General features: G+C 37.2%; 2 protein-coding genes across 5 annotated transcripts in view; both read left to right on the top strand.

Moving 5' to 3' along the window:
• Window positions 1-6,366: 6,366 nt before the first annotated feature.
• Window positions 6,367-61,711, top strand: LOC127436058 (DENN domain-containing protein 2A-like). Of its 3 annotated transcripts, none has more exons than XM_051689979.1 (20): window positions 6,367-6,590; window positions 34,098-34,184; window positions 36,383-37,333; window positions 39,923-40,050; window positions 44,252-44,358; window positions 44,497-44,682; window positions 46,043-46,136; window positions 46,480-46,530; window positions 48,356-48,543; window positions 48,678-48,787; window positions 49,647-49,716; window positions 49,967-50,044; window positions 52,002-52,142; window positions 52,549-52,697; window positions 54,695-54,872; window positions 55,632-55,673; window positions 57,204-57,309; window positions 57,451-57,726; window positions 59,534-59,620; window positions 60,144-61,711. In XM_051689979.1, the coding sequence occupies exons 2-20, from the start codon at window positions 34,099-34,101 to the stop codon at window positions 60,173-60,175; spliced, it is 3,060 nt and encodes a 1,019-aa protein (XP_051545939.1). In that variant the 5' UTR covers window positions 6,367-6,590; window position 34,098; the 3' UTR covers window positions 60,176-61,711. The 3 variants fall into 3 exon arrangements, with proteins under 3 accessions (XP_051545939.1, XP_051545935.1, XP_051545938.1); XM_051689975.1 differs by having other exon boundaries at window positions 44,485-44,682; XM_051689978.1 differs by lacking the exon at window positions 6,367-6,590 and adding an exon at window positions 28,589-28,742 and having other exon boundaries at window positions 44,485-44,682.
• Window positions 61,712-63,071: 1,360 nt separating this feature from the next.
• The window catches only part of LOC127436072 (transcriptional enhancer factor TEF-3-like), a 44,768-nt gene continuing 42,226 nt past the window's right edge, over window positions 63,072-65,613 (top strand). For both annotated transcript variants that reach the window (XM_051690004.1, XM_051690003.1), the window contains exon 1: window positions 63,072-63,187. The gene's annotated coding sequence lies outside the window, so the exon portion shown is untranslated. The remainder of the gene's footprint in view (window positions 63,188-65,613) is intronic.

Here is a 65,613-nt window from a genome sequence, read left to right as displayed (position 1 = left end):
TAGCTCAGCGAGTATTGACGCTGACTACCACCCCTGGAGTCACAAGTTCGAATCCACAGCATGCTGAGTGACTCCAGTCAGGTCTCCTAAGCAACCAAATTGGCCCGGTTGCTAGGGAGGGCAGAGTCACATGGGGAGTCCTCATGGTCACGATTAGGGGTTCTCGCTCTTAATGGGGCATGTGGTAAGTTGTGCGTGGATCGCAGAGAGTAGCATGAGCCTCCATATGTGGAGTCTCCGCAGTGTCATGCACAACGAGCCACGTGATAAGATGTGCGGATTGACGGTCTCAGAAACGGAGGCAACTGAGACTTGTCCTCCACCACCCGGATTGAGGTGAGTAACCGCGCCACCACGAGGACCTACTAAGTAGTGAGAACTGGCCATTCCAAATTGGGGAGAAAAGGGGATTAAAAAAAAGTACCATACTGTACGTTCCATTTAAAAATAATGGTCCAAATTAAGAACTTTTTTTTTTTTATTATGTCTCCATAATATGCCTATTAATAGTTATTGAAGTGAATCAAGCAAGAAAATATGTGCGATTTTGTTTTTCCATCAGCATGGAAGCCATCTAGACTAAAGTAAACTTCTCCCGTCCCACTAACGTTAGTGTTTGGATTTGGGTAGGAGAAACTGACCAGCAGTTACAGAAAAACTTCAACTTTATCACGGAGTGGCAATCGGACACAGTAAGCAGTGGATTAAGCGAGCTACATAGGCCCTGGCCTATGTCTGAATTTTTTTATTTGTAATTTTTCTGAAGAACAAACTTAAATTATTTTTGTATATATATTTTATTTTTTTACAAAAAGCAAAATTTTATAATTTTTTAATTATTTACATTTTCAAAAGCAAAATGTAATAATATTTATTTTATTTAAAAAAATTAAAAAGCAAATATTTGTATTTCTTTTTAATTAAAAAAATCTAAATTTAGTTATTTTTGTATTTATTTTAATTATTTAAAAATCAAAATGTAATTATTTTGGTATTTATTTTTTTAAAGCAAAATGTAATTGTTTTGGTATTTTTAATATTTTAAAGCAAATTTTAGTTATTTTTATATTTATTTTTTAATTAAAAAAAAAGCAAAAATACTTGTTTTTGTATTTATTTTACATTTTCAAAAAAAGCTAAATGTAATTATTTTTTATTAAATTTTTTTCAATGAATGAGTTGTGATGGATAGTGAAGAAAAAACAGCCAACTTTTGTCCAGTATTCTTTTTCACTTTCCTTTAACACATTCATCTTTAGCAGCCAAAGCTAATCTAGCACAAAGGATTACTACTGCAACAAAAGACATTGATTTCAATCTCTGTAACTCGATCTCCACAAGTCTATCTTCTCCTCCTCTCTTGAAACTGAGCCAAAACTGTCCTTCAAATTAGATCCTTTAGTCACTCCCTCTTTCAGAGGCCCTCAGTGCCCCTGAGCTCAATCCTCTGCCTGCAGGAAAGACCTGGAACCCTGTACACTCTTAAATATAAAGGTTCTTCTATGGTTCCTTGAAGCACTTTACATTCAGAACCCTCAAAGAAACGTTAGCCGCTTTTCCTTCATCGGGACAAACGGTTCTGAGCACAGTTCGGCACAGTTATAATCCGTTCTTGGCCTGGATGTCTTGGCACGATTAGCATGTCGTGCTCAGCCATAATGGTAGAATGGCTTTAGAACGTGGCGACACAATGCCAATGTAACTTAGTTGTTTCTCTAATATTTGGTGACGTTAATAAAAATTAGTGTATGTTTAGTGAATCTTACTGACTTTACGATGATGGTTTAACTGTTTTATATGATGGGGTAAAATGGGGCTTAAGCCCCCCCCAATGGTAAAAGACCTTTTGCATATAATTTTCTTCTAAAATATTAGATAGCAGAATATCTATTACGGTACCTTCCTAAACCCCTGTAACACTTCAGCATCTTGTTTGATATTAATGGGAAGGAATGGATTCATTGCAATGCACGTGCAAAGTGGGCCTGTTTTCACTAACGGCCATAGAGATTCATTTGTGAAATAGGCATGAGCTAAAATTTTTAATTAAAAAATTATTTAACAATTGGTATTCCATTAATATGCAATATATTACAATTTTCCCTGTATTATTATACATTTTGGGACCACAATAAACAGATTTTTTTTAACGGGGGTCTTTAATGCTGTTGTACACTTATCAAGAATTTATGCATTTTGATTGTTTTTTTAATACTAGTCGAAAATGACCTGAACGACAAAAGGAGGGTGCAGTTTCTTAAGACAATAGCGAGGGTAAAGCTCCAATGTTTGGCTCTCACTCTGTCTCCAGCTGACGTATCCGTTACGTGCATTTTAATTGCAGCACCACAGTGGAAAAAGGAACTGTAACCGAGAACCGTTCAGGCCGATGGTGGAAAAGTGCCAATTTATTGGCTCTACATGGTTCTTTGGAGATTAAAGTTCTTGTTGTTTCATTGTAGGTTCTTTAGATCAAAGTTTGTGGTTTCTGGGTTCTTTTTTCTTGTTGTTTGTTTTTTGGACTTTCTCCCCTTTTCTCCCCAATTTGGAATGCCCAATTCCCAATGCGCTCTAAGTCCTCATGGTGGTGCATCAATCTGGGTGACGGAGGACGAATCTCAGTTGCCTCCGCGTCTGAGACCGTCAATCCGCGCATCTTATCACGTGGCTTGTTGAGCGCGTTACCGTGGAGATGTAGTGCGTGTGGAGGCTTCACGCTATTCTCTGCAGCATCCATGCACAACTCACCACGCACCCCACAGAGAGCGAGAACCACATTATAATGACCACAAGGAGGTTACCCCATGTGACTCTACCCTCCCTAGCAACCGGGCCAAATGGTTGCTTAGGAAGCCTGGCTGGAGTCACTCAGCACACCCTGGATTCAAACTCACGACTCCAAGGGTGGCAATCAGCGTCTTTACTTGCTGAGCTACTCAGGCCCCCAGTTTCTGGGTTCTTTAAAGTTCTAGTACATAGATGGATTTCTAAAGAATTACAAAATAAAAAAACTATTTTTTTATAACTTTAAAAGGTTGTTAAATATTGTACACTATATTCTCTAAGATTAAATAGAGAACAAATGGATACATATGCTTAAAGGGATAGTTCTCATGCCATCCCAGATGTGTATGACTTTCTTTCATCTGCTGTATACACATGAAGATTTTTAGAAGAATATTTCAGCCCAGTAGGTCATACAATGCAAGTGAATGGTGGCCAGAATTTTGAAGCTCCAAAAAGCACATAAAGGAAACATAGAAGTAACATATGTCCCTCCCCTCCCCAAGAAAATAATTTGGACACTTGCGTCACACTTAAAAATTTCTGAAAGCATTACAAAATATCAATACAACAAGCTTTTCTCAGAACTAACTTTACTTTTCTGAGTGATTTTTGCTCAGTGACTTTTAATTAACTGGTCACTGTGAAAATCTTTCTTTAAAATAAGTGCCATTTGCTTTGATATTTGTTATATGATGTAAACATTCAGCCATTTTTAGGTGTCCGAATTCATTTAGGGACCACTCTAAATTCTATTTTAACTACTTTAACTTTGTGTCCAGTGCAAACAGCAGGGGTGAATCTCATTTAAACTTTTATACAAATAACTGGCAACAGCTTGATTATATTAATAATCTGTATTCTTGGAAGACTCGCTCATAGAAGGGGGTGGTTGAGCATTTTAAGTCAGATCACTTAGATAATTTGATCAGAAGTTCATACTAGTTTTGATCGCAGACTTTGGTATTTTGGAAAATCTGAGCACAGTTTGAGACATCGTTGAGATCTCTTCTGAAACTTTAGCGGAGACACGTATTACTGTCTTTTCTCTGAGAAAACAATTTAGAATTAGGAGATCTAAAGGGATAGTATCATCTAAAAATGAAAATTCTGTCATAATTTACTCACAATCGTGTCATTCCAAACCTGTGTGACTTTCTTTGACGGAAGAAAAAAAAAAAAAAAATAAAATAAAAATGTATCCCCTATTATTTGGAATGACCAATTCCCACTACTTAGTAGGTCCTCGTGGTGGCGCGGTTACTCACCTCAATCCGGGTGGTGGAGGACAAGTCTCAGTTGCCTCCGCTTCTGAGACCGTCAATCTGCGCATCTTATCACGTGACTCGTTGTGCATGACACCGCAGAGACTCACAGCATGTGGAGGCTCATGCTACTCTCCGCGATTCACACACAACTTACCACATGCCCCATTGAGAGCGAGAACCACTAATCGCGACCATGAGGAGGTTACCCCATGTGACTCTACCCTCCCTAGCAACCGGGCCAATTTGGTTGCTTAGGAGACCTGGCTGGAGTCACTCAGCATGCCTTGGATTCGAACTCGCGACACCAGGGGTGGTAGTCAGTGTCAATACTCGCTGAGCTACCCAGGCCCCCAACAATTTTAATTTTAATGTTCCGGACTTTCTTTTCAACACAGTGGCAGTCAGTTGATAGGGACTCACTTTAACCTAACGTACACATGCGTGGACGTTGTATTTTGGCTTCGCTATACGCAACACATAATTTCATTTCATTTAAACTGACTGATCTCAGTTCAGGAGGCTCTGTGCTGTCAGAAAAGGGTTAAACTTTCGACGCACAGAGTCATGTGACAAAACAACATGGCGCCGATCACAGCGGAGTTTGTCTTTGGGAGAAATGCCAACAAAACTACATCTGGTAAGAAACCTAAGTAAGTTTTTACATTGAAACCTGTTTGATTCAAAAGATTAGAGTCTCTAGTTTCATCCGATATGCCATTTTAAAAATTTGAACAATTTATCGTAAAATGCCACGCTGCTCAACACAATGTACTAATGTGTACAACAGCACAAGGTTTTCATTAGAAATCTTATGTTTACTGTGCATTTTCCTATTGAGAAAAACAGTGTTGCTTTCAGAGGCTTTATCTCGTTAGGATGAAAATAAGTTGCATTTCAAACTGTTCTGAGACCAGTGCAGACAGACAGCACACTGGAGGTTAAGTCATTCACTAAATAGGGAGCAAGGGAGCATCCTATAGCTCTCTATGCAGTTAAGTGCATTCACTCCTAAAATCTGATCAAAAGTTCAGTTTCAGGCTGCAGATGATGTTTGGATCACTCAACATGTTTGACAGACATGAGACAATGATAATCAGTACATAGATTCAGAATTTATAATGTATCATTTTATTTTAACATGGTTGACAGTGATTGGATGATGCTGGATATTACTTTGAATCAGAATTAATTATGCTAATTTCTGATTGGTAAAAAGCCCAATTGTTTGTTTGACTGTGCAAAGAAAGAACATTGATATTTTGTTGCCAAAGTAGAAAAAAAAAAAAACCCATTGTAACATAAAAGTCAAATCAAGTCAAATAATTTTTAATATAATTTTTTATTTGTGCTTTTCCCAATACACATTGTTTCAAAGCATCTTTACAGAAAATCTGATGTAATGTCTGTAACGTCTCAAAAACATGAATAAACAACACTTCTGGAAACATAATAAACAGTTTGGAAATAATCAGACTTTTATAGCCTTCACAACTTAGTCCTGCTGTCCACATATGGACATCAATTTTTAGAAAATCTATTTGCTCTATTATTATTATTATTATTTTTGTTGTTGTTGTTGTATTTTTATCAGGTTTTACTAGTTACAACTTAAAAAGGGAAATGGAAAATGCACACAGCAGTCACGCTCGGCTCTCAGGAGGTTAAAGCATCAAAAGTTACCAAAACCATCCTAAAAATAGTCCATGCGACCCATGCGACTCGTGCATCATATTCCAAGTCTTCTGAAGACATACGATAGGTTTAGGTGAGAATTTGTTTCTTTTTTTAACATCAGTTGTGCATTTAAAGTGGGGCACTATCCACTGTCATTTGTATTAAAAAGACGGACCTGAATATTTGAATGTTTCCTTTTATGTTCCACATCAAAAAAGGAAGTCGTGCTATTTTGGAATGACATGAATAACAGAATTGTCTGTTTGCTCTCCATTTAATCTCATTGCTGTTAAGGTGAAACAGAGAGGTCAAAGAGATCTCACTTGTGATTGTTCTTTCCATACGGATAGATTTGTAACTTTTTTGGAGCCACTGTTTTGACTCCTCATTCGGATGGATGGAATTTTTTGCTCTGTTTGGCTTTTAAAGCAGGACACTCTGTCTCCACAGCAACCAGGCATCCAATCACTCGGCCAGCTGCAGATTAGTTCAGCAGTGGGGGGTTCGGAGGAGGAGAAAGACTCCGATGGGAAAGAAGAGAGGGTGGGAGGGGGGGGTCCCAGCTGATGGAGGAGGGGTGAGAAAAGAGAATGAGAGAGGGAGGAAGAGAGAGATAAAGTTGCTTGCAGCTGGAGTTTGAGTATACAGGAGCGACCGTTGCTGCTTTTCCTGAGCTCACAGTCAGTTTATGGGGACCGGCTGGGAAAAATAAGGATTTAATCAGTGGAAGAGTTTGTTAAAGAAGGAATAAAGAGGACAAGTGTGGAAAAGTGGATCATGAGAGTGGATGCCCTCTTTCCTGGGGTCAAATTTCACAAAATGAGAAACTACTGCAATACTGCAGGGCGCAAGCAACAGAGCAAGGTGTGTGTTTGTGTGTGTGTGTGTATGTGTGCGTGTGTGTGTGTGTGTGTGTGTGTGTGTGTGTGTGTGTGTGTGTGTGTGTGTGTGTTGTTGGATTAACTTGATTATTCTTTGAGGACAAAATTGTCTCTAAAGGTAAATCTGACATAACCTCCTTTTGGGGACATCTTCAAAGGTGAAAATGATTCCTAAATAATGTAAATAAGAAGAACAATGTAAATTAAAATGTTTTTATTCTAAAAAGTTAATAAAACTTACAAAAGTATATACATAAATATAAATAAGTTGGTTAGACTGTAATGATATAAAAATAATACAAATATGTTTTTATTCTATAACAAAGTTTTTTGTTATGATTAGCTTAATATAAAATCAATAGAAGTCTATAGTCTTTATCTAGGGAAACATATTTGTGTGTTTATGTTGCATTATTACATGTGTGCATAATACTGAGAATAACTTCTAAATTGAGTGTTTTACAGAGTTTAGATGAGTACAACTAGTAATTTTAGAAATCAGTATATTAAAAACTGAACAGAATCTGAATGGGTGCAACAGCCTTAGATTTACTCTGAGAAGTGGTTGTAGTTTGTGCTTGTTTATTGTTCAAAAGCAGAAAGTTCAGAGATATTAACTAGCAGTGAAAAATGTGTGTTAATTGGTGCATTCCTGCCTAAGAAGCGAGAGAGCGGATAGATGGCGTGTAATTGAATAAGTGCAGCAAGTGATTTTAGCCAAGAGAACAATAGGGCCACTTCTTTGGGAAGTCGAACCGTGAGAGAGAGAGAGAGAGAGAGAGAGAGAGAGAGAGAGAGAGAGATGGGTATATAAACAAAAGCACTTCGGCCAAGTTGGACGAGAGACTCCAAATGTGTCTGATTGTTTAATAACATGTAGTACGAGACGAGGAAGAAACGTAAATAGATACAATATCCAACAAAACAACTAAATTCACTAAATTCATTAGAATGAGAGTTTTGGTGCCAGTAGTCCTTACAAGGCATGACTTCACCAAAGCATTAAATAAATTCACTCTGTTTCACCAGTGTATTGCCAAATAAGTGATTCACTCTGGTTTATAATGCCAAAAGAACTGTGAGAGTTGTACCTCTGGATTTAATCAATCAAGTTGAGAAATCTTATTTAGTTTCTCTTTAATTGAATTTCTGGGACATTCCCATTTCTGTTGGCTAATACAGTGACTCGCACTCACACTCTTATTTGTAACTGTTTTTGCAACAGGGAACAGAAATGGGCTCATAGGTGATTGCTGAAAGCAGATTTAAATAGTAAAAATATTGATTAAAGGAACCCGCAATGGGCCACATTTACAAGCATAAGTGACGCAAGAATGGTTTTACAAAGAAATTATCAATCACATGCGACAATTTATGTAAGAATGGTTTTATGAAAGATTTATTAATTGCATGCGACAGTTTTTATAATTGGTTTTATGAACAATATCAATTGCATTCAACAAATTATGTAAGAATGTTTTAACGAACAAATTGATTGAATGCGTTATTCATAAGTATGGGTTTACAAACGATTTATCAATTGTATGCAACAATTTATGCGAAAAATAGTTTGACGTACAATTTATTGATCGCATGTGACGGTTTACGTAATATTGGTTTTTCAAACGATTTATCAATTGTATGCAAAAATGTCGTTTAGAAAACTGTTTTAGGAACAATTTGTTGACTGCATGTGACAGTTTACGAAAAAGTGGTTTTACAAACGATTTATCAATTGTATGCAACAATTAATTCGAAAATAAATTACGGACAATTTAACAAATGCATGCAGCAATTTATGCAAAAATGGTTTTACAAACAATTTATTGATCTCATGCGATGGTTTACATAATATTGGTTTTACGGACGATTTATCGACTGCGTGCTACAGTTTATGCTAAAATGGTTTTTCCAAAAAATTATTGATTACATGCAACAATTAACATAAGAATGGTTTTACGAACTATTTATTGACTGCATGTGACAATTTACGTAAAAATCGCATGCGATTGTTTACAGAAGATTGATTTACAAACGATTTATCAATTGCATTGCAACAATTCATGAAAATAATTGTACAACATTTTTTTGATTCCATGTGACAGTTTACGTAAGAATGGCTTTACAAACGATTTATCAATTGTATTCAACAATTTATGCAAAAATTATTTTACGAACAATTTATTGATCGCATGCGATCATTTACGTAAGAATGGTTTTATGAACAGTTTATTGACTACATGTGACAGTTTATGCAAAAATGGTTGATCACATGCAACTATTTTAAAAAATTGCATGCGACAGTGTACAGAAGATTGATTTACAAACGATTTATCAATTGCATTGCAACAATTTGTAAAAACAATTTTACGGAACATTTTGTTGATTGCATGCAACAGTTTACATAAGAATGGATTTACAAAGGCTTTATCAACTGTATGCAACATTTTATGCAAAAATGGTATTATGAACAATTTATTAATTGCGTGAAATGGTTTACATAAGAATGGTTTTACAAATGATTTAGCGATTGCATGCAGCAATTTACATAATAATGATTTTACAAACTACCCAGAAAATCATTGTACTTGTGTTTATAAATGAAGCCCAATGTGTAAAACTTTGGTTCCAATTCTGTGGAAATCTTTCTGCAAAGTTCTGCTTTCAGCTATTGGCTCAGCATAATGGCCAGTGCTGTGTGTGTGCTTAGCAAGGGTTTCTGGGTAAGAGCTTTGAATGCATGCCTGTTTGATATGATTGTTTACATCGTCCCCTCTAACTCTGCTCTGTGACAAATGGCTCACTCTAAATGACTCTAACAAATAGTCACAAGGTCAAAGGATGAGCTGAGAAAGAAAGACAGGAATGGACAAGCCAGCAGTCATATAATCTGCTTTGGTGGTTTGTATGTTGAAAAACTCCTGCAAATAGTTCCATTTACATTTTCATTCACATTTGAATTTTCAACGCATCTAAGATATTATGGTCTCTAGATATGGCTCGGGTCCCTCCTTCAATGTAAGTCTATGGGATTTTTACATGCAAGTTTGATCCTGAGTTATTATTCATGTCTGTAGCAGAAACGTTGTGGAGTTACATGCTGGAATTTAATATTTAGGGAAAGGGGTTTGTTCCAATAGTAACTGTAATAGTGATGCCTAGTGTATGTGTGACTTCCTGTGACATCTGAAGCAGACATCTGTCTCTATTGTACTGGGTTTGCTAAAATGTCTTACACATGTAAATGCATCATGCGTCAGGCCAGATGTTTCACTCCAAAAGCAAAAAGCTCTGTTCTGTTCTCTGTACCAAGTGAGCTGCCTACTGCCAACATAGGCAGCTGCCTTCTAAGGGAGAATTATTTGTAATTCGTAAGTAAATTATTTGGGATCAGGGCTGCACAATTAATTGTGAATACAATTAAAGTGTCAATTACAGAATTTCCTTAAGGTATACTTCAGTCATTTCCAGTAATGGATTTAGGCATGGGCGACATGTGCAGTTGCCTAGGGCGGCATCTTGTGGGTGGCACGAGGCACCCACACAGACACTAAATAGTTACATACCTCTGCTTTAAAATGAATAATTGTGATTAAAATATCAAGGGAAATAAACAACCATTATGATTTTATATTTTGTCATTATCATGCAGCCCCACTATAAAGATATTGGGTACAATTGTCAAGTCATTTATTTGTATCATTGCAGCTTTACAGAATAAATGATAACTGAATGTTTTAAAACCCCCCAATGAACAGCTTTCTAGAAAACCATGCTTTAAAATAGTACATTTTTAATTGGATTGAACTATTTATTATTAATATATTTTGTTATTGATTGAAATATATAATCAAATCATACAATTTCTCTGGACTCGTCCACCTAAACAAAAACATAATTTTTCTGCGTGCCGTTCCAGACTGAACACAGTCAAGCGCACAGCCTTTCGAAGAATACTCTTTTGAGCGCAAGCCCATAAGGACGTATTTGATGCATGCGCACTATGCTTTGTAACACCAGGCGCATGTGGCGACAATGCGAAAAGACGCACTGCATGTCTAAAAAAACTAGGCTGCAGGCGGACGGCCTGTGTGTACCGTGCTTATAACAGAAATTGCGTTTCGCGCACTGCCGTGCGGAAAACCAAAATATACTTTGGCTTGTAGAATTTGGCCAAAACATAGTATTTCAGGAGGCAGCACAATTTTGCTGCCTTTTGGAATAGTTTTAGCATCACGAGATGTTGTCTTAAAATGCTCCCTACATAGGCAGCGTACTAGGTTTTGGAACCGAGCCAGAGTCAATGGATCTCTGCGTGTTACAGTACAACAGTCGGGAACCTGCTGAGTTTCCTTACTGCCATTCCTGGTCGTCTCCACAGCAACAGCTGTAGAATGTGCCCCGCGGTGTGTGAGGGAATTCTGGCTGCTCAGGATTCCGTGAGCTCCGGGGCTTTGTGTTTGAGTGCAGGGGAACGGACCACAGATGCTGTGGTTACTGACCCCCTCCTCTTCTTCTCCTCCTCCTTCCTGTCTTTCTACTCACCCTCCTTCTTTTATAACTTTCTGACCTATCAGCCTTTGCTCCTGAAGGAACCATGGCTGCATGCAAGCTGTCGCACTGATGCAGTCCCTGTCAAGGTTCGTTGGTTTTTGTAGAGCTCAAGCGTATAAAAAAGAGAGCAAACTTAAAGGCTGTTGCAACCTTATTTTAGAAAGTTATTTTAGAAAGCAAGCTCTAAAAAGGTCTATAAAACAAAACAAAAACAAAAACACCATAAACAGTCTACAAAAGTAGTCCATTCGACTTGGGCACCATATGTCAAGTCCTCTGAAACAATGCAGTAGATTTGTGTGACATTTCTGCATATTTAAACTAGGCATGTCACATCCGGTTATGAAATATGCAAGAACTAATGCCACTGGGTGCCATTAGCTGCTTTTCCACTATCGGGCCAGTGCGAGCCAGGGCTATTAACTGGCCAGCTGGAGCCAACAGCCTCGGACCTTGAGCCGCATGACCAAAATCGATCTGTGTTCCCACCATTGGACCAATAACTCACATTCTGTGAGCTCTTCCATTTCACAAGCAAGAGGGAAGCTCAAGCTGAGGTATCATGTTATCTAGTTATCTAGAATTTTGAGTTTATATCGAATGTAAACAGCAAGATAAGTTAGCGTTGACAACTCACCGACTGTAACTGCCATGGTGTCCTGAGTGGTCTCTCCACTAACAGTGGGACAATGTCCCAGCACACCATCTATGAAAGTTCACCAAACCATGGAAAATAATTTCTTTGGGCACCACTTTGTCCATTGGCCATTTTAACGGATTTGTATTTTTTTCCCGAACCTGTACTATTGTGCGCTGGATACACAACCTGAGAAGTTCGGCAAAACTCCGCCTTTGACATTGAACCCGCCTCAATCCCCGGTTGGCCTTGTTTGGCCCAAGGGTAATTGGCGGGCCAAAGGCCCAGAGAAAGCCCCGAGGACGCACAATGAAGCCCCGGAAGTGACAGTGGGAATGCAACTGGCCCTGGCCCTCATTTGGCCTGATAGTGGAAACGTGGCTATTGCCGACAAACCTGGGTTGACACTTCTTTACGCACCATATTAACACAAATATACACAAACGTGGATGAGAGCGAAAGATTTTCAATCTGTGCCTCACACAAAGTTACCAATTGGTTTCAGAGGATGTGGAATATAGTGCATAAGTCATATGGCCTACATCTATAGTACCTTTATGTTTTGTTTTTGTCCTTTTCTATGTTGGAGCACACCAGTTTTTTCAAAGCATTGGCTACTCTTTTGAAAGTGGGCCCATACAGATGCACTCACCACATGTGCACTACGACTGCTTTGTGATGCACACTGTCCATGACACATAACTGCACGAGGAAAACCAAAGTATACTTTGGCCTTTATAGTTCAGAAAACTATAAAGAAAACAAGAAATAGGACAGACTGTGAAGCAAGTCTATTTCGGCAATGTCCTCATGATGGTGAGCTTGCCTACAGATCAAGACGTGTGATCTATGCAAGGACAAGGGATGTGACATGGAAGTGCCATGAAGTTAGTGAAGACAGGAAGGAAGGAACTAGAAAGAAATAGAGAAAAGGAGAGTGTGGATGGGGCAGAGTAAAACAATCCATTCTTCTCCATCTGGAACGAGGGATGTTTCATCTTCCTCTCCTAGCATGGGTGGCTTTGAAATACCTCATTACCTTCTAAAAATCTCGAATACTCTTTTCTTTCCCTCTGCATTGCACACATAAAATCTGCAGCCAATTACAGCTCTCTGGAACCAGCACACCATCCAACATCAGCTGCCCTTTCACATGACTTGGCGTCAATGTTCCTCAATGCGTTGAACTCTAGGAGGGACGCATCCAAGCTACAGTGTTACAAAGTTCAAATAATTTGACCCTATTTGCCACTGACTATTCAATTTGCCGCCAATGAACTACAGGAACAACTGGGAGAGCATGGCGATAGCAATGGCAGGGTCTTGGGTTTGATTCCCATGGAACACACACTCATTAAATGTAGGCTATACGTTGAAAGCACTGTAAGTCGCTTTTGCCAAATGTATAAATGTAAATGTATTACTGGACAATTTGCATGAGACATCATTCAGAACGTTTACATGCACTTTAAAAGAACGATTTCTTTTGGACTACAACACTAATTCGTATTTTAAAAATGTTGTGTGAATGCAATATTTCGATTTTTGTAAAGTCGGACTAACAGACCTAGACAATATGATTGTAACTCGGATTCATCCAGATTGTATATATTTATGCGCGTGCTCTAAAGGACAGAGGTTATGCACGATGTGTATTTCCACTTCCTCAGCTGACGTCTTTCCTTCAAATCATCGATTACGCATTGTGTATGTGTGCTTAGACAGAGAGGTGAAGACTGCAGAGAACAAATCATTGATTTAATATAATTTTTTAACAGACTTTTTAATGACTTTTCAATGATTTTTTAGAGCCATAAATTAGAGATCGACCGATAGTGGATTTTGCCAATACTGATAACTAAGATGGTGGAAAAGTCTTGTTAAAAAGGTTGCATAGTTAGGGTGTCTTAAACAATAATGCCATAAATAGTTTTCATACATCAATTAATGTCATACAAAATCAAGTAAACATATAAAAAGTTAAATCAATATTTGATGTGACCACATTTGCCTTCAAAATCCTAGTTACACCTGGACACAGTTTTTCTTAGTTGTTGGCAAATAAGATGTTTCTAGCTTCTTGGAGAATTCGCCACAGTTCTTTTATTTATTCAGGCTGTCTCAATTGCTTCTGTTTCTTCATGTAATCCCAGACTGACTCGATGTTCAGTGGGGGGCTCTGTGGCGGCCATGCCATCTGTTGCAGGGCTCCCTGTTCTTCTATTCTATTCTATTTGCAAAAGGAACATTTGGGAGTCTAAAATTGATATTTCCTATTGACACACTAAAGCTAAAGATATAAAGAACCATCTTAAGACAAATGTTTTTGTGAAACATCTTAAGTGCCTAAAATGTTTGCCCAGTACTACAGTATATATAAAACCAAGATCAAAATGATCAATTGTAACTCCTCTTTCAGCTTTCAAACTACATCCACCAAACTTGGTAAAGACCTTCAGACTGTTCTGAATTAGTGTGCTATATCTTTTCTAACTGATCTGTCTTATAGCTTTCCTGTAGTGAAAAATCTAAATCCCAAAAAACCCATAGACTTTCTTTTACAGAATGTTAAAATTCCGGAATGTTCATCAATCTATCTGACAGTTTGTATGACCATCTATCTGTTCCAGATAAGAACCGATTCTCTGTTCCCAATCTAAGGGACAAGTCAGATCTTTATGTGAATGAAATAAGGGCTTTTATTTACGCAAACGTGAGAACACAAGATCTAAATTCACCTTTCTGACACGTGAAACCCTTCAGTGTTCACTTTAAGAGGAACACGTTAAATCAAGGTGCAACATCTTAAGTCATTAGTTTTGAATTCATCACTGCTGAAAACAATAGTCTCAAGTTCACTTTTTTCTTTCACTCAACTGCTTGAGTATCAAAGCTATTTTTCCGTCAGAGGTGTTTGTCCTGTGGTGTGCAGGTGGAGACACACCTGGTCGAGATTTTACACAATGCCTTGGTTGTTACAGTTGTGATCAAACACGCTGCCTGTTATGTACATGCCTTGATAACTAATCCTGTATCAGGTTCTAACTTCAGAGCAATACCCATTTCACAAATATGCAGGAAAATGTCTGGTTGAGCACAAAAAATTGGCAGAAAATAATGGGTCAGTGGACCACCAGTTTAAATGGTACCATTAATGACTTCTGCCATCTTGGGGACAGTTTGTACAAGGGGTTAATTTGGCCATATAGACTTGACCTACATTGGGAATTTTTCAAGTAACAACCGTTGAGATTCTGCTAGCATATAATAACATTACCCTTTTGGCCAAACAGCAAGCGATGCAATTGCTTAATTAATAGGTTTCCATTTCAAGACCTTGAAGAAGTTGATATTGGAAAAGTTGCAGTCGAACATTAGCAAATTGTAACTGGAGTCAAATCTGTGGAATAAAACTGGCAGGAATGGTCTGGATAACTGATCTACACGACTAACCAGCTTGGCTTACAGAGATCATTCTATAAAATGTCTACAAGCCCTTTGAATAATAAGGATGGTTTTCCACCCCTGAGGACAATCCTACCAGAAAACCATGGAAATATCTGTGCTCTAACACGCGGTGAAGCATTAAACCTAATGTTTACAAAGGAACACGTAGCTTCCCTGTTCCCTTCAGCTTCTGGAGTTCTTGCATTACCACTTTTCATGAAGGGAAAACCGCAGTATTTCCAAAGGTTATTCTGTTCTGGGAGCCATGTTACTTAGCTTGTGTTTTTTTTTTACTGTCAGTTGAAAAACCAGTATTGCTAAACTTGGAAATTTTCAAAGGAAGAATGGGGTGATGGGGGGTCAAGTTGTGTACACATGACTGGTCTGGTTCAGGACGAAACTATGCATTTTAACGGAAGGTTTTTCTCTCCCAGAGCTGTGAAATATCCAGAGGACACAGAATGAAAAAGGATGTGAAAGGAAAACCATGAAAAACAGCACAAAAATTTTCGAAAGTCAGTGACTGTTCTGTGGTGGCTATGATTTTTGGAGGATTTAAATCTTTATTCAGAATTCCCTAAAGTAGAGATTTGAAATGGATATCCAGTAGCAATATATAGGGGCCGTTCGGACTGATTGTGTTCTTGCACTAAAAGTAGCTAGGTGCAGCGCAACGAATAAAACACAGGTGTCCTGTGACACATTTTTTAAAGTTGAAGTCCTTATTAACTTGACACAGCTTCAAAAAAACATGGCACTCCTTTGCAAGACGCGGCAGAACAATCAAAGACATCCATCTAGCACGTTTAAATAGAAAAACAATTTATCATCAACAGTGATACGCAGCCGTATGGGCTTAAAGAGTATAAAGAATATACTTTGAGAAGTTGAGTGCTCGACCATGCGCAAGACGAAACTTCACTCGAAGTATACCCGAGTCTAAATCAAACACACCCTTCTGTAATATTCAAATGAATCCTGAAGTTGTTTAGGTGTGTGATATTTGTAATAAGGGATTGAGCTAAACTCTGCAGGATGGTGACCCTCAAGGATTGGAGGTGAATAGCCCTGCCCTAGTCTGATTAGAAGTTTCCACCTTCTAGCTGACCTGAGAGCAGTTTTCTGAGTCTATTATAGGGGTTTCAATGATGGTTCCAGGCACCTCAGATTGGCCCTCATGTTCTGCATTCAGCGCTCTGACTTTTTGTCTGGCTCTTGGCCTGACTTGAAGCCAGATCTCCAGTTTCACTTCCTGTTTTCCCTCACGCTTCTGTGGTTCCGCCTGACCATTCCCACCGGCCCTGCGCGCCTCAGCGCAGATGGATTCCTGCAATTCCCTATGCTATTCCCATCGGAGCCCAGCATGGCGAGAGCTTGGGAAAGTCTTTTTCCGGAGTCAGTGATATAGTGAGCATCAGAGCCTCTTGTTTATCTCCCTTTCTCAAAATCCACATTTCTAGAGTAAATGTAAACCAAACCGCCAGAGTACTGGAGCCTAAATGAGGCATTTGAACGTTTTCATGATCTTCAGTAAAATTAGGAATAAAACAAAATGCATACTTCGGTTTTCTTCTTTAGATCAAAATCAGATGGGCTCTTCCATCATAGAGCTATTTGAGGATACTTACTGAGATCTAATTTACATCTCCTTCAGTTGTTTCTTGTAGATGGCAATGAGATCAAATGGAGAACAAATGTAGATTTTGGCTAATTCTACTGCTTCTCGGATGTTTCTGCAGAGCAAAAAACCTCAGTAATCTCGCACATGTCTTCTCTAGTTTCAGAGATCTCAACAATGTCTCAAAGTGTGCTCAGATTTGAGAAGAGACCAAAGTCTGCTATTTTATCCGCATAGCAAAGCTCTGATCATTTGGTCTTGGAAGAATTTGATGAGAAATGCTTGAGTTCATAGACTTTTGATTGCAGATTTTGGCACTTCTGCAAATCTTAGCATAGTTTGAGACATTGTTGAGATCTCTTTTGAAAGATTACTCTCATGAGAAACATCTGAGAAGCAGGATATGTAATCTCATTGCTGTCTAGACAAAGCAATTGAGATGTTAAAGAGATCTCATTTGTATTTATTCTTTCTTAGGAGAGTACGATCAAACTGACTGACTTTAAATTAGATTAACAGTTGATTGCAGACTTTGGTATCTTGGCAAATCTAAACACAGTGTGAGACATTGTTGAAAATCATATGAGATTTCTGAGGTCTTACCCCCCCCCCCCCCCCCACCCCCACCCCACCAAGCTGCCCATGTCGCCCATGCCTAAATCCGCCACTGGATCTTGTGATTCTGTTTCCAAACCATAATTACAACTTCTACGATTCCACTGTGCTCAGACGACTCGGGAAAATGTGACCCACCATCATCATCCTCTGTTTCTGTAAACGATATAATTAACGATAAGTTATTACAACATCATTGTAATGTTTTACAATCCAGACACAGCAACAACAATGATTTAAGATGCAATTTCAACACATCACAATTCACAGTGGATTTATATTTGGAAGGTACTGATAGTGGGGCACAAGCACATATAAATGGATTGTTTGCTGTATCCCTTCCACTTCCTGTCTCATTCTGTAGCTGACCCAGAATTGTTCCTGTCTAAAGCTTGATGTTTCCCACAGAGTACAACAATGGCAAAGCAGTAAATGTTGTGTGTGTGTGTTTGTACATACTTCTGTGGAAGCACGTGGATGTGTGTGATAGTTTGAGAGTGTTTTTTATTTAAACTTGTTTTAAGAAAATGTTGTCCATGTTTAAGTTTGAAAATGCATACATTTTGCTATGGTTTGGCATTCCATCCACAATGAGATGGCGTTTTTGTCCAGTTTTTGCTGTTTTAATGTGCTTCCATGTAAGCGTGAAATCTAGAATGTCAGTCTGCGTTATTTAAACTTTTTTAAAAGTTGAGGTTAATAGAGAAATCCCTTGTTAAGAACTACACTACCCATGATCGTAAAGTGAAACGATCTACCAGTCACGCTAACAAAGTGCACCAGAAGAGCTCTGCTGCGACCACCCAATCAGATGATGCACTGTGAATTAGGGCTGGGCAAAATATAGATTTTTCGATTCATTGTTTTCTTTTTTTTTTAGTCGATTTGATATTGATTCTCAAAAGCCATGGATCGATATTTTACTCTATGTATGCAACCCTTTACTAAAATGAGAAAATGGAGATATTCGAAAACGATGAAGTATTTGTTGTCATGTGACGCAGTCATGTGATCCATTCAACCCAAAACAGTCAAGATGGCGGCCCATGCTGTAGTGCCATTGTTGTGCCTGCTATCCACTCTGATAGCATTGTTAAATATAAATATTATGGTAACACTTTACAGTAAGGTTCCATTTGTTAACATTAGTTAACAGCATTAGTTAACATGAACTAAAAATGAACAAAAGTCAACAACCAACAATACTTTTACAGCATTTATAAATCATTGTTAATGTTAATTTCAATAGTAATACATTTTTAAAATAAAAAGTTGTATATGTTAACATTAGTTAATGCACTATGAACAGGGTTGTACTGGGAAGAGAAATCGGCCCAGGATTTTACATAGAAACTGGCCCAAATGATGGGGGGGGGGAGGTCGTTGTCCATTTCTGCATATGGCTGGCCATTTCGGCATATCGCGGCATATCGCGGCCCGTGCTGCATAACACGGCAGCTCATTGCAGCTTATTAGCAGCTGGCCGGAAAAGTCCCGGTTCTCTCGATGGCCAGTCTGCCCCTGATTGGCCCCAAAGTGCGTCGGCTCACTGGAAAAATGCCCGGTATGCCAGATTACCAATCCAGCCCTGACTATGAACTAGCATGAACTAACAATGAACAATTGTATTTTTACTAAAGCTACACTATGTAACTTTTTGCCCTCTAGCGGATGAAGCATAAAACTGAAGGTTATTTGCGGAGGAACATTGTTTTGGTAATTACGTGTGTTGGGCTTCGCCTCTGCTCTTCTGTGCGGATCAATCTGATGGACTGAAGTGTACCGGTGTAACCATGGTTACAGGTGATCATCTTATCAGAGCGAATGTCACTAACAACAACAAAACTCGCCCCCTCCCCTCAAAAAATAAATATAATAAACAACGAAATGAAGAAAAAGACAGATATCCGAAAATATGTCTTATGAGCAGGTAAGTAGCATACCTTCCACTGTTGTTTTGACTTACTGTAAACAGTTGTTTTAAAATAAATAATGTTACAAAAGTTAGGCAATGATGACATTAGACATAACAATATCGCTAGTCATATCAGATAAAATCAAACGGTGGAAACTATTATAACTTAGCTAGCAGGCAAATAGACCAAGGTAGTAACTGGTTTAGAGATTGGCATTGTTACCAGCATAAAAGTTAAATGAAAATGAAATTGAAAGCACTGCAGTACCACAGTCTATAATAAAATTCCCCATTAGAGTAACTAATGCTATCTAACAAACTACTGCACTAAGAGAGCTACCTGGATAACTATCGGTCCAATAAAGAAAAACTCCATCTCTGGGTCGATTTTAAGATCTCTGAGATGTCGCCACCTCTGAAGAGCAAATCCAATATTGTTTCGTGTTTATTACGGGCTCTGACGCTTTACCTTTTTGCTTACAGACTCTTCTCGGTTTGAGGTTCCTTTATTTTGAAAACGGGTGATTCCCCAGAGAGTTCCCTTTTAAAATGATCCATGGTCAATGTCGCTCATTTGATTTGGCTACAAGCTTTCAGCTTCAAACTACCATTACACCTATCACCACACATAAACACTCGCTCTATAGCTGGATCTTCTTTTTCTTTTATTTACGGACATGATGTAAACACGCATGGACGAATGACGGAAGTATGCAATTTCCCGCCAAATCCGTCCCGACAGCTCTAAAATATAAATCATTATTATAGGCTTACCATAGTGAATCGGGGTAAAGCAAAAACATGTTTGGAGGAAGGATTGTTGGTGTACTTGCTCATTTATGAAATTTCGGTTATTTCTAACAAAAAAAAAAAAATAATATATATATATATATATATATATATATATATATATAAATCATACATAGTGTTGCTTTAACTAAAATTAACAAATTAATATATGCCATAAAATGTATTGTTTATTGTTAGTACATGAAACCTAATATATTAATGCTAACGAATGGAACCTTATTGTAAAGTCTTACCAATGTTACTTTGTACAACCATCACATTGCATTCCTTTAAAGGCGACGGGAAGTTTTCTCTGAATTGCTGTCGTGTTTTAGACCGTATGGAAATGACATAGAGCCACGCTTCTTAAGGTTTTTTTTTTCTGCAAGCGCAGTAAGAAGATTTAAGCGTTTTCAGATTTTAAAGTGTTGATGAGAAACTTTTGAAAAACATTTGAAAATGGCAGTGTTGACTGAGAGTGTTTCGAAAACGAAAATGCTGTTTTCAAATGTTGTAAACAGTGTTCATTTTCACAGTTTTTTATTTTAGTAATACATTTTTGCAGTAATTTCGTTGATGAGATTTACACTGAATTTGAGAAGTGCAAGGTGTGCTCTGAACGTCTTTCATGTAGAATGAACTACAATTCTATCAGGAAGACTCGCAGACTTGAGTGAAATTTAAGATGACATTTATTTGATGAATATAAACAGAAATGTAATGTCTCTCATTGGCGTAAGCCCCGTCTGGCGGTCCGAAGAAGTTGTACTCAGAACCGTCATATCCTGCCGGAGATAGGAGGCAGGGGCGAGGAATAAACCCCAACTGGTGGTGGTGGGGTGGTGGAGGTTGCCGTGTTAGCACACTGAAACAGCAATGTGATAGATTGTGAGCAGACTTATAAAGCAATGGCTTACATGTGATTGGCTAGGAGTTACCTAGCTAATGGTGCAATGATGTACAGCTGCTAGTCTTCCCGCTAGAACTACGCTGCGCTTACATTTCCATTAAGCATTACCAATGATGTAATTGAATTAAAAACAATGGAAAAATATACAACTATTGATTTATAAGTATAGAATGTGTTTGCAAAATATCCAGTAGTTTAGGAGTCTAGGGAGAGTGACTCGATTGCGCCATTCACAAACTCTGGATTCGATTCGATTCCGACTCTTTAAATATATCTTATTTTATAAAATATCTTATATTATTTTGTCATGGGCATAAATGTAATGAAATGGTGATTGAGAGATATTCCTCAAAAGCCTGTTGTATCATATTTCATACATGGATTTCAAAGGGGCTTTTCAATAAAATAATATCTAAAAGTTGAATCAAGCACAAGCTGCTTATATTCAGCAAATACTCATTTTAAAATATCAGTAACAATATAATCATTACTGTCACTTTTACTTTATTAAAATAAGCTGTCATTTATCCCAACAGAAGAGTCACATTTCAGGCAAATCCACCGCCATTGTAAATAGATCGATATAAACATTGAAACCACTTTTTCCACAAATAACCACTAGATGGTGCCATAAACATGTAAATCGTATATACCATAGATTATTTGGCTTGTCAGCTTGAACAGAGAGTGAAACAGGAGCTGTCAAACATTGTGTATCATATTTGACTCAATTTTTAAAAAGTTTAAATAACGCAGATTGATGGCTTTAGCTAAAGCATGTACCAACCTTTGAGGTAAGGTTTTTAAGTTATTGTTAATAATTAGGCTAATTCCCCAGATGGTTGCGCTCTATTCATGCTGAAATTACACACTTCAACTTGAAATCCATTTCACAGAATTCCATAGATTTGTCCATAAAATCAGCCCCCCAAAAACTACTCATGGACCACCTCATGAAGTTCCTGGTATTGTTACTCATTTTCATGTAAACTTTATTTGCAACTACTGTATCTCTAACTAGCAGATTTTCAGCATCTGTTCCTGTTTGTGTCCGCAAAATCTGAACTTACAAACAGCAAAGGCAAAGAATGAGAGAAAATGTGATTATATTCTGCCTTTGTACACTCAATATCAGTGAGGACCAAAGTTGTCCTTTCTCTGTAGACATCACAGATCTTTGTTTTGGAGAGATGCAGAGCACATGATGTCATCTGTTAGGGCCCTCAGGGCCAGCGCCGAGTGAAGGCTTTATGAGAACCAGCTGTGAGAGAGAGAAAGAGAGAGAGAGTGAGAGTGAGAGTGAAAGCTCACTCTTCTCAACACCTCGGACACTGGAGTGTTGAACACCAGCGTTCAGCATCACAAACTAAAAACACCTTTTGGCAAAAGACATTAACTGAGATTACAGCGCTGTGCTACATATATCTGTCTTTAACATGGCATTGCCAAAACCAATATTGCATTACATATAAACAAACTGCATCCAATTGAACTCCCTAAAGCAAACTTAAAGACCCCATAAAATCAAAATTGGATTTTTGTGGCTTTTAGTCCATGTTTGTTAGCTGTGAGCTCATCTATATGCTTGCATAATCCTCACATTTACTAAACTGACTTTTAGCAGATATGGGCGTTTCTTCAGCTTCATGCATTTTCTTGTCCCAGAGGTTGATTTTTATGAAAACTAGCAGATTTAAACTAATGCAGTTTTTATTTTTGTTATAAGACGGTCACATTAAAACGGAGTTGCAAACTTTTGTAATTTTTTTATTTTTATTTTTGGTACTTTTCAAATTACTTTTATGTATATGTTTTACTGTTTAGCCTTGTCCCAGACCCAGACTTTATGCTGCAAAACTACTCATACCATGGACTGATAATACCAAATTTGAGAACTGTTTATTGTAAATTCTTTAATGAGCACTAAGAAATGCATTTGTAAGATATAGTGTTAGACATGGTGTGAATATTTACATTCATTTGCGTGTTAAAGTTTGGAAACCTGTGACGTCATGTAGGAGAATTGAAGCTGTGACCTGCCCTTTGTCAATCTGACCCTTTGTGTGCATGTGTGTGTTCATGAATATGTGCTGAATGTCTCATATAAAAACCCTCCTACAATTTGACCGCAGCAGGATTTGACTCACAAGGTTTGATCCAAGAGAGAATGATGGAAAAAAAATCTACGATTCATTGCTGAACACAGCTGGCCTTCCATCTTTTGACACATCTTATAGTATAGACCTTCTATTTTCTTTTAGTGCTCTTAAAGGGATAGTTCACCCAAAAATGTAAATTCTCTCATCATTTACTCACTCTCATACCATCCCAGATGTGTGACTTTCTTTCTTCAGCAGAACATAAACAAAGATTTTTAGAAGAATATCTCAGCACTGTAGGTCCATATGATGCAAGTGAATGGGGTCCAAAACTTTGAAGCTCCAAAAAGTGCATTAAAGGCCCAAATATAGTCTACGCAAGTATGTGAACGCAGACGCACCTACGCTAGCTCGATTTCAAGCGTCATGAAATGTGTCAGTGCTCAATTCATAACACAATGCAAGTACGTGCTGCATTCTCAGCATTGCCGCAAGGGGCACTAGAGCGGATTTTCTTCTTTCAATCAACAACTGTCATGGCGGGGGCCTGGGTAGCTCAGTGGTAAAATACACTGGCTACCACCCCTGGAGTTCGCTAGCTCGCTAGTTCGAATCCCAGGGCGTGCTGAGTGACTCCAGCCAGGTCTCCTAAGCAACCAAATTGGCCCGGTTGCTAGGGAGGGTAAAGTCACATGGGGTAACCTCCTCGTGGTCACAATAATGTGGTTCGTTCTCGGTGGGGCGCATGGTGAGTTGAGCATGGTTGCTGCGGTGGATGGGGTGAAGCCTCCACACGCGCTATGTCTCCATGGCAACAATCTCAACAAGCCACGTGATAAGATGTGCGGGTTGATGATCTCAGACGTGGAGGCAACTTGGATTTGTCCTCTGCCACCCAGAATGAGGCCACGAGGACTTAAAAGCACATTGGGAATTGGGCATTCCAAATTGAGAGAAAAAAAAAAAAACTGTCATGGCAGACTCAGGAAGCAATTTGAGTCCCCAGTCCATTCAAACAAACTTGTTTTTGTTTTTTCTCCATGTCTCTTCCCCACTCCTCAACTATCGACTCATCCACCACATTCGGGCTGCATCCGAAAACGTAGGCAGCTGACTTGCTGCCTAATCAGTTAATGGATTAACTGACAGCTGTTTTGAATGAATGGAACTCTTAAGGAAACTGGTCTCCGAACAGTTAGAAAAACACCTTATTTTCATCCTACCGCCGTATACAGCCTCCAAAGGCAGCATTTTCCTGGTTTCAGACGCAGCACCGGTTTCGTCGTCACACCTAACAAATCTATTGCCCTCTTGTGGTCTGAGGTTTGTAACCGCAAGAACAACGCAAGAGCGCACGTAATGTATGTACAATGGGACCACACGTTGGCCATGCGTTGACCAAGCGCTCACGTCTGCATTTACGTATTTGCGTGAAGTATGTTTCGGCCTTAAGGCAGCATAAAAGTAATCCATAAGACTCCAGTGGTTTAATCCATATCTTCAGAAGCGAACATACAAAAATATAACTCCTTTTTCACTGTAAATCTTGACATCAGTAGTCTCCTTGGCAATCATGATTTCAAGCTCGAATACACTTCCTATAGCGCCATCTAGTGCTCTGCACACTAGTTGTAATCGAGCTTGAAATCATGATCGCAAAGGAGACTGCTGATGTCAAAATTTATATTGGAAAAGGAGTTATTTTTGTATGTTCGCTTCTGAAGACATGGATTAAACCACTGGAGTCTTATAGATTACTTTTATGCTACTTTTATGGGCTAACCCATTGTATGGACCTACAGCGCTGAGATATTCTTAAAAAAAATCTTCATTTGTGTTCAGCAGAAGAAAGAAAGTCACACATCTGGGATGGCATAAGGGTGATTAAATGATGAGGGTTGAACTGTCCCTTTAAATTAAGCTAATTAGTGGTTAGTATTTGCCAAGCCAAGCATAACTATTACTATTGCTCAGATTGTTTAGGGGCTTGATTGAACCCTTTATGCTTATATTTCGAAGCGCAACTCTTCTCACACTGTTTGTGTTACAGATATGAATGATCCCTCAAATTGTGGGACTTATTGAGCAGAGGTGCAGCATTGAATTTCTAAGCGATCTGACTTTTCACCTGTTTAACGTTAGAACAGACTTTGAGCAGAAAAATCTTATAGACTTATATTGAAGGAGTGACCAGAGCCACATATAGAGACCATTGTAGAGACTTTTGGATGGGCTAATAAAGGCCAAAATATACTTTGGATTTTCCACATGCTGTGAGACGCTAACTCCATCATCAGCAACTGTCCGCGGGAGGTACATTTTCTTCAGGATAAATAATACATAGTACGGGGCCAGACATGTTCTTGCACTAAAAAAAGCTAGATGCAGCACAAGGAAGTAAACGGAACTAGGGTGTCTCCAGACTCGCTTTTAAAAATTGAAATTCTTATTAACTTGACACGGTGTCTAAAAAAATGTTGCGCTTCTGCATGTGATGCAGTCAAAGGCCTCAGTGTTGCGCATGTTTACATAGAAAAACTATTTAAAAACAGTGTGCATGGCCGCAAAAACGTGTTTGTTGTGAACGGCTGCTAACCTTACCCCTTACAGGTAGGGATGGGACGATATATCGAATTATGACTAAAAATTACAAACCATTTCATTACTCGATATTTCGAAATTTGCTACATTGTTTTCTGTCCATGTGATCATAAATGAAATTACCCGTCAAACATCATAATCTCTCTATCACTTGATTTTACCCCTACTGTGCTTTTTTCTACACTGTTTACAGGGTTCACACAAGGTCCTTAAAGTGCTTGAATTTAGCTTTTAGAAATTGAAGTACTGGAATACCTTGTTTAGATGAAAAGTGCTTGAGATTAAAGCGGATCGTTTCCTCCGTGTAATGTGTGTCCATCAAAGATGAGGCGAATCCACTTTCATTTAACAATATGTCTTAATATCCTTTCTGTTCTTTACAGTCAGATAAAAAAGTAAAAAGAAATATTAATTTTAATCTCACAATGTTTGCTGAACCGGAACACTGTGAGCCACTCGTTGAACCCTTAAAGTGACAGTAACCTTTTTAGCATTTCTTATACAAATGAATGTAAACTCAATGTTATTACTTGTAAATTGTGCATATTATTTCAAACAGTGATAGCGCATATCATTATTATATATACAATTTTATTATATAATATGAATTAATATAGTGTAGAATTTCTGTATTTTTACAAAGTAAAATGTTGATTATAATAATGATAAACAAATTATTAAAAAATACATTATTTAAATTTTGAGCAATTCTATTATGTATTAAAGAACGTTATTTTGATGAGAAATTATAATGTGCATTTTGCTCAAACATTGTCTCAGGAAAAAAAAAAAATCTGTAATATTTTATTATATCATTTAAGTGTTATTTAAGATTATATCGAACCGTGAACCTCATATCGTATATTGAACCGAATCGTGAGATAACCATATCGTCCCATCCCTACTTACAGGCAGCTTTTTACATTATGAGAATTAGAAGTCAACATGGAATGGCGTTCACAATCCAGTTTACTTCCGTTAAGTGACATATTTCACAGTGAAACATGATATTCAATGAAAAATCTTATCCATCAAGAACTGATTTTAACATTTAAACGTATCTGTTTTGTTACGGTTAGGTTTGTACTCATTTATACACAGATTAAGAGAAAACAGAGTGAGATTATGAGTTTATAAAACACAATTGGATGGACAATCAAAAAACTTTGAAGCTGTTTTTTTTCTCAGTTTCAGTGTTGCTGTAGTTACTGTGTTCTGGCTTTGTAGAACCAAACTGGTCTCAAAGAATCACGTTACTATAGCTATATTTGTGCAAAATGATTTTAACGTGCCTCGTTGTACATTTTGCTATAGTTTCCTGGTGAAATGAACACTAGAGGCGCTAAAACAACAGTGACTTTTATTCACTTTCACACAAATCATGAGTAAAACATCAGATTATCAGTTCATAAATACTTTCTTTTCACCCTATTTCAATGCTATCTAATGACATCTAAACACTTTTACTATAGTGCATGACTTATTTGAACGTTTGCATCACATAACTAGCTACATTTACAAGCCTGTTTCGAGTGTGATCAAATTGTGCGGTAGCTCGACTGATAGAGTGTTGCACTTGTGATGCAAAGGACCGGGATATGAGTCCTGAAGAGCTCTCGAGTCGACACGTGAGCTGAAAGTGTCATAGTAGCACCACAAAACGACGTGGTTGTGTTTTTCATCTCACATTTGCTTTTTGTGACACTATCGGTTAGGTTTAGGTTTAAGGTTTAGGGTAGGGAGGTCGATTTTGTTGATTTAAAACTCGATCCATTTTGAAGAACATTGCAGCGGTTATCAAACACACTAAAAGGTTTTCTTACATCAGAAATAGCCTTTTTTGCATTGTTTAATTTAGTAACCATTTGCCCTCAGCAGATTGTCTCCTCTCTCTCTGTCTTCTCTGTGTGACTCGATAGAGATCTCTTGTTTATGGTTGTTAGTCACTTTCATAATGTTACTGATGGGCTCTGATGGCCGTAGCCCGACCTGCACTGTCCTTCGCTGATATGATCTGGGTTTTCTGTAATAGCATTGTTTATAATGTGATTATGAAAGGAATAGTTCACCCAAAACTGAAAATTCTGTCCATTACTGGTCTGGACTGTATCAACTGGATAGTCTCCTTTGAGCCATTTCTTCAGTTTCTGTCCAAAACAATGAACTTCCTGTCAACCAATCAGCTATTGGGCATCAGGTTAGGGGGCAGGATAGGTAGAGGTCCCTCAGGTCATATGGAGGTTTTTATTGGTCGAACAGATGGCTCACTCTCTCCACATTATGGTTTAGGTCGCCTTATCTTACTGGGGTCACGTTTAACAATAGTGCACAGAACAAAGAAGAACCAAAGCTGAAAAGAATCGGGCATTAAAATGGAGGTTATAAACACGACCACTGCCAGATTTACTGTTTTAGAAGTCATGGATTTACTCTCTGACACATTTATGGAAGACTTTAGATTCATTTTACAAAAGATGGCTTGACTAGACTGGACTTGGTGGCTATAAAGACATTAACATCTCTTATAAAACTCTAGAGGAGACATGTGGGATTAATGGGATCGTTTCTTTTTTTCTTAGGAGAAATATCTGAGAAGACTTTAACAATAGTCTCAATTTAATCTCATTGCTTGAGAGCATACTATTGAGATCTCAATTGTAATTTACCTTTCCTGTGAGGTTACACTACATTCTTCAACTTTTCTTCCAAGAAATCTTAGCTTTCTCTCTGTTCTTCTCGGTTTCAGAGAAGGAAAAAATGAGAGAGCAGTGGGGAATGATGATGTTGCTCGACAAACATCTGACTCTCCCCCAACACCCCCACACACACAGCTGAAATCATTTAAGACCGCAGGTCGCCTGAAAGTGAGAAAAGAGAAAAAGAAGTAGAAGAATGTGTGAGAGCCACCTACAAAACGAAACAATTCCTTGGCATTTGTCCAGATACTCAGGTGACATTTCACCCCACGCTTCCTGTAGCACTTGCCATAGATGTGTCTGTCTTGTCGGGCACTTCTCACGCACCTTACAGTCTAGCTGATCCCACAAAAGCTCAATGGGGTTAAGATCCATAACACTCTTTTCCTATTATCTGTTGTCCAATGTCTGTGTTTCTTTGCCCACTCGAACCTTTTCTTTTTGATTTTCTGTTTCAAAAGTGGCTTTTTCTTTGCAATTCTTCCCATAAGGCCTGCACCCCTGAGTCTTCTCTTTACTGTTGTACATGAAACTGGTGTTGAGCGGGTAGAATTCAATGAAGCTGTCAGCTGAGGACATGTGAGGCGTCTATTTCTCAAACTAGAGACTCTGATGTACTTATCCTCTTGTTTAGTTGTACATCTGGTCTTCCACATCTCTTTCTGTCCGTTAGAGACAGTTGTCCTTTGTCTTTGAAGACTGTAGTGTACACCTTTAATAGATTTGATAAAAAATAAAGAAACAATTGCACACAGAACATTACTGTGAGACACAGAAAATAAAACAAGGTAAGAGTATAAATAGACATACAAATAATAGGACATATAACATTATGTATGTGCTAGGTAGGGGTATGTACAGTTATTGAATTAAATATGAGTGAATTTACATATGTACAATATATATTTATTTACATTATTGCACTATGGGGGAGTCCTGAGGCAGTTTAATTGTTCATGAGGAAAATGGCCTGAGGGTAAAAACTGTTCTTGTGCCTGGTTGTCCTGGCACTGAGTGCTCTGTAGCGCCAGCCAGAGGGCAACCTGCGTGTTCTACCTGCATGTTTCCTCACTCTGGAGAAGTACAGGTCTTGGAGGGTGGGCAGGGGGGCACCAATAATCCTCTCAGCAGTCCTGACTGTCCGTTGTAGTTTCCTTCAGTCTAATTTGGTGGCTGAACTAAACCAGACAGTTATAGATGTACACAGGACAGACTCAATGACGGCCGAGTAGAACTGTGTCAGCAGCTCCTGTGGCAGATTGAACTTCCTCAGCTGGCGAAGGAAGTACAAATTCTGCTGGGCCTTTTTCACAATGGAGTCCATGTGGGTCTCCCACTTCAGGTCCTGTGAGATGGTAGACCCCAGGAACCTGAATGACTCCACTGCTGCCACAGTGCTGTTCAGGATGGTGAGTGGGGAGTGCGAGGGATTTCTCCTGAAGTCCACTATCATCTCCAATGTTTCAAGCATGTTCAACTCAAGGTTGTTGTGACTGCACCAGACAGCCAGCTGATCAACCTCTGATCTGTATGCAGACTTGTCACCGTTGCGGATGAGGCTGAAGACTGTGGTGTCATCTGCAAGCTTCAGGAGCTTGAAAGAGGGGTGTTTTGCAGCGCAGTCATTCATGTACAGAGAGAAGAGCAGTGGAGAGAACGCATCCCTGAGGAGCACCAGTACTAATAGTGGTCCCGGATGTGAGTTTCCCCAGTCTCACTAGCTGCTGACTATCTGTCAGAAAGCTTGTGATCCATCGACAGATTGGGGTGGGCACGGAGAGCTAGGTCAGTTTGGTTGAGAGAAGATCAGGCATGATGGTATTGAAGGCTGAACTGAAGTCCATAAATAGGATCCTTGCATAAGTCTCAGGTCTGTCGAGGTGTTGCAGGATATAATGCAGACCCATACTGACAGCATCATCCACAGACCTGTTTGCTCGGTAAGCAAACTGAAGGGGGTCCAGCAGGGGTCCAGTGATGTCCATCAGGTAGGCCAAAACCAGTCTCTCAAATGACTTCATGACCACAGATGTGAGAGTGACGGGTCTGTAGACATTAAGTCCTGTGATTTTATAATAATAATTTTTATAATAATAATAATTATTATTATTTTATTATTAATATAATACATTTTTAAATAATTTATATAATATTATATGATTTATAATTATAACTTTTTGTAAGCGGCTCTGATAGTTTTGTAATAAATAGATGATTATTTATATAAATGGATTTGAAATAGATTTATTTATGCATTTAATAAATAAATGTTTAATTTATTATGATATTTATATTATTTACTATATATAGTAAACAATATAAATATTATAATAAATTAAATACATATATATATATATATATATATATATATATATATATATATATATATATATATATATATATATATATATATTATAATAATTATAATAATTAATTATTATTAATCTAATTAAATAATGATTATAATTGTATTATAATTAAAAATTTTTGTAAGCAGCTCCGATGGATATAAATATAGATGATTATTTATATAATTAGATTTGAAATACATTTTATTATTTATGCATTAATTATTAAATGTTTTATTTTTTTAAATATTTATATTATTTACTTATTTATGTTTATAAATATATATATATATATATATATATATATATATATATACTGTATAGATATATGTATATACATTTATTTATTTTAATAATTATTATTATTATAAAATGTTTGTATTATTTTATTATTAATATGATTAATAATTAAATAATGATTATCATTTTATTATTATTATAACGTTTTGCAAGTGGCTCCACTGTTTTTTTTTTTTTAGATATATAGATGATTATTTATATAAATAGATTTGAAATAGATTTGATTATTTATGAATTTTTTTATTAAATGTTTATTTTATTATAATATTTATATCATTTACTTTTATACTGTATATTTTTAATAATTTTTATTATTAATAGAATTAATGATTAAATAATGACTTTATTATAATTATAATCTAATCTAATGGTTTTAAAGTACATTTACTTTTCAGCAGTTTTGGACAGTTTATAATCATACTCAGACATTAGCTGGCTCACCACACCAAAGTGTCAAAAAAACACAGCTGAAAATGCTTTCATTAATGCTCTCAGCCGGCACACAGAAAAACACACAATGAGATGCCAAAGATTACTTGCACACAGATAGATCAACACATTGAGTACCAATAGAGTCCAACTACACGGCCCAGAGGGCCAATAAAGATGCACGACATCAAGGAAGTCTCAGAAATACCACAATTTAGTGACCTTTACGTCATCTAAGCCAGAGTTGAAGGTTTTACAGCTGCCTCCAGTTGTGGTAGAATGCTTGGAATGTGAGTTAATCGTCGAGGTCTTGCGCATGTGCGCTTGCCGAATGTAGAAACATATGGGGTTCGTTTATGTTGCACCCCCTCATATCTCCCATGGACATTGTCGTACTTCCGTTTGGCAAAATAGAACGAACACGTACACACTTGAGAATCCTCACAAATGTGCTAGCTAAGTGGTAACACCTGTTTCAAGAGTGTAGATTGCTCAAAAACAGACCCAACTGGTTGGCAAATTCTTTATTGAATGGCTGATAATTAGTGGCTCTTTAGAACACAGACTAGAAAGAAGTGAGAGGTCATAGGTCACGCTGAGTCAAGAAGCCTTGTTTTTCGTTTAAGCCGAACTAAACTATGACAAAGATTTTTGAACTTTGACAAGCTTAACCACAGTTAACAAAGAGAATGTGAGTCGTGGTTACGTGCCGAAGTTTAATACTTGGGTTTAGGGGTTTGTTCAAATCCTTATCTTTAATTACAAGCAACAGTAATAGAGATGCTTGCCTAAGCAAACACTAATAAATGATGTTATTGTGACTGGGAGCCAAATAGGGATAGTTTGTTTCAGATGTTGCCACTTATCTGTAACTATAGTAACCAGCTTAGTCTAAACTCTCTAAATGTGGTCTTTTGTATTTGGGCTGTGAGTCACTCACCAGTCCAGTCCTGTTATGGGGATATTGCTGTTTTTTTTTTCTGGTAAATGAATGACTGTTGAAAAGGGGGAAAAAATCCATTATTTCCCAAACACTGGTATGACATGTGGAATGTTTCTGTCATCTTACAGAAAAATAGTGTGGATGTACCATAGTACAGTGATGGTATATCAGATGGTAATCATTTCATATTATATGGAATGAGGCACATATTCATTTATCATGGTATTTACATGGTACTCCTAGGTATTTCAAAGAAAACCATAGTATTACCATGGTACATGTACATAACATCATAGTATTACAATAAAACATGCCTTAAAACATGGTATTACCGTGGCACATATCTAAAAACATGATATTATCATGCTAAAAATCCAAAAACATGGTATTTTCAAGGTGCATGTCCTTAAAACATTAGTATCACCATGGTACATGTGTGAAAATACAGTATTATCATATTATATGCTAATTAAACCATGGTAAAAGTTAATAAAACCATGGTATTATCATTACCGTTTTACATGATCAGAAACATGGTGTTATCATGGTACATGTCCAAAAACATGGTATTAACATGGTACATGTCCAAAAACATGGTATTACCATGGTTCGTGTCCATTGAACATGGTATTACCATGGTTGATGTCCATAGAACATGGTATTACCATGGTACATGTCCAAAAACATGGTATTACTATGGTTCATGTCCATTGAACATGGTATTACCATGGTTCATGTCCATTGAACATGGTATTACCATGGTTCATGTCCATAGAACATGGTATTACCATGTGACATGTACATTAATCCATGATATTACCAAAGAATATGCCCATAATGCTGTTATTACCATGATATATGTCCAAAACATGGTTTTATCATGGTTCATGTCCAAAAAACATGGTATTACCTTGTATATGTTGATAAATCCATCATATTACCATAAAAATGCCCCCAAAACATGGTATTACCATGTTACATGTCCAGAAACATGGTATTATCATAGTACACCTCCAAAAACATTGTATTGTAATGGTACATGTCCATTAAACCATGGTATTACCAAAGAATATGCCCATAATAAAGTTATTACCATGATACATGTCCAAAACCCGTTTTTATCATGGTTCATATCCACACATAAAAACATGGTATTAACTTGCATATGTTAATAAAACCATCGTATTACCATTTCACATGTCCAAAAAACAAGGTATTACCATTTCACATGTCCAAAAACTTGGTATTATCATAGTACACCATCAAAAACATTGTATTTTAATGGTACATGTCTATGAAACCATGGTATTGCCATAAAATATGCCCCAAAACATGGTATTACCATTGTTCATGTCCATTAAATATGGTATTACCACAGCATGTCCATAAAACCATGGTATTACCATAAAACATGCCCCAAAAAACATGGTACTGTATTACCATGGTACAGGTCTGTTAACCATGGCACTTTTTTGTAAGTGGCATGTGTCTGACTGCCATGTAAGTGTCCTTACATTAGATTGTAGTAGTTGTGTGTTTTTGAATATTTGTGAGTAAACGAGTGTATTTCTGTGTGTTTTTATGTTTAGAATGCCGTCTGCTAGCACAATGACTGGCGGGAGAGCGCTACTGCTCTGCACGAACACAGAGGACTGCATCTATCAATCAGCTAAAGGGTACGTAAGTTTTTGTCACCAGTTTTGTTTTAAAACTGTAATTTCATGTTCCTTTGATATTATTAAAGTGCTCTTGCACAATATCTGCACCACTAGTGGCACCAAAGAGAACTGCAGTCTGATTGTTTGCACTGCGTGTCATGGCAACATCGGTTCGCCAATGCCGTGAGTTTGGGGCGGGATTATCTATTTTTTCTTGTTGTTTTTTTTAGACCAATGATAAATCATAATAATCTTAACAGCTGCAAACAATAATTTTGCTGCTACATAGTCAACTTAACATGAATATATATATAAAAAAATTGGCAGTGACTTATATGCTTCGACTAGGGTTCACTAAACGTGGAAATACAAGACAGTAATGCCCCTCACCATTCGAAGTGAGTATGGCATAGTGAAGCTCACTTTACATTGAAATACACCCAATGATATACAGTACAAACCAAACTTGTCTAAAAACATAAACATTGAAAGACTTCATAAACACCCCTAGGTGGCATCTTGAGGGTGATTTGGGGGACAAGTCTAAAAGTTATTTTTACCTAAAGTTAATTAAACCCCTTTGGCGCTGCCAGCCCGTGGTGATCTGCAAAGCCACAGTGTGTTAATATGAGCTTAAAAAACCTGCAGTGTGAGAACTTGTGAAACGAGTGAGCTCATTTTAATGAAGTCTTTTCTGCTCAGTTGTGTCACTGAGAGACATTGGAAGTCTCTACAAGCCAGATATGGAGAAAACAAGTTAAAAAAAGAAAGAACCCAACAGGTTCTGCTCCTTTCATATCTCATTTCCTTCCAACACATTTGTTGGTTCTCAGTACCTCAAACCCCTTTTCTCTGTACGCTTTGCAGGTAGAGGACACTTTGGTTTGGTTTCTGGAATTTAATTTGACATTCCAGAGTTTGAGCTCCTTTAAGAGAAAAAGACTATCACATATCAAGTCTTCCACATCTTTTAGGATGTTCTCCTTATTTTTCTGTCTTTCCTAACTCCCTACACCCCCTGTCTCTCCACGCTCCTTTTCCTAGGGATTTTGGAGTTTGACCTAGTTTTCCTTCTTGGCTGCCTTGAGCTTCATGAAATGAGATACATTCACCAGAATGAAAACAACATGCCAAAAGAAAGTTGTTGAAAGTTTATTTGAGCCAACAGTTTCAATTTGGAAAGAAGAATCACTATTTGGCATGCCAGTGTGAAGGCGTTTACGAGAATAGATTTTTCTCGGACAATTTGGTACACAAACACAGTTGGTAGATGCGAATATCCTTTGTTTGTTTGTTGGAGTGATATCATTGGATGAAATCCAAGATTGTGTTTATTTACTCAGCCAATTAAATAAAGAGAAAGATGCACATCTGTACCCTGAACTTTGGCCCAGTGGTGGGACAAAAAGGACAGAATGATTTTTAAGGTTTAATTTAAATCATTAATAAAGTGCTAAAATTGGATATGGCGACTATGCCGAGACCATCAAACCTCATTGGTTATTACGACATGATGTCATGACGTCGGTCACGAAACGCAATGAGAACCAATGAGGTGTGATGTTATTGATATGCCTGCAATATTTGATTATAGCAATTTTAGCGCAACAAGGTTGTTGACAGAATTTTTGGTCAACTATTCCTTTAATACCAAAGGAGAATCTAGCCACTTTTTTCACCATTGGGCAGAACCTTGCTGTTCCATAATGATCTGGGCTCATTTACACGGTTGCAGTTTCTTTTACCATTGTGGTGCTGCACAAATTACAATGGACTGACTGAGCAAGTGACCAACTGTGAGTTGCCACATACTAAAGGCGTTCCACCAGCATGGTTGAATACGGTTAGCTGACCGTGCTGAAAAATCCAGGCCAGGAACGATGTGTAATCATACAGTACCAAATCGTGCTCAAATGTAAATGCTACTAGAACTGTTACTCACCGTGTTCAGAACCGTTCGGCTCAATGGTAGAAAGGTGCTTTTGTATACTACTTGGTTTGTGCTGCATGCAGTCTAAATACCTTGGATTGTATGTCATTTTGTGGTTGTGAAAAATTGTTCATTCTTAAAATGTTAATTTGCATGAATTTCGTTTTGAGATGTGTTGGTGGCCTAGGAGATAATTTCACTTTCAAAGCTCTATAATTACTGTCTAATAAATGTATGGCTCTCAGACACTCTCAATGTCTTCAACATCTTCGCATGGACTTTTCAGGCTCCACTGCTGCGGGTTGAAGCTCGACCAGGCCCAATCTGTGGTGCTTCAGCGGCCAGACCTGTGTGGGGTCGGGGACAGTCTCAAGTCTTTGAGAAACCTCAACCAAAGCCCAGGAGACACCATCATGCTTGCTCAAAAGGGGCCCTCCAATCCTCGGCCCATTGAGAATGGTCTGACCAGTTGTAACAAGTCCCCACGGACTCCCTCAGGTCTCAAAAGTACAGCCAGCATTCGGGACAAGATCTCCCAATGGGAAGGTAAAACAGAGCCAACCGGGGTGACCCCCCAAACCGTAGTACTAAACGAGACTGAAGGTGTGAAAAAGGTCCAGAATGAAGTACAAAGGAAAGACAGCAAGAGAGTTTTTAACCGGGAGAGACAAAACTCTGGAAAAGAGAACGGAAGTAAGTTTGAAGAAACTCAGCACATTTCTGAGGGACCGATGAAGGACAAAGAATGGATTTTGGACAAAGCCCCGTTGGGGAAAACAACAGAAACCAGTCAGGATAAAAAGTTGGTATTGACACACATTAAAAAACTTGAGCAAGCCATGAAGGAGACTTCTTCCAAGTCGTCCTTGGCTATGCCAGGCAGTTATTTCTGCCCTGCTTCCAAGGAGGAACAGGAGGAGATGGAGAAGAGGGGGGTGGAACCAATCTTCGGGGTTCTGGACGTGGTAAGCAGCCGACCTGGCAGCCGTCGAGGTTGTGATCCTGAGAATGTCTACAGTGAACCTGGAGCACCTTCTATTAATCCTTTACCCAAACCCCAAAGAACCTTTCAACACCACACACAGACAAAAAACCCCACAGCCATACAAAGTTCCATCAAGGGTCGGCGGAATCTACCCCCTTTACCTTCCATACCTCCCCCACCCCTTCCATCCTGCCCCCCACCTCCAGGGGTTTGTAGAAGACCATCAGGACGAACTCGAGAGAGAAACAACAGGTAAGAAGACTGATATCAGATGGATTACAAGCATTGTTACATTAAGTAAGTGGCACTCCAAGGTCAAAGATTCTAGATTGCTTCTTGCACTCATATATGTACCTCACTAGGTTATTGAACCTATAAGTACTTTTTAAAGGTGCAATCAGCTTTTTTTTTTTTTTTTTTTTTGCTAATTCCACCTGGATGATGCAATGGCAACCATAGTGCACCAGTATGCTCACCACACACCAGCTATTGGTGGAGAGGAGAGAGTAGAGTGATAGAGCCAATTAATGGATGGGGATTATTAGGAAGCTATGATTGATAAGGGCAAATGGGGGAAATTTGGCCAGGACACCAGGGGGGTTACACCCCTACTCTTTTCAAGAAGTGTCCTGGGATTTTTAATGACCAGAGAGTCAGGACCTCAGTTTAACATCTCATCCGAAGGATGGTGCATTTTTACAGCATTGTGTCCCCATCACTATACTGGGGCATTAGGGCCTACACAGTCCACAGGGTGAGCACCCCCTGCTGGACTCCCTAATACCTTTTCCAACAGCAACCTTAGTTTCCCCAGGAGGTCTCCCATCCAGTTACTGACAAGGCTCAGCCCTGCTTAGCTTCGGTAGGCAACCAGTCTTTAACTACAGGGTGATATGGCTGCTGGCAGAGTAATAATAGTATAGTATTTTTGAGTTTAGTATTTAGTATATATCTCAATGTGAGATGAAGACTCTGATCATATCAGTCTTAGGCAACGTTCATACATTCATTTTCGTTTGAAAACGCATTGATTTTGCTACGTATATACCTCTCAGCCACACTGGAATGACATTTTCTTCAACTGCAAATGGAGACTTTTAAAAAATGCTCTTCATAACTGTATACTTTAGACATTACGTTAGGAAAACTTAAAAAACCAAAACCATTTAAAAAAAAAACAAAAAACAAAAAAAAAACCTTTCATTGGAAAATGCATTCATTTAGCTGCCTTTATGCCTTTCATCCACACTAAAACAGCATTTTCCTCTACCAAAAGAAGAGACTTTTGAAAATGGTCTTAAGTACTGCGTACTTTGGAAAACTATGATGTTATGACACTGAAAACAGAGGTTTCAAATGAAAAAAATAAAAAATAAAAATGAGCGTGGATAATACTTTTTCGTTTGAAAGCGTATAGATTTTTCTGCATTTACGCCTCTCATCCACTCTGGAACGGCTTTTTTTTACTCCATCGAAAACAGAGACTTTCGAATACACTCTCTAGTACTGCGTACGATGGAAAATGATGACATTTGGAAAGGGAAACGGAGGTTTCAAGTGCAAATGTAAAAGTGTTTATAATCCATTTTTGTTTGAAAATGCACTGATTTTGCTGCATTTACGCCTCTCATTCAAACTGGAATGCTGTTTTCCTCCACTGAAAACTTTCGTAAAGACCCTCTTGTAATTCGTACAATTGAAAACAATGTCTAAGGAAACTGAAGACAGAGTTTTCAAACAAACAGTGATTTGTGTGGACGTGGGCTTGGAGAAAAAGCTGCTTTATTCTACATATAGTCCTTGGATGCGTGGTCACATTGACCTTTTCATGGCGAAATTGAACTCCAGACGAAATCCGCGAGGGGAAGTTCTTCGCCACCGGAAGTCCATCACGTGAAATTCATGATTGTGCGGATTTCCATTGAAATGACTGTATTTCGCCTGCGGAATTTTGCCGCGCCTTAATGCTGCACCTACGCCGCTAGGTGTCAGCACAACTTTAATGCAAATATTACTGTGTGCACCTTTAAGTGAGTCAGTCCACCTGGTAGCCATCTTGATGACGTGGCAGCTTCTTCAAGTCATGCTACATGCTAGTTAAGCTATTTTCTATGTAGGCAATAGACATACAAATACAGCTCCTATCTACTTGAATTGAGAAAGTCCAAAATCTCAAACTGTTCACCAAGCTTGTATTTCAATAGCATATGCCAAATCACCAGTAAAATCTGACAAATATGGTAGCATGAGTATCTCCTCCAGATACTGTTTTTTACTAAAGTGAGGGCTGATTTTCAGATGCCTTACCCCATTCCACCTTGCTTAGCTTTTGATTTATTGCTTTGCAAGCTTAAATCCATACAGTGAATTTGTCAGGATTAAAACTCTAATAATTCTTTAATTAAGAGTGCTCTATGTGGTATGTGCCATTTCATTAATTGACTAGTTTATTGGTGAAATGGCACATGGACTGAAAAAACCTTGCAAATTTAGTAGCCTACTGTCTGCTTTTAATATCACACTAATGTGAAAATATATATTTTTAAACAAAGTCTCCCCTAAAGGATTACTTTCCTCAGTGTTTATGAGTAAGCAGTTTTAACCGTAGTATATATCAGTCTAGCCCATCTATAAAAATCTTCTTGAAATTGTGGCACAGTCTTAATCTTGTGGCCTCTCCGTGGTGAGGGGGGGTCTGTTTTTAATCGAAGATTGCGCAAAAAAACAATCTTATACACTAAGTCTTGTTATTCCAGTGGAGGTTCTTAAATTCCCTGTGGACATGATTGGTTATCTCGTTCTCTCAATTACAAGTTTTGTTTACATTTGTTGAATCTGCAGGAAATCTTATGAGTTTGAGGACCTTCTACAGTCAGCAGCGGAGAGTTGTCGAGCGGATTTGTACGAGCTTTCTAAGCTAGGACTCACTCGCACTTTATCTGAAGAAAATGTCTATGAGGATATCCTAGGTAACACATTGCACTGCACCATACATATTTTTAAATAAATCCATCCATCCATCCATCTAATAATATAAAATGGCCAAATATCATTAGATGAATCTCACTGGCTGATTTGTTTGCTTGATCACTAAAGCTTACATTTGGTTTCAGTGCTTGTACTCAGTGGAATGAGGCAATGACAACTGATCAAGTCTCTGACTGTTCACCTGAAAGAGCAATTAAATAGAAACCCAGGAGCTTGAAACTTTAATAAGAACTAAATTGAAACAAGACCATCACAAACATTTGTGTTTCTTTGCTCAACCTCACCATTGGCCCTCTATGTTTGGAGTACCCCACATCAGACTGCTTTTGAATCTGGTCTTCTCAGTGGCATAATGTGAGGTCCTAATCATGGATAAGAAAAGATAAATGATGGAGAAATAGAAAACAATCGAGTAAGGGGTCCAAGGAGGGTGGTAACCACCAAAGACTTTGAGGGACGCACCGTACGTTCCCCAAAACATTTAGAAAAGTGGTTGCTCAACATAGGTTTTTCAGTAACCGATTCCTAAATTTTTACGTTTGGTCCCCAATCTTGAATATTTGTTCATATCTTTGAGTCTTAATTCTGCTGAGTTTCTAAGTACGTTGTCAACTTTCTAAATGATCTAGAACCTATTCAGGACACTGAGCTCAATCTAGATCAGTGGTTCTCAACTGGTTTGGTGTCCCAAAATTGTTATTATTCTTACCTTGCGTAATTTTGTTAATGGTTTTTTGAGGATGAGGGCACAACTTTTCTATGTTGGAATCTGCCTAATTTGACTATGTTCTAAATTTGCATCCAACTACCGTTGAGTGTGATTGGCTGCCTTTGATGTCAACAAAAAATATGAGAAGCCTATTTATTTTGCTATACTTAATATGAATGCATGATTATATGATTATTTGCATTTAACTTTATTTTCCCCTGCTGTCTGTGAACCAATCAGAACAAACTGGTCGCAACCAACCAGTTGATAACCATTATGTCATAATGTTGATTCCCATAAAAAATAATTTAGATTCGTCCACTGTATTTAAATGTTTACAGTAAGGCACTTACAATGGATTAACAATATAACATTAACAATATATGTGTTAACATGATTTTAGTGTGATAAAATAGTTTACTTATCTGTGTTAAGTTTCGGTGTCTTGACAATGTAACATGGGTAAACCTAATCTGGTAAACGATGTTACGGTGGAAAATCTCTGATTTTATCACACTGAAATCATGTAAACATATAAAATGTTTATGTCTTGTGGATATACTTTTTTCTCCCCAATTTGGAATGCCCAATTCCCAATGTGCTCTAAGTCCTCGTGGTGGCGTAGTGACTCGCCTCAATCCGGGTGGCGGAGGACGAATCTCAGTTGCCTCCGCATCTGAGACTGTCAATCATCGCATCTTATCACGTGGCTTGTTGAGCGCGTTACCGCGGAGACCTAGCACATGTGGAGGCTCATGCTATTGTCCGTGGCATCCACGCACAACTCACCACGTGCCCCACCGAGAGTGAGAACCACATTATAGCGACCACGAGGAGGTTAACCCAATGTGACACTACCCTCCCTAGCAACCGGGCCAATTGGTTGCTTAGGAGACCTGGCTGGAGTCTCGCAGCACGCCCTGGATTCGAACTTGTGACTCCAGGTGTGGAAGTCAGTGTCTTTACTTGCTGAGTTACCCAGGCCCCCTTGTGGATATACTTTTGAAAAAGTGCGTATTTTAATGTTTATGAACTGGCCCCATTCACTTCCATTGTAAGTGCCTTACTGTAACTCACTGTTGCTTTGGATAAAATTGTCTGCTAAATGAATAAATTCCTACTTAACGAATAAATGTAACTGCTATTTCTGCTTTTGTTTTTTTATAAACGATAAACGAGTCGAAGTTATTTTTCGTGGTAATCAAAATTATGCTACAAATGCTGTCGACTGAGTTTAACTTGTATTGAACCTGGTGTGAGTAATCCTACTAATCACTTTCTGTATATTGGTTAATGTGTCTAATTATATAACATTTGGGCAAAAAGCTGTCCTTCTAATGGCTTTCAACGTGGAGCATTGCGTACATTCTCTAGAACTGCGTGTCCCGACATCATAAACTCTCTTCCCACTCGGCACATCTGGTGAATAAATTCACATGACAGAGGTTTTCTACATCCCCCTTTCTTCCCCTCACACGTTTTTCTCATCCATCTCTCGTTCTGAACACAAACCAAGCCAAAGAAGTGTTTGTTGTCCTGTTAGCACCACTAGCAATGCCACATCACTACAGAGCTAAATGACTCAAGTTTGCGTAGATTCTCTGGCGAAACTTCAAACATTTGGAGCAAAGGAATATAAAACCAACCAAACACATGACGTCAGGTTGAAATCTCATTGAGGAAAAATGGGACTAAACCAGGCCGTGTTGACAAGAGGAAACTAGCAATAAATGATCATGTCATGATGGTTTACAGCCCATAATAATAGAAGCTGATTTTCCATTTGTTTGTTATGAAACTGCACATTTTGAATGACTTTGTATTGGCTCATTCTATAATTTGTCAATTGATGATAAAATCTAACCATTTCCTTCAGAAATATACCATTTTATCCATTAAGGGAAAGCATGTTATAATATCACACTAATATTTTTGCACCCCATGTTTCATTTTGCTTGGAATTGCCATGATGTTTCTTAATTGACAGTTTTTGCATTGTCTGTTTTTTTGAAGTGAGTGGGTCTTAAGTTCAAAATAATGAATAAAACATGTTAAAGTCAACATTATCTATATTTTATTTATTTTTAAATTCTAAACACTTCAGAAAAAGTTTATTTTTTAGATTGAGTTTGACATTTCAATAAAGAAAATATCTTATTTTACTCATGTCCACAAAAGTCAACTATGTTACTAAACAAACACCCCACTGCAGCTAAAAAATTACGTATCCCAAAACCATGTGACCAGCATCATGTGATGTCATTTCCCTCTGTGGGGGACATTTTGAACACATAATGGTGCATCCTTTCATTTTTTTATTCAATATTTTAACTACAATAGCATATTGTCAAGGAGTATATTAATTGACCGTCAACTATGTTGGGTACATTGTTATGGTTTCCAATATTTTTATGATGTTAACTAAAATATATATTCAAATTTGAAGTTAACCTGATCAAGAAAATGACGTGTGGTTGGCCAGGCTAGGCCTGCCATTGAAATTATGAGTCAAAATGAGGGAATGTCAACTAAGTTACCATATAGGGTCAACTATGTTACCTGTCAACTAAGTTACCCCAGGGCCAACTCTTAGGTAACATACTTGACGTGATCCTACTGTGTCCGCTGATGATAATGAATTATTTTCCATAGATCAGTTTTTTTGTCATAATTTAAGCCTGTATGTGTCAGAGGACACTGAGGGTGCGTGTGCCCTCATGCATGTGTGTGCGTGCATGCGTGTGAATCATGATGATTAGGGATTAAGGGACATTTAATTGATTTTACAAAATCACTATATATTGTTCCTTTTCAAGTTAAAACTGAGAGCTTCATATGTAAATAGTGTCATTAGTGTGAAAAAAGAAGGATATTGCTTTTTCAACTATGTTACTTTCACTGTCAACTATGTTACACCTGATTTTTTTTTATTTATTTTTTTTTTTTTACATTTCAAATAACAAGAATGCTGCTCCTGATGTCCTTCAAGGTATATTTTACATCCACAAAGGTTAGAGTTTTGCATAACTTCGCTTAAAAGTATCAAAATTATATTAAAGGCAAATTTATGATAAAAAAATATCTGTAAAAACAATTCTTAAAATTATTTTATTGCATTACTGCACATGTGGCAGAATAGACAAAAGAGCCCTTAATTATGTGTGTTACTTGAAGTGTAGCATTTAATCAGTGTCTGTAATGACATTCAGTTTGTCCGTAACATAGTTGACAAACTCACTAGGGAAAACATCCTTTCCCCAAAAAGCTTTGCTTAAGCTTGCATGTTTCATTGAAGAAATATGTTAACTTAAACCAATAGTTTTTTATTGAGAAAGCACTTTATGTACTTATGTTGACATCAAATGTACACCCAATTATAGAATGAGCCTAATGCGAATTACTTGTTGTATTTCCCTTTTGTAAATTGGATGAAAAAGTCTGTTAAATGACTACAAATAAATATTTCTTCATAGATCCTCCATCGAAGGAGAACCCATATGAAGATATAGAGTTAGAAAGTCGATGTCTTGGGAGCAGGTATCCTGTTCCCTCGTCTCCTTCCTCGCCTATTCCTTCCAAGGTATTCATAAAGCGTTTTTTTTATTAACTCTAACCACTCTAGAGAAAATTCTCGACATCAACACATCAGTATTTAAAGCAACAACAACATTTTACCAGCACTTCTTTTATAATTTCTCAACAACAGCTCTCTTCTAAGTCTGGCTTCTTCAGGCAGAACTCAGAGCGATGTAGTTTCAAGCTGCTGGAGCTGCGCAAGACTGGCAGAGACGGTGGCATCGCATCCCCACCGCGAGTCAGTCCTCCATCAACGCCCAGCAGCCCCGATGACACCCCGTGCCTGTCTGGTGACCCCTACAACAGGAGACGCAGAAAAATTCCAAAGGTATCGTCCAGGGTTATTATTATCATTTTCCACAATAAGTACGAAACGTTTTGATATAAAAACGTTTTCATACAGTGGAGAAAAATGATTAACGCAAAGGAAATAAAAACGTAAACTAAGCGAAACTTAAAATAGTGGTTGAAAAACCTAACTAAAATTACGACAAAACAACAACAAAAAATAGTTGTTTTCATAATCATCAAGCTATCACATGTAGGAATGGAAATAGTAAGGAGTTTAGCGATTCCGGTTCCGATCCGATTCCTCTTAACAATCCCGGTTCCTTAAAGAGACAGTTCACCCAAAAATTAAAATTCTCTCATCATTTACTCACCCTCATGCTATCCCAAATGTGTATGACTTTCTTTCTTCTGCAGAACACAAACGAAGAATTTTAGAAGAATATTTCAGCTCTGTAGGTCCATACAAGTGAATAGTGGCCAGAACTTTGAAGCTCAAAAAAGCACATAAAGGCAGCATAAAAGTAATCCAGTGGTTAAATCCATGTCTTCAGAAAGAATAATGATAGGTGTGGGTGAGAAACAGTTCAATATTTAGACCTTTTTTTACTACATATTCTCCTCCCTGCCCAGTAGGTGGCGATATGCACGAAGAATGCGAATCGGCAAAAACAAAAGAAGAAGAATGTGAAAGTGAAAGTGGAGATTAATAGTTTTTTGAATCAATTTATAGAAATTGTGATGAGAGAATTTTAATTTTTGGGTGAACTATCCCTTTAACGGTTTGTTTTATGCTGTAGATTCAAAAGAACCAACTCGTAGGAGTCATTCGTTCAGAATCGGACTACACTGGTCGCACTGTTTGGTGGTGCTGATTCAATTGCGGTCGTCCAAAAAAAAATGTCTGTGTTCTGTGGAAAATACACTATTATACGAGTTTGAAATTATATAAGGGTGAGTTATCCCTTTACCCATAATTACTAAAACAAAAACTAAATATATAGATACATAATAGAAAAGTGTCAATAAAATACAAACTAAACTAAAACTAACAATTCATTACTGAAACCATCTAAAACAGAACTGAAATTTAAAGTAAATCTTAAAATAGTGCTTTATTTATGAAAGCATTGGTACCATCAAACAGGGCCGGTTTAATCTTATCAGTGATTTATGGTTCTGGTCTGGCTGCTGATGGAAAGATGGGCGCTTCAGCTTTCTTCCACTGCTAATAAAAATACAAGAAAGATGTGACAGGCGGATGAGACACCTAAAAACAATCTGAAAAATGGAGGGAAAAGTAATTTTCTTCAGAACTCCTTTATCAGAGACAGTCTCGCCAAGTCTTTCACAAAGACCGTGGTTCTGTTTTTTTTGTTGGGTTTTTTTTTTTGCAACAGATGGTGCAAAAAATCAACGGCATCTTTGAGGCCCGTCGTGGGAAAAAGAAGATGAAAAGGGTCTCACAGTCAACCGAGTCCAGTTCGGGAAGAGGTGTGTGTGGGCAAGATGACAAACATTACATTTAAGCTCAATTTAGAGCCATCATTTTCAGTTAAAGCTATACCTTAATAAACAATGGTCCCTTAAAGGGATAGTTCACCCAAAAATTATTTTGGATGAACAATGCATTGTGGGACAGGCTGTGCCTCCGTCACATGTGTGTCCACTTAGCTTTATGGGCACATTTACAGTTTCGGGTCAGTTGAGTTGGGATGATAGAATTATGTTATTTTATAGCATACACGTGCACTCAAGTGTGAAAAATGACTCGCGAGTACCTGCATACTGATTCTCTAGTGACCTTTGACCTCTCTCTCTCTCTTCTGTGGCACAGTGACAGATGAAAACAGCGAGTCCGAAAGTGACACGGAGGAGAAACTGAAAGGTGAGAATAAAATTGCATACAATAGACCTTAAAGGAATGTTCCGGATTCAAAACAACATCAGCTATTTTGACAGCAACCGTCATATAGAGCTTAAGTGCACCAAAGAAAATAATTCTAACTCGTTCCTTAGTTTGTAACACTTTGAGACAAAATTTTTGATACAGTAATGTACTCGAAATGGAAGTCTATGGGGCAAGCATTCCTGAGGGTTTATTTGGGTGATTCTTAAACTTTGGGCAATTTCAGGTTCTAGAGGTTGGTTTAAATTAAAACAAAACAGCTAAATTATTAAATTATTATTATTTATTTTTTTATATGACGGTCAGATTAAATCTTACTTGGAAACCTTTTACCAGGCCTCATCATCATTTATTTTTGCTATTTTTTTTGACTGTTTAAGCCTTGTCCCAGACCCACACTTTCAATATTAAACTATGAAAATCTATAAAAAAATAAATTAAAAAAAAATCCCAAATTACGACTGTTCCACATTTGTGGAAGTGATGTTTGAAGAAAACAAAGAAAAATCAAGGTAAATATCACTTGTGAACAGAATATTTTTATTGGCCGTTATTTCCAATCAGTTATGCAAAAAGTGTGAAAATATTATTTTATTATGTGTATTTAGGATACATAAAATGTTAGCTCTAAAATTAGCCTAATGTTGGGCGTTTCCGATTACAAAGTAATCAGTTACAGCAATCAAATTACTTTTTAATAAAAAAAGTAGTGTAAAGCATTACATTTAAAATTTTTGTAATCAGATTACAGTTACATTCAATTAAAGTAGTAATTTTACATAACTTGCGCTAAAGTAATATGCATAGTACATTTAAAATATGAATTCATATGTACGTCTGTAAGAGTTTCTGTGACAGATGAAGGGTGTGCGACAATGAATGACGAGGAAATATTGACATTTTGAATTAGTGGAAAACTAAAAACCTTTCTAGGGGGGCCTGGGTAGCTCAGCGAGTATTGACACTGACTACCACCCCTGGAGTCGCGAGTTCGAATCCAGGGCGTGCTGAGTGACTCCAGCCAGGTCTCCTAAGCAACCAAATTGGCCCGGTTGCTAGGGAGGGTAGAGTCACATGGAGTAACCTCCTCGTGGTCACGATTAGTGGTTCTCACTCTCAATGGGGCGCGTGGTGAGTTGTGCGTGGATCGCGGAGAGTAGCATGAGCCTCCACACGCTGGGAGTCTCCGCGGTATCATGCACAACGAGCCACGTGATAAGCGCGGATTGACGGTCTCAGAAGCGGAGGCAACTGAGACTTGTCCTCAGTGAGTAACCATGCCACCACAAGGACCTACTAAGTAGTGGGAATTGGGCATTCCAATTTGGGAGAAAAAAAAAAGTTTTCTAGGAAAATGTATTTAAAAGTAACTTAAAAGTAAAATAATTAGTAATGTGATTACTTTTTTAGACAAAGTAATTGGATTACATTTTTAAAGAAGTAATTTGTAGTGGATTACTTATTTTGAGTAACTTACCCAACACTGTTTCCAGCAAAGAATTGTATTAAACACAATACAGAATTTGAGAAGTGCTGGAAATGACACTGTGGCTTTAAGACATTTTTTGAAAGATTGGATATAACAGCAAAGACAAGGTTAGTTAGCGATTTTATCAGACTAGTCTAAATTCTGAGGGACGAGTGGGAATTATTTTCTGTGGTAATCAATATCATGCCACAAAGCTTAACTTGTTTTGAACTTGGAACGTTTCTTTAACTGTTACATCATTATCTTGCACGAATAACCAAGCAAGATTGTGTTTATCTACATTTTACATTTCTTCTTCATAATCCTCTATTTTAGCTCACAGTCAGCGATTAGTGTCGGTTCAGTCTATGTTGAGGCAAACCGGTCGCTATCGCACTCTGGAGCGGGACTTGATGGAACTTCAGGAGAGGAAGTTGTTCGAGTACTTCCTTGTTGTGGCCCTTCATAAGACCAAAGCAGGTGTACCGTATTTACCGGAAGTCACACAACAGTTCCCCCTCAAGGTATTTGTAAACAGATTTAATTAGACGATTTGAAAGTGAACAGATCAGTAAATGTCTACCAAAGTTTTCTGAACACTTTCTGAATTGGTTGTTCATACATACTGTGTATTTCCTATTCTTATTTTCACCACTAGTTGGAACGCAGCTTTAAATTTATGCGTGAGGCTGAAGACCAGCTGAAAGTCATTCCGCAGTTCTGTTTTCCTGACTCAAAAGACTGGGCACCTGTGGACAATTTCCCCAGGTATCACTTACGCAAGCTTTACTGTCCCACAAAAACAACCTCATTACTTATTAGAAGTAGCCTTTATTTTGTCACACATTATACATTTTTGCATATATATACAGTGAAATTCTTTTTGCACAGGCAGAGCCATGATATGGTGCCCCTGGAGCAGATAGGGTCAAGGGCCTTGCTCAAGGGCCCAACAGTAGCATCTTGGTGATGCTGGGGCTTGAACCCCTGACCTTGAGCTTTAACCACTGAGCCACCTCTGCCCCTAACAAATTTTTGCATATCCCAGCTAAGCTGGGGTCAGAGTGCTGGGTCAGCCATGATATGGTGCCCCTGGAGCAGATGGGGTCAAGGGCCTTGCTTAAGGGCCCGACGGTGGCATCGTGGCGGTGTTGGGGCTTGAACCCCTGACCTTCTGGTCAGTAACCCAGAGCGTTAACCATCCCTATTAGATATTTGAAGCAGCACATTTGTGTTCATTTGTTGAAAAACAGGGTTCCCATGGTCAGGCAGTTTTTTAGATTCCCAAGCCTGGAAATGTCATGTTAAAAAACTTTAGTCAATATACATTTCCCAGTTATGCTAAGCTCTAAAATATTGAAATCCTTTTGAATAACTGAATGACTAATTTCTGAATATCTACTGGAAAAAGTAATGGGAAAATCATGGAAAAGTCATTGGTTAAAAGGTGTGGGAACCCTTGAAAAAATGTATTTCTTGCTGTTTGAGAAGTCCATAGGTACTCAATTAATCTTTTTTATAAATATGTATTAATAATATATAATTATAATACATATTTATTAACATTTGTCATTTTATTTGTTTACAAATCGTAGCAGTAAAACTGAATCATATCTGTTTTATTTAGTGAGACCTTCTCATTCGTCTTAACCGGAGAAGATGGGAGTCGGAGATTTGGCTACTGTCGACGTTTACTGGTGAGCTGCTTCATCAAGTTCTTATTACAGTTTACGTTGCTTATTATTTGTCATTTTTGTTGAGATTGTTGAAGCAAGTACATTTACTGCATATATTTGGGCTATGATGTGTTAAATGGTTTTCCTGTGCTTGGCATATATGTTATTGTGTGGCCAGCGAAATGAGATTTTGGTGGTCTCTTAGTCAGATTTGACCAATCAAATGCCTTTTAATTAGCATCTTTAAACATGTATGTGTGTGTGTTTACAGCCCAGTGGTAAAGGAAGGCGTCTACCTGAAGTCTACTGTATTGTGAGCAGGTTGGGCTGTTTTGACCTGTTTTCTAAGGTATTTCACACATTACGCCTTCTTTGCACTTTAATGTACAGTATGTTTGGGTGGGTTACATTCATCAGTATGCAAAGAGTAAACATTCCTGATTAAAAGTTTGTGACATTCTGTACTTCATTTAAAATGATTTTGATCAATTTTCTTGTATAATAATTTTTTTCTTTTCTTTGAACAATAATTCTTGTGTAATTATTTTACATATTATTTTTCAATATGAAATGCATATGAAATGTACATACGTATATATGAAATGTACATGTAAATATAAAATAATAATCAATATTATATTAAATGTATGAAATTTATATGAAATGTTAGTAGCCCCTAAGAGGTCAGGGCAGGACATTTTGTTCTGATATAGTTTTGCAATAAGTTTTGCGCTCCATCACAGTAAATTCACCATGGTTTTACTACAGTAACCATATTTTAACCTTGATATTTGTAGTGAAACCATAGTGATAATACAGGAAAATGAAAATTATGGTAATAAAAATCATAATTTTGTGGGTATCATGGTTTTACTAATGCAAATACCATAGTTTAACTATGGATTTTGGCTGAAAACATGTTTTTTCTATAGTAATATTGTAGTAACCATGACTGTTTTAGACTAACAGTTATTTATTTATTGACGGAAACCATGGTTTTACTATAGCATTATTGTAGTAACTATGAAAAGTAACCATGTGTTTTTTGTGTAAACCATGCTTTTAATACAGTATACTGTATCCATATAGTAACCATGGTATGCAAAACTATTCCGTGGGAACGCAAAACTATTGTGAGGGACGCAAAACTTATTGCAAGGGAAGGTAAAACTGTTGTAAGGGATGCAAAACCTATTGAGAAGGAACGCAAAACTTATTGTGAGAGAACTCAAAACTATTGTAAGTGAACGGAAAACTTATTGTGAGGGAACGCAAACCTTTTGTGAGGGAACTCAAAACTATTGTGAGGGAACGGAAAACTTATTGTGAGGGAACGCAAACCTTTTGTGAGGGAACTCAAAACTATTGTGAGGGAACGGAAAACTTATTGTGAAGGAACGCAAAACTACTGTAAGTGAACGGAAAACTTATTGTGTGGGAACGCAAAACCTTTTGTGAGGGAACTCAAAACTATTGTGAGGGAACGGAAAACTTATTGTGAGAGAACTCAAAACTGTTGAGAGGGAATGCAAAATTATTGCATTACCAAGTGTATAGGGTCATTAAAGTCCTGAGATATGTTTTTTTTTTTTTTTTGCCGTTTCCATAAATCATAATTTTATGTATATTTCATATCTCAATAACTTTACTAAAACATATCTGTTTCTTTGTTTATTACAAGAGAAATTAGTACTATATACATACAAATGACTACAAATGATAATAGTGAATTATCAGTATTCCATATGCATGTTCACTGTCATATTATACATGTTATTTCTTACTCAAGGTGGTGCTGATGTTTCAGTGATTGACTTGATTTACATTTGACATTGCTATTTGATGAGGAAGCAATGTGGAAGTAAACTATAGCAAGTTTAACACATGAACAGTATGATTTGACTATTGTCTTTTGGGTGTACTGCTGAAATTATTTAAGTTGTGCATCTTTTTTGAAAAAGTGCCTGAGAAAATATATATATATGTGTAACTCAATATGTGTTTGACAGCCAGTTGCGGCTCATAAAATTTCAGTGTGGAAGAAATGAATCCTGTTCTAGATTTGTTGCATAATCTCTTTGATATATAAAAATATACCACAATATATTCTATTCTATTATTTTCTATTTGTCTTGAAAAGGTTCTGAAAGTTGTACACTATCTGGGTATTTTGTAGATCCATTTGTGATAGATATATGTGCCGGGTCGCTAAAGACCTGAGGATGTAATTACGTTTGGTGGAACACCCATGCATTTAAAGGTTAAAGAGATCATTCATGAAGTATGTTAATTTCCATCTGATTTAGATACTGGATGAGGTGGAGAAGAGACGAGCCATTTCTCCTGCGCTGGTCCAGCCGTTCATGAGAGGAATCATGGAAGCTCCGTTTCCAGCACCGGGCCGAACCATCAGCATAAAGAACTTCCTGCCGGGCTCAGGAACAGAAGTGAGTTTAAAAGAAATAACAATAAACACCCCAAAATTATATAGCAGATACTGTATATGCATTTTAAAGTCAAGATGAAATGGCACTTTATTTTAATAAGTTGACATATTGCCTAGTGAAACAAGCTGTCCAAGCTTTATCTTTGGGGAATTGATTGGACTGTGAAAAAAGGAGGGGTTGAAAAATAAGAGTGCTTGTGGATGTCAGTCAAAAAGGATGGGGTTGACTATGATGAAAGATTACATAGACAAACATTTTTTTCTCTATAATAACATGAAACGATGAATCGTGCTTGTTTTTAGAAAGTAGGGCCAGTTGTGATTGACACCCATTTAAGATCAACTTCACAATTGTGTGGAAATAATATACTGTATGAGTTTGAGTCACTCTGCTTCTCTCTCTGTAGGTGATTGAATTATGTCGCCCTTCAGATTCCCGTTTGGAACACGTGGATTTTGAGTGTTTATTTTCTTCTCTGAGTTTGCGGTTACTTCTGCGAGTGTTTGCTTCTCTTTTGTTGGAGCGGAGGGTGATCTTCACTGCTGACAAACTCAGGTACAATCCCTCACTCTCACCGTGTGTTAGCCATCTGTCGCTTTGGGTTCAAATGAGGCTTTCTGACCATTCCAGAAGACTGAATGCCAATGGTCCACATTTCCATGCAATTCAATAAAAAGAATGAAAAGATATGACACTGCAAGATGGGAGAAAGTGCTGTCTGTGGAACCATTTTTCAAAGCTCAAGACTGATATGGAAAAAATGCCGTCACCTTTGAAACAAAAATCAACCCCAACTTTAATTTTTTTGGTTGGAAAAAGCAGTTAAAGTTGAGAGACTATTCCTCACATGAAGCTCTGGCTCTTTAATGAGAGCTACATCTCTTCTTAGGGATCAACATAACAGTGTTATCCTGCTCCTTTAACAGAAAGTTTGAGCTGGTGTCTAGCAAGATCAGCCATCCAAATAAATCCTGTTTAAAAACTCTGATTACCATAGAAAATATACCTTTTATCGCATGTCGTTTGCCGTCAGGTTTGGACACGGTGTGACTGTGACTGCCTGTAGCCTCCTCTATGTTTCTGTTTGATTTCTGAATACTCTGTTCAAAAAAACAAGGCTGGGCATAGAAATGCATCAACTCTTTGACTACAAACTCTTCAGACATGTTTAGTAAGTTCTGTGTTTGTAGTCGAAGAATTGATGCATTTCTATGCCCAGCCTTTTTTTTTTTTTTTTGAATGGAGTACTAGAAACATAGAGGAGGCTACAGGCAGCCACAGTCACACCGCGAACTGGCACCGGTCCAAAAACTAAAAAAAATTAAAATAAGGCTGGGCATAGAAATGCATCAATTCTTCGATTACAGACTCTTCAGATATGTTTAGTAAGTTCTGTTCTCTGTTTGGTGTGCAGCTGTGTTGTGTTCTGTTGTCACTATCACTGTGGAGGACCTGTTTTTAGATAAACAAATTAGTTTTCGCTTGAACGCCCCAATGTCGCGAGGGGGCTGCGTGAACTGTTGCTCTTGTGCCCTATCATGAACGTGCACAGGAGATCAACGGTCAGTGAACATTTTCTCTAAATAATACATTAGATTTCAGTTTGTTTCTCACCAAATCTTATCGTATACTTTAATAACAATCATGAGTCTCATGAATAATTTATTAGACTTCTGAATTATACTTTTGTGTTCTTTTGAAGCTTGAAGAGGTGGTCACCATAAACTGCCATTGTATGACATCACTGAGCACAACATTTCTTCACAATTTCTCCCTTTGTGTAAAGAAAAAGAAAGAAAGTCATATAGTGTTATAACAACACAGGGGTGAGGAAACAGTGACTGAATTGTCATTTTTGGGTGAACTATCCCTTTAAATTTGTTTCACGAATGAAGCAAGGGTTATAACATTAGTTATATCACAAATTCTCTTAAAAGATGAATTTTCTAAGATGGTGTTTAAAACACAACACTGAGCAGACTAAAATCAATAAATCATGCCTAATCAATTTTATTCAATAAAAATATTTCATATGAACATTAAACAATGCAACACCAATGACATATTTAAATGAACCATGAATAACTGGTGTGAAATTCACTGTATGCACATTTGAGCAGCCTCTTCTTCCTCTACGTTGACCTTGGAAGTTTTTTTCCACAACTCTTTTTTTATTTTTTAAATACAAGATTTTAACATTGAGAACACCAATGACATGAAATCAAGTGACAAATATACTTTTTTTATTATTATTATTATTTAAATTAATAATTACTTATTTTGTTTTGCTTTTTTGAACACTTGTTAGGCCTTACATTAATTCTTGACCTGATAAAACAAAATTACTTAAAAAATAAATGCATCAATAACTGTAAATGTCAAAGAAGTGCTGTACTAGATGAAGGGGACAGGTTGTTTTTTTCTTTTTTTTCTTTAGTAAACACAACTAATACATTCTTCTGTACTGCCATCTCCTGGTGGAAATGTGCAAGCACAGAAATTCTAAACAATAAAAAATATACCACTTTCTCTCTCTCTCTCTCTCTCTGTAGTACACTCTCTAAGTGTTGTCATGCCATGGTGGCATTGCTCTACCCGTTCACCTGGCAACACACATACATCCCAGTTCTTCCACCTTCCATGATGGACATTGTGTGTACTCCAACACCCTTCATTGTTGGGCTGCTGTCCAGCTCTCTGGCCCGTTTAAAAGAGCTCCCGCTAGAGGAGGTGAGACACTAACATACTTCTCTTACTATATCTGATCTATAGGAATGAAGCAAAACACAGCTGAGTGCACAATAAATGTAGTATACTACTTTTAAGACATTTATTTTTTGCAAACTGCTTACTATTTAACTTACTATTTAAAAAAGAAATAGTAGGCAGTATACAGTGTGTAATGCTTTATATTTGGTAAGTAATAAATTACAATTCTATTCCAAATATAGTGTTCCACATACAGTATGTTCCACGTGTAAAACTAGTGTGCATTCTATTTTTTAAACAAACAGTATGTGTAACTTATTTAATTCAGTATGCCCTGGTTGCATAGTGCACATTTTGGCAAACCTTGCATATTGTGCACAGTATACTACATACTGCTTAAGAAGTACGAATAGTATGGTAGTATGCTTTTCGGAACATAGCCAAAGAATATCTCTAAAGCTATTTTCAGTTGTTTGGCCTCTCACCTCGTGAATTTTACACCTCATTATGACTAATCTGAGAAGGAAATTGAGACTATAATTTCTAGGACGTGCTGTGAATATTCTATATTTACATTTTGGATAAACAAAGAACAGGGTTGAGCTGGCAAAGAGAAGTTCAGAGGGCGACCACGTTTTTAATATTTCTCCCTGAGCACTTCCTGTTCAGGTGGGCGGTCTGCGACCTCTGACCTCTTCACAAAAGTTGCGATAAGGGGAAAAAAATTTGATTGCTGCTACAGGAGGAAATGTCATCATTCATTCCTCTGCTCTCCTTCAGGTCCTGGTGATTGACCTTGGCAACAGTCGTTTCCTGCGACAGGTACGGTACTTTATAGCCACTTTAAATGTTGTTGTGTCTTTTTAAGTGTTTCATTTATGAATCAAAGAATAAAACTGAATTTGGCCTTCCTGATATAAGTGGATGATAAATTAAAACCTGATAAATTAATAATTGTAATTTTTCCCAGCTAAATGAGAACATGTATTTTTATTCCTTGCAAAACTGCATGCCTTTTCTAAAAAATAAAATAAATAAATAAATAAATAAAAATGAAAAAAGTATTTGCTCAGTTCAATAAAAAGTAACAATATTCAAGATTTATTAATTTTTTTACAAGCAATTGCGGAAAAATTTAAATGATAAACTAAGAATAGCTGCATATTTCTTTTTACTCTTATTTTTGTGTGTGAGCATAATAAATGTTTAATAGACCTTTTTAATTTATATTTATTTATTTATGAATGTATTTAAATATTATTTTGATTGAAAATCTAAATAAGATTCATTATACAGTACATAGAGATTACAACAAAAAGGAATTTCGATATTTTTTATTTATTTATATATCTATAATATAGTACTCGATTTTGATTGGACAATGGCGCCATCTAGTGGACTGATATTTCCGAGTAACAACCGCACATGCAGGGATTATCAGACCGGTTATCCGAGTATTGCGAGTCATCTTTCCTACTTCTCGTATCACTCAAACCAGTAAAATAATTTCAACTCCAGTACCAATATTTCATGGATATTTATTTATTTGCTAAGTGGTCTTGCAATAAGCTGGATAATGAGCAGTCAGATGATCATTTTCGCAAAATAATCACTAACAGTACTCCGACGCAAACCAGAGGTGGAATTCAGCGACTTCTTTCTTCTCACATTATTACATAATTTAAAAGTAAATTAATATTTTGTCATTTTTTATTTATTTTAGATAGTAGCCATGTAATAAGCAGGATAATGTACAATCAGCCGGTTGTTATCGCAAAATAAATTCCTTTGGAGGGGTCTGTATCACCAATCAGAAATTACGTAATTATGTGAAAAGAAAGAAATCGCTGAATTCCACCTCTGGTTTGCGTTGGAGTTCTGTTAGTGATTATTTTGTGAAAATGATCGTCTGACTGCTCATTATCCAGCTTATTACAAGACCACTTAACTAATAAATAAATATCCATGAAATATTGGTATTGGAATTGAAATTATTTTACTGGCTTGAAAGATGACTCGCGATACTCGGATAACCGGTCTGATAATCCCTGCATGTGCGGTTGTTACTCAGAAATATCAGTCCACTAGATGGCGCCACTGACCAATCAAAATCGAGTACTCCATAGACCTGTGTAATAAATAATATATAATATTGATATATTTTATTATATTCTGTTATATTCCATAATCAAGACTTCATTTGCACTTTGATTTATAGTTGACAACTGTACAACACAACAACTCTTTTTAGACCATTGAAACTCGAAACAGAAACTAAAACATATTTTGGTCTCAAATGTTACTCGTGGGATTAAGTGTGTTAAATGAACAAATTGTATTATGCTGTTTTAGATGGATGATGAGGACTCTATTCTGCCTCATAAACTCCAGGCTGCTCTGGAACATGTTCTAGAGAGGAGAAAAGAACTGGTCCATGATGTCGCAGATAATCCAAGTGGTGAGTTACTGCTGTAGAATCCTAACTTGCTAGTCAACCTCAGTAGCCAACTAGTCAGTCGTTGGATGGCTAGTTGACCATCCTGACCCATCCCTAGCTGGTGGTAATATCTTTTCTTCTCTCCTTGGTTCTTCACGGTAGAACCCGGTTCTCTCAGCACTGTGGTGTCCGAGGCATTCGTGCGATTCTTTGTGGAAATCGTGGGTCATTATGCACTCTTTATGGGCGGCAGCGACCGTGACGAAGAATCCTCAGCCTCGTCTTCCTCCTCTCCAACTCCATCATCATTCCAGCGTGAGGCGTTCCGTAAGGCAGTGACCTCCAAAAGCCTGCGGAGATTCCTGGAGGTCTTCATGGAGACGCAGATGTTTGCCGCGTTTGTGCAGGAGAGAGAGTTCCGGCGGCAGGGCCTGAAAGGTGCGTATATGGCAGTACTTACCATTATTAGGAGCTGTTTTGAAGCAAATGCGTTCTTTCGGATATAAAAGCTTGATGCAGCACCACAAACAGAACATAATACAGGTGTCTCAAGATTGGTGTCTTTTTATTTTCTCCCCTTTTCTCCCCAATTTGGAATGGCCATTTCCCAATGCACTCTAAGTTCTCGTGGTGGCGTAGTGACTCGCCTCAATCTGGGTGGCAGAGGACGAATCTCAGTTGCCTCCACGTCTGAGACCGTCAATCCACGCATCTTATCACGTGGCTTGTTGAGCACGTTACCGCGGAGACATAGCGCATGTGGAGGCTTCATGCTATTCTCCACGGCATCCACGCACAACTCACCACGTGCCCCACCGAGAGCGAGAACCACATTATAGCAACCACGAGGAGGTTACCCCATGTGACTCTAGCCTCCCTAGCAACCGGGCCAATTTGGTTGCTTAGGAGACCTGGCTGGAAGCACTCAGCACGCCCTCAAGATTGCTGTCTTAAATTTACACATTTGATTTTTTTTTACTTTTAGGGGCTGTTCACACCGTATGCATTATGGCATCCATCTGCTGTGTTTTTAAATAGTTTTTTATGTAAACGTGCTAGATGGACGTCTTTGACTGTTTAACCGCATCTCACTTTCTTTTCATGTTTTCACACAGGATTGTTGTTTTTTTTAAATGATATAAAAAAATTCTGTACCTTTAGGGGATGTTCACACCAAACATGTTCTTGTGTCTGACTGCACTGTTTTTCAATTGTTTTCTATGTAAACATGCACTAGGTATTTTTTTATCTAGTCCTTTCAGGTTTTGCAATGGATCGCCACATTTATTAGACATTTTTAAATGTTTATTGAAAGATTTCCAAAACTTGCTTACTGTACCTTTAGGGGCCGTTCACACTGAACACAACTGTTGTTTTTCAATTGTTTCTCTATGTAGACATGCACTAGACGGACATCTTTGACAATTGTACTGCATCTTTTCATGTTTTCAATCAGGATTGTTGTGTTTTTTAAATGATATATGTACCTTTAGGGGACGTTCACTCCAAACATGTTCTTGTGTCCGACTGCGCTGTTTTTTTAAAATTGTTATTCGATGTAAACATGCGCTAGATTGTTTTTTTATCTAATCCTTTAAGGTTTTTGCACAGGATCGCCACATATTTTTTAGGAGTATTTAAATGTTTTTTTTTTTTTTTTAAGATTTTCAAAAACTTGCGTACTGTATCTTTAGGGGCCGTTCACACTGAACTAAATTTAAATCAAACAAGATGGACATCTGGGACCGTTTTCTCACTGTCTTTTTAGGTTTTCTCGCAGGATTGCTGTTTCTTTTTCTGATTGACGTTTTTTTTAAAAAGTTTTTATGATTCCCCAAAAAAGGTTTACTGTACCTTTAGGGGCTGTTCACTCCAAACGCGTTATGCATCCATATTCATTGTTTTTCATTTGTATTTCTATGTAAACATGCTAGATGGACGTCTTTGACTGTTGCGCCGCTTCTCGTTGTCTTTTTGGATTTTCGCGCAGGATCACCGCATGCTTCGGATTTTTAGATTTATCCATATTAACTCACTAGTCAAATAACGTGTCAAGTAATAAGAACTTTTTTAAACACCTACATTCTGTTTTATTCATTTTGCAGCATCTATTTTTGTTTTTTAACGCAAGAATGTGTTTGGTCTGAATGGCCACTTAATGTGTAAATTTGACTGTTAATATGATTCATGTAAAAGTATTGTTTTTTTTAATCTAAAGTAAAGCGATTACTCTGTTTTAAAACAGGTTTATTTGAAGTGAGAGCTCAGGACTACCTTGATTCTCTGCCAGGCAGCGAGAACAGAGGCGTCAACAAGTTCCTCAAAGGTTTAGGTAACTTGTCACCTCCAGGTCTAATCAAGAACATTAGATATCGGGCTATAAAAATCTCTCATTCTATTTTGTAGTTTGCATTATGTATACTGTGCACAGTATGTAGAATTTAGGGTTAGGAATTGAGTACTTTTTCATTTTTATTTTTTTTTGAGAGAGAGAGAGAGAGAGAGAGAGAGAGAGAGAGAGAATTAAAAATAAAATGTAAATACTGGAACCGAATGATTTTCATGACGTTCATTTCTGTTAACAGTTTTTGAATGTATGTATAGAGTATACTATAGTTCATACAAAAAGTACAGTATATGTAACAGTAGCCAGCTGGTACGTGATTAAAACACTTCTTTATATATCTGCTACACACAGTATACAATATATACAGTATATACTGCTCAGTGTGTTAATATTCCATTCCGAACATACTGCAACTTTAATCTTATGAGTCAGTATTTTTGTTATAAAGTTTAAGTTAAGTGGTCATGTTTGGGTATTTAGCTATTATCCTCTTTCTTCTCTCTTTTAGGAAACAAAATGAAGTTTCTCTCCAAAAAGTGAAAAGCGCCCGCTATCCACGTATCTTGCTCTCACCAGAACGACTGACACAAAACAACCCTACAGGACGGGCTACAAAGGACCAATAGCAATGTCGTAGTGTAAAAACACTGATCAAAACACTACAAAAACAATCTGTCCATTTTAAATACCCTAACCACATCATCCTAATAGGACATTTGGGTGATCAATGGGTGCCCATTTCTGTGTATGTACAATACAATTAAACATGCATTAAAGTGGTTGTTCACCCCCCAAAAAATGGGTGAAACTATCCCTTTAACTCATATAATCTCTTTAAGGGTTCCCAAAGTTTATATGAAACCCCATAAAGAAGGAGTCAGGCGTAGTTGTGGGTCCAACGGTAAATTTTCTGTGAATAGATCTCTCTTTTCTCCCCCACAAAATGTTTTTAAGAGATAGAGTACAACTTCTTCTGAGACAGGAGGCTATAAATTAATTTATATTCTTTCTAGAATTAATAAGACCTTTATGATTTCCTTTGTAAAACTTTAGACTTTTCCATTAAAAGTAAATCAAAGCAAAATAATAATAATAATTATAATAAACATGTTTTTAGTTTGTTATAGACTATTTATCGTATTATGTTACACACTTGAGACCGCTGACCACTTTGGGTTTCCGAGAAACACGCCACTGTGATTGAAGTATGAAGTTTTGTTCTGGGTTAGAAACGGGGAAAATCTGGAACCTTGGAACTGCGGGTTCGGAACTGTTCTAGAATGAAATTAAAATGTTACAATGTTCTTGACCAAAACCAGGACGGAGTTGGAGATTGGAGATGTTCTTTTAAGTACATTTCAGGAACACCACTAAGATTTACTTTTTTTTTTTTTTTTTAAGTGTGCTTAATAAAGAGATTTCAATAAGATTGTATCTGGCTGTTGACTATATAATAAACAACAGAAAATAGTTTTAATCACAGATACACTGTAAGGAAGTTTTTTTTTTTTTCCATTTTCAAATGTTTAATGATTGGTGTAAAATGTATGTTTTAGGTTATAGGAACTAAGGTCCAACTCTACGGTACCAGTGGCATTAAGTGTACGTTTTTTTTATCAAAGACATTTGTCATTATAAGTCTGTGTATCAAATATGATACACAACATTTGAAGGCTCCTGTTTCACTCTCTGTTCAAGCTGATGAGCCAAATTATCTATGGTATGTAAGTTTCACATGTTTATGGCACCATCTAGTGGTTATTTGTGAAAAAAGTGGTTTCAATGTTTATATCGATCTATTTAAAATGGTGGTGGACTTGCGTGAAAAGTGACTCTTATGTTGGGATAAATGACAGCTTATTTTAATAAAGTAAAAGTGACAGTAATGATTATATTGTTACTGATATTTTAAAATGAGTATTTGTTGAATATAAGCAACTTGTGCTTGGTTCAAATTTTAGATATTATTTTATTGAAAAAGCCCCTTTGAAATCCATCTATCAAATATGATACAACAGGCTTTTGAGGAATATCTCTCAATCACTATTAAATTACATTCATGCCATGACAAAAAAATCACAGAGCTTTGAAAATTCTGGCATATACATTTTATAAGATATATTTAAAGAGTGAACTAATATTTCTGTGTATTTTCATATCTGCAGCCGGCTCTGTCATTATAAACATCTCATTATTTTACATCACAAGCTATTATGATGTCATCTCACCATAAGTTCATGAGACCCAGCGAAAAAAGTTTTACAATATCCCTTTTTTAAATGTCAATATAGTGTTTGGTGCATAAAATACATATGATAAAAACTGTTTATTGTTCATATTGTATTTGATGTGCTGAATTGAACTGTGATACATTTTAATCCATATTTATAGACTACGGAGAGGAAGTTGTCATGGCCAAACTCTTAAACATTTGGTATCTCTGAAAAGCCCAGAGAGTCCTCTGATAATACCCCAAGATTAACCACTGTAGAAAAACTTCAATAACAAATGTCCTACACACAAATGAACTGCTGGACCTCAGGAGGATAATAAACTTTAAATATGATACACACACACACACACACACACATATATATATAATGATTTCTTTTTATAGTTTGTCTAATTGTACTAAAAACAGTTTTAGAGTTTTCTGAAAATTTTTTCATAGGTCAGGCTTTACAGGGTTAATATACTTCCATGTAGTCAGTGTACATCAGATGCAGTTTCATTAGTGTCCTGTAGAGGGCTCTAAACCTGCGTTATTACAACACGTGCCTGTTGAATAGATAAAACAATCTCTCAGTTATAAAACATGTCTGGACCTTTGAAATGAAAACTTAATGGGTAAATTTCATTTGAAATATTGTTTGATATCACAAAGTAAACTTTAGCTTTTACATTGCCTTTCCACCAGGAAAAGAACACGATATTACCATGTTGGAATTCCTTGAAGTATCTTGGCTTGGAGTGCCATGTAGATTACATGGTAACCATTCAAGTAAACTAGTCTCCATAGGTTTACAAATCTGCTCAAAATGAATCTCTTTTCTCAATAACCTATTTACGATATTTTCTTCTTTTGTTTCCTCAACAGTTTTGTTTTGGTGATTAAGAAAAAATATTCAAGCCCCACTGGACTCCCCCAACACTTCTGTTTTAATATTTATCTCAACTTTATGCTTGCACATTATTTGCAGATTATAATAAAAAATAGTAGTAATAATAATAAGCACAACAGTTTCCGGACGCAGCTGTGCGTGATATTGACCAGAACAAACGCAGTCCGTCTGAATCCCTCTGGATGCAGCTTATTTCCTTTTCGCTCCTCACCAAGACTGCTCCTTTTTCCTTTTCCACCCCGGGACCTCCCCTCACGCCCTCCCTCTGTCTCTCCCTCTCTTTTCTGTCGTCTCTCTCTCCCTCCTGTCTGGCTCTCCACTTTACACTGCAGCCAATTCCTCAAATTCCAGCCTTCTTCCCGCTTCCAGGCACTCAGGCAGAGATTTCCCACTCAAAACACAACATTTACCTCACTGTCCCCTCAGACAGGTAAGTGTTTGATTTAACTATACATATTTCATAGTGGCATTTGTGTTTTCGACAATTCTTTTTAAAATCAAATCTTTATTCAAAGTAGTTTGTTCAGAAGAACTCAAACAAGCTTTCCAAATCTGTTCCTCACACAATGATATTTCAGAAAAGCCACGAAACGCGCTGTTTTAAATGACACGTTGTGACGAAATGTGATGCAACAATGGAATTTTTGGAATTGTTGGAATTTTCTCGCGAATTCCCGTGTCCCTTTTTCCTAACTCGCAGGAGCCACTTCATGCGGAAACTTTGTGAAGAAGTTTAATCACGTCATTGGCACGCCAACAATTGTTTCGCGTTTGAGTACGTTAATTATTGTGTGAATTTTCTTGATTACAAAACGTACGCAAATGTTAAATGGAAAATGTATTTAGTATTATTACTTTGATGTATTACTTGGGCTACTTATTTTTGTATTATTATGTTGTATATGGATTATAATACACTCCAAAAACATTTGAGCCTATTTTATTTCAATTTCAAATATAAGTTTTTTTGTTAAATATTACACAAATCAGTTTGGTGGAAATTATTAAATTGAAATGCGTAAATCTTAAAAATAAACTATTTGTGTGTGTGTGTGTGTGTGTGTGTGTGTAATAATAATAATCTGTAAAATAATAATTTTGAACATGCCTGTTTATTAACTGGAAGAGTAATTTATTTATTAATTTATTAACAGACAATTTTGGCTCGTATATCTTCTTTTAGGATAACAGTAATATAATATATTGTAGTAAATAATAATAATTTTGAATATAGCTGTAATTTGAATCACTGTAATCTAAAGTTAATTCATTTGTTTATCAGCAAAGCCAAACCTACTACTAAAAACCGTATTATTATAGTATTTTAAATTCAATAGTACAAATGATTCCCTTTTTAAAATTTGTAGGTATGTACATTTTCTTTTGAGTTTAAAGTCTAGTTATTATTTACATCAGTGTTTGGGTGTTTCATATTGATTTCTGTTTGGCACAATTACAATTGTAAGATAGCGACAACGGTCTGATTGTTTGGGTGAAATGCTCCACAGATAGCACCAATTTAAAAACCCATGACTGCATCAGAACTGCACCAGTTCACATCTCTGTGGCAACTGGCCTCAGGGGTGAATATTTTGGGTCGTGGAGTCTGTGCCCTGCGTGTAATACGCCCCGGGGGAAGGGGGATGTTTGTTCACGGGATGGAATATTGTAGTGGGCACAACAGGTGGAATGAAGCCGGTGCCCACCTGCTCGCAGTCATTCTGTGTCTATGACAGTGAAGATGGGTGGGGAATTATAAGTGACCCCACTCTTCCTTGTAAATATGTAAAAAAAATAATATATATATATATATATATACAAGGAAGTCTGTTTTTTGGATGTACAATGGTATGATCCTGATTTTTTTTGTTTGTTTTTTTATTACATATACTATGCTAATACCATGTAATTGCTCTTACAAAAAAGTACCAAAAAGTACCATGGTACCACCATGATTTTTACCCTGTTTTTGGACATGTACCGACATGGTACAATCAGGGTTTTCTGGACATGTACCATGGTATGACCCTGTTTTTTTTGTTGTTTTTTTTTTACATATACTATGGTAATATACTGTTGTTTGCACTTACTAAAAAGTACCAAAATGTAACATGGTACTATCATGATTTTACCCTGTTTTCTGGACATGTACCGTGGTATTACCCTGTTTTATTTATTTATTTATTTATTTTTACATATAATATTGTAATACCAATTTATTTGCTCTTATAAAAAAGTACCAAGAATGACCATGGTACTATCATGATTTTTACCCTTTTTTTTTTTTTGTTTTGGACGTACCATGCTAATACAATTTAACATTTAACCCACAATTCACTAACCTACTTCCTGAAAACATAACATATCATAGATGAAACTCAGGACTGCTGTGAGATATCAGAACTCTCATGTCAAATGTATAATATTTAATAACGGTGTCATGGCATTGTGACTACTGAAAAAAGGTATAAAAAATAAACATTTCATGCTATTAGCATGGTAAGTGCTCTTGGTGACATGACAAGTGCTGTAACATATCTGCATTTGTACCGTTAAAACCATCCTGTTGTATTAAGGTTACTACAATGTCAGATACTTATTTTAACCTTTAGGGCGGGTGCGTTGTTTTAACGTTATTATCACATTAACACGTGGTTATTACAGACACTCTGGGCGAGACACTTGCGGTGTGTTAGAAACTCTTGATTAAAGCTGACCGGCCCTCTGGCTCCACTCAGAAACACATCACCACTGTTACTGGCCAAACAATATGAGCTTTAAATTAAGCTAATATCCTGCACACGCATGTGTGAATGTGCTTTCTATCTACAGTATATATCCTCATTTTATAAACTA

This window comes from Myxocyprinus asiaticus, chromosome 46 (genome assembly GCF_019703515.2).
Source record: "Myxocyprinus asiaticus isolate MX2 ecotype Aquarium Trade chromosome 46, UBuf_Myxa_2, whole genome shotgun sequence".
Lineage (NCBI taxonomy): Eukaryota > Metazoa > Chordata > Actinopteri > Cypriniformes > Catostomidae > Myxocyprinus > Myxocyprinus asiaticus.
This window is presented reverse-complemented; position numbering and strand designations above follow the sequence as displayed.

Excerpts from the sequence above, each read along its gene's own strand:
- LOC127436058 (XM_051689975.1), top strand. The coding sequence starts at position 34,099 with ATGCCGTCTGCTAGCACAATGACTGGCGGGAGAGCGCTACTGCTCTGC. Across the intron at positions 44,683-46,042 it reads GACGCAGAAAAATTCCAAAG|ATGGTGCAAAAAATCAACGG; the intron begins GTATCGTCCAGG and ends TTTTTGCAACAG. Across the intron at positions 49,717-49,966 it reads GCTACTGTCGACGTTTACTG|CCCAGTGGTAAAGGAAGGCG; the intron begins GTGAGCTGCTTC and ends GTGTGTTTACAG.